Genomic DNA, 72,089 nt, shown 5'->3' with positions numbered 1-72,089 from the left:
GGAAACAGATGCAGATGTGAATTGTAAAGAAGGACTTTTTGACCGGGTTCAAAAGATCGTCTCAATATGTTCTGGTCGTGATCCTTCTTCATCCGTGCTTTGTACATCCTAGCACAATCATAAGCATCGTTCCTTAGCTCTTCCAATTCATTGAGTTGAAGCTTCCTCTGTGAGCCCGCTTTTGTGAGATCGAAATTCAGCTGCTCAATGGCCCAGTAGGCTCTGTGCTCCAACTCCACTAGCAGATGACATGCTTTTCCGTATACAATACGATAGGGTGACATGCCAATCGGGGTCTTGAAAGCTGTCCTGTATGCCCATAGTGCATCGTTCAAACGAAGAGACCAATCTTTCCTTGACGGGTTCACCGTCTTCTCCAAGATCCTCTTGATCTCTTTGTTTGAAACCTCCATTTGTCCACTCGTCTGAGGGTGATAGGGAGTGGCAACCTTGTGCATGATGCAATACTTCTTCATCAGCTGCTCGAAGACCCGGTTGCAGAAATGCTTTCCACCGTCACTAATAATTGCTCGAGGAGTACCAAAACGAGCAAATATAGTGTCCTTTAAAAACTGGACCACAACTTTGCGGTCGTTGGTCTTGCAGGCAGCAGCCTCTACCCATTTGGACACGTAGTCCACCGCAACAAGTATGTACAGATAGCCGAAGGAGGTTGGGAAAGGTCCCACGAAATCAATGCCCCATACATCAAAGATCTCAACAGTAAGAATCGGGTTGAGGGGCATCATATTTCGACGTGAAATACTCCCTAGCTTCTGACAGCGTTCGCATGAGACACAATAAGTGTGAGCGTCTTGAAAGATGGTCGGCTAGTAAAATCCGCACTACAAAATCTTTGCAGCGGTCTTCTTTGCACTAAAGTGGCCTCCACATGCATGATCATGACAGAAGGAGATGACACTGGATTGGTCAGGCTCGGGTATGCATCTCCTAATGATCTGATCGGGAGAATACTTAAACAGGTAAGGATCGTCCTAGAAAAAATTCTTCACCATGGACATGAGTTTGGACTTATCTTGCCGCCCCCAATCCAAAGGCATTTGACCGGTGACAAGATAGTTTACTGTGTCAGCAAACCATAGTGAGTGAGCATGAGAAATATGCATCAACTGCTCATCGGGGAAGGTCTCAGAGATGGGGATGGCTTCTTCCGTGAAATCCACGGTAATCCTCGAGAGATGATTAGCCACCACATTTTTGGAACCCTTCTTATCCCAAATCTCAATGTCAAACTCTTGTAACAGCAAAATCCACCGGATGAGGCGAGATTTAGCATCTTTTTTAGAGAAAAGATACTTCAATGCCGCGTGATCCGAGTAGATGATGACTTTTGATTCCAACAGGTAGGATCAAAACTTATCCAAAGCAAATACGACTGCCAGCAGCTCCTTCTCAGTGGTCGAATAATTCAGCTGGGCGTCGTTCAGAGTCCGACCTGCATAATAAATGACGTGGGGGAGTTTGTCAATGCGCTGCCCCAGAACAGCTCCAACGGCATAATCGGATGCGTCACACATGATCTCGAAAGGTGTACCCCAGCTAGGGGGCCGAATGATGGGTGTGGACGTCAGAATTGCCTTCAAGGCCCCAAATGCCTTCTTGTAATCTTTATAAAAAATAAAAGGGGCATCCTTCACCAATAATTTGCACAAGGGCCGGGCGATCTTGCTAAAGTCCTGGATGAATCGCCGATAAAATCCTACATGGCCCAGAAAAAGAGCGAACCTCTTTCATCGTTCGTGGGGGCGGAAGGTTGGATATCAGATCTACCTTCGCCTTGTCTACCTCTATCCCCCGACGAGAGATGACGTGCTCGAGCACGATTCCTTGTTTTACCATAAAATGACACTTCTCCTAGTTGAGTACCAGGTTCTTCTCTTTACACCTCACCAAGACTAACGTGAGGTGGTGCAAACACTCCTCAAAAGATGACCCTAAAATCGAGAAGTTGTCCATAAATACCTCCAGGAAACGGTCCACCATGTCAGAAAAGATGCTGATCATGCACCGCTGAAAAGTAGCGGGTGCATTGCATAACCCAAAGGGCATGCGTCGGTAGGCGAACATCCTGAACGGACAAGTGAAGGTCGTCTTCTCTTGGTCTTCAGGGTCCACAGGGACTTGGTTATATCCAGAATAACCATCCAAAAAGCAGTAATACTCGTGCCTAGCCAACCGCTCCACCATTTGATCAATGAACGGAAGAGGAAAGTGATCTTTCCTGGTGGCGGTGTTCAGCTTGCGGTAGTTGATGCAGACTCTCCATCCAGACTGTACTCAAGTTGGTACCAACTCACCTTCCTTGTTCTGCACGACCGTTACTCCAGCTCCCTTGGGCACGACATGAATAGGGCTCACCCATTTGCTGTCAAAGATTGGGTAGATGATTCCTACATCCAATAACTTGATTACTTCTCCTTTGACGACTTCCTACATGGTCGGGTTGAGCCTTCTCTGTGGCTCCCTCGATGGTTTGGTGTCTTCCTCCAGATGTATCTTGTGCATAACCACCGAGGGGCTGATTCCCTTAATATCTTCTATGGGCCAGCCTATAGCTTCCTTATTCTCTCTCAAAACGTCTAACGATTTCTCCTCCTGAGCAACATGTAGATTCAAAGCTATGATTACAGGCAAAGTCTCGGCTAGACCTAGGAACTTATACTTAAGATTGTCCGGCAGGGGCTTAAGTTCCTTCTTAGGAGGCTCAGGTACTGTTGCCTCCTCTTCTTCCTTGCTCTCCAGAGGAGCAAACTCTAAAATGGCATTTGCTTGCTCAAGTAACTCATCCAAGTCCAGATCCTCTCCGAACTGAGCAAAGCATGCCTCCAGGGGGTCTTTGGTGCTTGATTCTTCCTCTATGATCTCCTCAATCAAGCAAGCACTTCTGATCTCACCGCATTCCCTCGGCCTCTTGCTAATGTCAAAGATGTTCAGCTCCACTATCATATTGCCGAAGGAGATCTTCATTACCCCCGTCCTACAGTTGATCTGTCCGTTAGCGGTAGCTAAGAATGGTCGCCCGAGGATCACCGGTATTTGAACTCCAACGTTCTGTACCGGCTCAGTATCTAGCACTATAAAATCCACGGGGAAATAAAACTTGTCCACCTTAATCAAAACATCCTCCATTATTCCCCGTGGTATCTTAACTAACCGGTCAGCCAACTGCAATGTCATGGAGGTGGGCTTCAATTCTCCTAACCCTAATTGCAAGTAAACTGAATAGGGGAGGAGATTGACACTGGCTCCAAGGCCAAGCAGAGCCTTCTCAATGTGGCTGACTCCTATCGTGCAAGAGATAGTAGGACAACTAGGGTCCTTGTACTTGATAGGCAGCCTACATTGGAGGATTGAGCTGACTTGCTCGGTCAAACAAACTTTTTTCGGGACATTGGTTTTCCGCTTGACGGTGATCAAGTCCTTCAAGAACTTAGCGTAAGACGGCACTTGCTGGATGGCATCCAAGAACGGGATGTTGATACACGCGGCCAATTGTGCATTTAGCGTTCCCCAAGTCCACCGTGTGTATGTACGCGGCTACTTACACGCGGCTAACAGTTCGCCACGTGTACAGTGACCGTACACGCGGCGAACTGCAAGTGGCGAAAAGTAGTGTTTTTTGTAGTGTTGTTTGAACACCTCCAGAATGTCCTCGAACGTTCCTCCTTTCTTGGGCGCGAGAAGTCTATCAGGGTAAGGCACCTTAGGTATAAACGACCTAGGAGGAGTCTCTATGGTCGGAGCTAATGTAGATGGCTCGGCATCTCTCTTCTCTACGCTCATGCTTCCTTGTCCTTCTTGTGCAGCAGGGTTCTCCTCAGGTTGAACCACTTGGTTGTCTACTTGTTTCCCTAACCTAAGTGTGACAACGGCTTGCACATGCTCCAGCCCATACACTGCATTTGATGAACTTCCCTCATGGAACTGCAACTTTGGATTTGGCACAGGCTGACTAGGGAGCTTTCCCTTCTCTCTCTCCCCCAGGTGACTAGCAATTTGCCCGATCTGGGTCTCCATCTTGGCAATAGCTTGAGTGTTCACCATGTTAGCATTCTTCACATCATTGATGGATTGCCCTGTAAGCTGAATGAAGGCCTTAAGAGTGTCTTCCAGAGAGGATTGTGAAGAAGAGGCAGGAGCTTGAGTAGGGGCTTGGTATGATGGTGCCGGCTGGGTAGGACGACTTTGCTGGTGAACCGGCTGATGAAATCCAGGGGGGTATTGAGTGTGGGATTGGTGAGGAACTCCCCCTTGAGTCATAGGCTGGTTCTGCTTCCATTAGAAATTAGGGTGGTTTCGCCACCCTGGATTGTAGGTCTCAGAAAAGGGTCCATTGGCTTGCTTCCTATAGTCGTTGAAAGCGTTCACTTGCTCCATTGGTGACTCGACAAAAGCTGGCAAAGATGGGCAAGTCTGTGCTAAGTGCATGGGACTAGCACAGATGGAACAACAATCAACGTGGAATGGGTTGGCAGCACTGATGGATTTGCTTACAACTAGAGCTTCAACCTTCTTTGTGAGAGCATCTATCTTCATCTTTAACTCAACATCTTCTCTTACCTCATAGATGCCTCCCTTCTTTTGAATGCGAGCAGCTTTATCTCGATAGCTTGAAAAATCCCACTGTTAGGAATTGTCGGATAACTAATCTAAGGTCCTATACGCCTCCTCTCTCGTCAAACTCAAAAATGTGCCTCCGTTCATCGACTCGATCATGCTACGGTTGGATTGAGTTAATCCTTGATAGAAAAATTGCACGAGTCTCCACTTCTCATATCCATGTGAAGGGCACTTAATCAACATATCTTGAAATCTCTCCCAACTCTCAGAAAATTTCTCATCTTCTTCTTGAGTAAATGAGCTTATTTCCTTCCTACACTCATTGACTTTGGACATGAGGAAGAATTTGTTGTAGAACTTGTTTAGCAAGTTCTCCCAAGAAGTGATGGAACCAGGCATGTTTGAATCCCACCATGCCTTGGCTCTATCATGGAGTGAGAAAGGAAAAAGCCTAAGATGCACAGACTCTTCAGAAAAATTTTGAAATTTGAAGGTGGCACAGATGTCTTTGAATTTCTTCACATGGCTATAAGGGTTTTCGAGGTCCAAGCCATAGAATGCGGGTAGGAGTAAGATGACATGAGGCTTGAGGTCAAAGTGAGTGGCATTGTTTGGGGGTAATACTATACATGAAGGAGAATTTGTTGCAACGGGTGCAAACAAATCCCTAAGTGTCCTAGTATGATCAACGTTTTCTCCCCGATTCCTCTCATTCTCATCCGCATGCATGTTATCTCCCATCTCAACAGAATTTCTAAGCCTTTTCCTAAGAGTTCTTTCAATTTCGGGATCTAAAGATGTCAAGTCTAGGTTCAATGATCTTCTACCAAGCATACACCAAACATACACAAATGGTTAACCAAAAGACAAACAAAAATAAAGAAAAGAATTTGCTAATGGAGAGCAAAGTTCTCCAAAGTACAATCTAGGCTAGTTCCCAGGTAGGTGAGGGAGGTCACACTGGACACACTTAAATCCCAAGAACTTTCCTTGCTAGAATTCACCTTGTCATTGCCCTTAGATAGCTAAGTAGACCCACACTAGCAAAAATGTTTTTTTTTTTTTTTTGATGATTAAAAGAAAAAATAGCACAAACAAATTAAGAGAAATAAAGACTAACACAAATGCATTAATGACACAAAGGTAGCAACAAGGGAAAAAATTAAAACTTACAAGATTGGACCAAAAAATGTTTTGGCAAAAATTTCTGCTACTGAACTTATCCAAGAGCTGCCTCCTGTGTTGAAGTCGATCGATCGGATATTCTAGTCCATCGATCGAATCCTTGGTAGATCGATCGAATCTTTGAAACTTTGCAGGACCAGGAACAGAAACAGAAACAGAAACAGAAATTCTTTTTTTTTTTTTTTTTGTTGGCACGAATCAAAAACTAATAGATAGTAATATGAAGAATAAAACTACACAAAATTTTTAATTAAACTAAAATAAACTAAAAAGAAATCAAACAAACAACAAAATGATGTAAAACAAAAACAAAATATGAGCAAAATAGACTAGAGAAAAGAAATACTTACCTGATTTCGAGCTGCTGCTGTCTGCAGAATGTTCGCTCGATCGAAGTTGTATTCGATCGATCGAATTTTTGCTCGATCAAATTTCTTCTCGATCGATCGACTTTTCAAGGCACTCAGTAAGTTGCAGGAGCTGCAGAAACAAATCCGGGAGAAACAAAAGAGAAACTTAGAACACAGAACAGAAGCTAAACAACAAAAAAATGAAACAAAAATCTATCTAACTAGTAGAAAAACAAAATCAATCAAACAAAAACCAATTTTTTGAACCGATTTCCCCGGTAACGGCGCCAAAAACTTGATGTGTGTTTTAAATGTACTCGCAAGCGCACGAATCGTTTGCAATATAGTGTGTGCAAGTGCGAGGTCGAATCCACAGGGAAATGGTAAAAAATCAGTGTCTTGCTTAATCAACCTCATTCTAACCTAGTTCCAAGAGTTTGAGGGTTAAACATGCACCAAAAATGCTAAGTAAAGAGGAAGAAATGAAATATGTAAAAAGGGACTAAGGCTAAGGAATCTACCAAACCAAATCCAACAACTCACACTCTTGGTTCCCACTTGAACACCCAAAGAACATTAAGCTTTGGATGTCATTCAAATTTCTTAACCACAAACTCTAGAACAAATGAATCCAACTTAAAGATAAATCACAAAGAGTACCCATTTGAAATCAAATCATCCAATGTATCCATTCAATGAACAAATCGCAATGGATATCATAATTCAAACCGATAAAACAATGTATCCATCGGTTGAAACACATGAAATGTCCTATATCAACCATCAACCACATTCATTGCAAAAGATAAAGCATTAAATGAATGGAACTTGAACAACAAATATGATATAGCATTAAATGTGCAAGTAGTATAACAAGAGTGTGAGTGTCATCAATGGAAAGGTTTCATCATCAACCTTAGTTGAGGTTACTAGCCTTCCATTACTAAGAACACCACAAGAAAATGAAGAACAAACATGGAAATAAAAGAATAGCTTTACAAAGAGAAAGTGTCTAAGAACAAAAGCTACTAGAATACACTATGAAATGGACGAAATTAAACCTATCTACTGCTCTCTGAACTCTCCCAACAAGGAGGCATGGCTATGGCTTTAAAGAAGGAAATTAGGGCTAGAAACCCATGTAAAATGACTCCTCTAACCCCCTCTAGGGTTTCTCTCTTGCTAGAGACAACCAAGGTCACGAAACCAGCATGTTCTGCTGCGAAAATCAGAGGGAGAACTGCTTTTTGTCATGGAGACGCTCCTGATTGGGTGTTCTGGCGCGCTTCTGCAAAAGAAATTTCTAAAAGTCGATCGATCGACTTCGGGCAAAATTTCAATCGATCGACTTCGGGCAAAATTTCGATCGATCGACTTTTAAGTTCGATCAATCGACTTTTCAGGACTTCCGAATTTCCAAGTATTTCCACATGAAATTTTTTCATTCCTCTCTTATTGACCTATAAAACACAAGAACACAAAAACTAACAAAAACATCAGAAAATAGCCAGGCTAAAGGTCTAACTAATGTAAATCAAGGGGTCAAAATATACAATATTTGGTACTCATCACACCTAGTGTATGTGATGCTATGATTGAAGCATATCGCGACAGTCATAAGTCACAGACTCATGGGTAGTCCACATTTGAGTATTTTATTTATGGTTCGTGTCCTACGTGACATATGTATTTGTTGAGCCTACATTTTAAGATGTAGTTATTGTAATGTGTTTTATAAGCCTTAAATAGATACACTTGTAAATGACTCTTGTTGTTGATAACAGTGATGTATTAGATGTAATTCCGCTATTGATATGTGTTTCGCTGCACATTGGTATTTATATTCCGCTGTGTTAGATGTAACTTTGAATATTCGGTACATGTTATGGAACGTGTACGTTATGTTGGCTGAGCGACATGTAGTCGTCCCACTGTAATCTGTTTGTATGTTTTTTAAAAAGGGTCGTCACAATGCATGGAACCTATTCCTGAAGTTAAATGTCCAGAACCACCAATAGAATACATGTTCAAACAAATTATAACAAATGAAAACATAATACATGTTCATTACGCATGCTTATACAGTGGAACCAGAGGGTAATATTTCAGAACCCAGAGAAACCAGAGGCCATTAACATTCTTTTGTTCACCCCTGTTTTACCCAACCAAAACAGAGGCCACACCACAAAAAAACAGGGGATTCGCCACGTGGCTACAGTAGCAATTACTGTAGCCAGGTGGCCATATAGCAACGTGTCTTCCAAAACACGTTGCTAATATGTAGGAGAAAAGCCAAGGTAAGTATTTGGCCACGTGTATTAATTACGCGTGGCCACATGGCCACGTGTACAAATTACACGTGGCTAAAACATTCATATTTTTTTATAATTTTCTCAGGAATTGAAATTTTTTCAAATTTTTTTTAAAGATTTAAAATTTTAGTCACGTGTTTTATTGGCCACGTGGCTTATTGCCACATCGCCAATTAGCCACGTGTATAATAAGACACGTGGCTAAAATATTCATATTTTTTTCAAAAATTGAAATTTTTTCTGAATTTTTTTTAGGTTTGAAATTTTAGCCACGTGGCACATAAACCACATGGCTAAGTAATTCTCTCAAATCCATTTCTAATTTCCCCCCTCCCCCTTTAACATTTCATTTCCCCCGCCCCTTTATCTTTTCATTTTCTCCTCTCTCTTTTTCATTTCCCCACGCCCCCTTTGACTTTTCTTTTCATTTTCCTCTCATTTTTTCTTCCTTCTTCCCCTTTTTCCCTTGCACACAAAACTTTCCTTCTTTTTTTTTTTATTATTATTATTATTCTTCTTTTTTTTTTTTTTTTTTTTTTTTTTTTTTTTTTTTTTCACACAGACATAGAGATGGAAAGGGAGACTGAGAGAACTGGAGCGATTCTGAGAGAGAGCCGTGGTCTACGACGGCGTCGGAGTCCAAGTCCGGAGGGTCATGGCTTGACGCCGATGAAGCCAAGGGGGTGTTTTTCCGGCGTTTTTTGAGGTTTTTTTTTTTTTTTTTTTTTTTTTTTTTTTTTTTTTTTTTCTTTTTTCTTCTTCTGTTTCTTTGAGTTCTTCGATATGAAAGTTTGTGATATTTGTTTTTTTTTTTTTTTTTGCTGATTGTTGATGATTTTTGGTGATTGTTGGTATTTTTTGGTGTTTTGTTGGTATTTTTTTGGTAATGCGGGTCGACAGAGGATTTTTGGTGATTTTTGGGGGATTTCTTGGATTGGATTTCATGGGGGAATGAAGGTGATTTTTGGGGGATTTTCTAGATCGGATTTCATGGGGAAGTTTTGTAGTGATTTCGCCAGCCTTGCAGAAATTTCCGGCGAGGGAAAAAAAAAATTGCAAAAAAAGTTTCTGGCGAGGGCACTGGCAAACAAAAAACAAAAAAAAAAAAAAAAAGGAAGAAGAACAGAAATTAATTTCTATTCTTCTTTTTTTTTTTAATAAAAAAAAATGTGGTGTTAGCAACGTGTGTTAGTTTAATTTATGTTCTTCTTCTTTTCATTTTTTTTTTCTTTTTTCTTATAAAAAAAATGTGGTGTTAGCAATGTGTGTTAGATCCATGTGGCTAAAAGTGTCTAATTTTTTTTTTTTCAAAAATAAAATGCATTTAACCACATGTGAGTGGCACGTGGCTAAATAGCCACATATATAAAATGACACGTCTCTAAATGTACATTTAGCAACAACTGAATTCACTACGCGTAACCCGCGTGGCTAACAGTTAGCCATGTGTATGATCCCCATACACGTAGCTATCTGCAAGTGACTAAAAACAAAATTTTTTGTAGTGCCAACACTGTCAACAATATTTTCGCTCAATTCAAGATCAACAAGTGATGTCATTTTTCCTATTGCCGGCCGCAGGAATCCGACTGTACACCATGCATTTTGTCAAGACCATAGATTTGAGCTTTGTCAGCATGGAAATATTCTCCGGGAGTTGGCCATAAGGTGAAGCCCTGGTCTTCGTTGAAGTGAAGCACCTCCAGATTGGTAAGGTTAGTGAAGTTGGACCCTGCCCCGTGCCCCCCCTTGGGTTCTATTCATCCAAAGACGTACACAAGGTTGTACCAAAAGGTGGGGGCCAAAGTCGGATTTCTTTTACCAAACAAAGCATATCTTGAAGCAGAGGCAGCAAAAGATGGGGTTATCTTTCTAGACTCCCTTTTCGGCTAGCTGTATCCCATTTGCTCTCCTTCTATCCACTCTTTCCTGTTCCTTCCACGCACCACAGATGGAGACTCTGTTTCGTGAGTGGTGACAAAACAAAATATTCGAATTTACCATTTCTTTGTTTCTTATATTAAGTTTCGTTTGGTTTAACTATTTAGAAAACGTACAGTCTTGCAAAGAAGCTTTATCACCAAAGAAAAGCATGTTCTTCTAGAGAAAATTTTACATTGTATTTTTTATATTATCTTTTTTGAGCAACTAAAATAGAAAGACGTGTAAATGTTTTGAGAAAGTGAATAGTTAATATAAAATAATTTTTTTTTTTTTTTTTTTTTTTAAATTTTAACTAAAATGTAGAGCATATTTAGTTAGCAGGATGTGAAATTGTGAATGCTCTAAAGCTGAAAGTGTCAGAACAACAAATTCATATTAAATCATAAACTACAAATCTCACTAAATTAACAACCCTATTATCATAATACTTAAACAAAATTGAAACACCCACGATAATCATTTTTCCCTCCATTCTTTCAAAAAAAAAAAAATCAGTATAGACATAGATTAAGCAAGAAATTCCAAAATAAAAATTAGGGCTTTAAGAAATCATCGTGGGGATTTTCCCCTTCTTTTCTTTCTTCTCCTTATTTTGTTTTTTAATCTTTTATTTATTTATTTATTAATTATAATAGCCCTTAATCATTTGAAATATAAAATAAATCTCCCTTATTCCAAATCAAATCATCTTAACACTTTTGAATCCCTCCCCCTTTTTTTTATAAAATTAAAACTTAAATAAACTCCTTAATAACAAATCCAAATATTATAAACTAAATCAAGAACAAAAATTCATTACCATAAATATCGGCTTATTTCTTAAGAATTCTCCAAATCATTATTTTATCCATAAAATATTACAATTCCGCTTACCTTCAAAATTAATATTTCTTTATCTAAGAAATAAAATTTTGGGGCATTACAATTATTACAATATCTCAGCATTGGTTGGAAAAGAGACTATCATTATAGTTTCATATTAGTTGTGTATTACATAGAATTGAATTATATAACTGATTACAAAGAACCTCAATAGTAATTAATCCTTTTGAGATATAATACAAATGTGGCTTGTGATTTCCTATATTGCTATATATGATTGCATAGGTACCAGGGACGGAGCCAAAAGATATTATGAGTAGGGGCCAAGTCAGGGGTTAAAAAATTTTGTTAATAGGGGCCAATAAGTTAATTATCTTAAAAATAAAAAAATAAAAAAAATTAGAATTTTGTTACCACAGTCTGCATTCTCATGTACACCCTTAAATTAAATATTATATACAATACTTTTAGAAGCGTCAGCATGTGTACTTTTTTTGTTTAAAAAAAAACAAGTAATTAACCCTACAGAAAAAGTTGAGCTCTTGTTCCGTTTCGTTCTGTTTTTAGGCCATCTCGGTTTGTTTTGAGAAAAGACGCATTTCGCAATTTTGGCAAGCAACTCATGGAAAATTAATTCCCAAAACCGCAAAATCCAACGACTCTCTGTGTTGAAAACCTAATTCCAGAGCACCAGAGGTTAAGCTTAATCGAAAGCTTAAAGGGCTTAATTATCAGCAAGTATATCCCACTTCACTCTCTGAAATCTTCATATTCCGAACATTCATAGCGAAGCCCTTGGGGTTTTAGACAATGTAAGTTCGCTTTGTTGTCATTCGATTTGTTTGGTTGATGAAAAACTTAAAATCTCTAATTTTCTTCATTTTCGTTCATTCGCAATTTTAACTCTCTCTCTCTCTCTCTCTCTCTCTCTCTCTCTCTCTCTCAACTTTTGTTGTTTGTTTTCCCTATATTTTCTTCCAATTGTTGGGGTTTGTATGCATTTAGGGGAGTTGTTAAGTTGGAACTTCGTTGTCACCAAAGAATTGATGGAATCACCGTGGATCCTAATTTGGATTGGAAGTTTGATGCTCTATTATCAGAGCTTAATTCATTGGAAATGAAGCTCAACACCTCTGCACAAGTTCCTGCGCCTTTTATCAAAGTAAGACCACGGTATCACATTTTTTTTAGAAATTTTATTTTTCAAAAAATTGGGGGGAGGGGGGGCCATGGCCCCTACCGGCCCCCTTCCTTCCTCCGTCATTGATAGGTACTAAGTTTCATATTGGCTATGGGCTAAATGAAATTTACTTTACAATGATTTAGAAAGCTCAATTGTAACTTTAACTAGTCATTTTGAGAGTACAACGGATATGTGGATATCAATTCCCTAGATCGTGAAAAATATTATCAAGGCCGACCTAATAATATCGTGTGAAGTTGGGATACTACAACATAACATGAGCCTTAACAAGAACATCAGAGATTTGAGTATGAGAGATAAATCACATATTAAGTTAGTGGAGTATAAAGGTGTTTCATAGGTGATAAGTCACATATTGATTGTGTATGTTATGTACCAATGTAATATCCCGTATTTTAAGATATTAAATAAAATATCTTAAAATATGATTTAAGATTTAATAATAAGGTAAAAGAATAAATATGAATATTTATGAAAATAAATATTTATTTATGAAGAAGCGTTTATAGTTTTAGTTTAATAAAAGTTCAACGAACCTTGAACTTTGGAATGACGGAAACAAGGTCAAACAAACTCTGTTTTGGTCGATTCAAAAATCGAAACGCTCTTCTTGAAGTCTTCTAGCTACCCTCTAAATTTCATAATTTTTGAACTTCGTTAAGGATACGAAAACACCCTTAAAAAATAGTACTCTTAATTCGGACGAAAATTAGCATTAATAATTAATAAGCACATCTTTTTAACTCATAACAAAGAAGAAAAGACAAAAGAGAGAACTATGTGTGATCAGCTAAAAGAAAGAAAGAAAAGATAAGAATAGAAAAGAAAGGGCAAAAAAGAAAAAGATAAGGACAAAAACAAAAAAATAATAATAATAATAATAATAATAAATAAAGGAAAGAAACTTTCTTTTTTTGTTGGACGGTGGTGCACCATTTTCTTAACTTTTGGTAAGTTTTAGTTTATTCTTTTATGATTTTTAAAGCTATTGTATTATTTTGTAAGTTATTAGTATTCTAATATTTTAATGTGTCTTATGTTGTTTTTAAACAGGGTATTTCTTCAAGTGGCGTATTTAAGTAATAAATCACGCTGTTGTGATGTCTGAATAAAAAGTGACTATTTTATGAAGCGTCGCTACGCTGTCCAAATATTTAAAGTATTTTTAAGCATTATTAATACTAATGCCATTATTCTGCCCAATTTCATAAAAGAATTAATTATGTAGTTATTCTAAATTCACCTGTTTTTAAAGTATAAAACCCGTTAATTATATTAACGAAGTTATTAAGTTTATTTGATTTAAAATAAGCCATATGCTGGCTAAAATCTATTTTGGTATCTAACTGTTTCAGTTAGAATAGCTGAAACAGTATCTGCCTTAATATTATTTTAATAAAAGGTTCTATTATTTTGGGTTACGAAACTTTATTATAAAAGTTGTGGGATTTAACTATTATACCTATTTTTATAAAATTGGTATTATGAGATCCATTTTGATAAATAAATATTTAAAGGCCTTGATAAATGCCGTAATAAAGTCCGCATAAAAATATTAGTAATAAAATACAATTGAACTAATTTTATATGTTGTTACTATGTCGGAATAATAATAGGAAATTAAGTTAAGATTTAGAAATTATGAACAAGAATAGTGTTGGAATGTATTGCTAGTGAATTATATTAATTCACTATTGTGTGCATTAAAATATATTGCAGTGTATCCTTGTGTATTCGGTTTATGATAATGAAAGGAAAAAGAATGAAGAAAACAAAAAGAAGAAACACCTTGTTGCTCTCACGGGTTGCACCTCTTTTAAAAGGAAAATAGAAAAATACTTTGTTTCGTGTGCTACAGCAAGGGTGCAGTTTTAGCCATTTTTCTAGACATTTTTGTCAACAATTGTATGGAAACCCTTTTGGAAGCAAAAGATGGTAAATATCTTTATACTTACTGAGGGTGATGCTGGTGGACCCTTTCTTTAATATTGTGTTTACTGTTTTATTTATTTGGTTGCGCATGTGAATTTATATATTTTCCTATTTTAACTAATCTGGTTAATAGCAAAGCTGGTATGCAGCGGGGGAGGTGATGGCTGCCAGTGGGACCTTAGGCTCTCGTGAATGAATAATAAACAAGCCACTGAAACCGTAGGATTTCAGTTATGCTGGAACCGTAGGATTCCAGTAAAAGATTAATAAAACTTGGTGAGATAACTCATAAAAAGGGGACCATAGGATCCCAATTAGCACGCTAATACGGACCGTAGGATCTATCACGAGAGAAGTGCTTCAAAGATATAATTAAAACTTTGCATATAAAACTGTCATACTATTTCTTTATTTATTTATATATACATATACATATTCAATCTATGACTATGACTTGCAACCATAAGCCATAAATTGTATATATATATTTATATATAATCTTTATTTTATTTTATTTCATTGTGTTGCATTTCATAAATAAATCAGCATTCATAATACTATTGGAAACAATTGACTCACTTAGGTATTTTTGTGTTATTATTTCTATCTGTATTATTTATTAATACAGGGTTTGAAGACGAAGAGTATCAGAACTATCCAGATGCTTAGATGGATATGAGTAATAGTCTTTTGAGGCTAGGTTGCCTCCTGTGTTGTGGTCTCTTGGATGTGATGGACTGTCCTGCTTAGTCTATCCTTTCATGTACATATGTCAAACTCTTTTTATATGTCTCTTTGATGCTATAATATTTTGGTATTACTAATACTTTATTAAGTGCCGCTTGTGGCACGTACTTTATTATTTGAAATGTATTTGTATTATAAGAACAAAGGTTATTATTTTATATATTGAGGTTATTCAGTCAGTTCTGATGTGTCATTGTAAAATATATATATATTCCGCTGCCAATATTTAACTCTGATGATGTTGTAATGTCACGTGAAAATCGAAATTTTCACTTACGCCTTTTTATAAAAGGCGGGGCGTTAAAACCAACCAATGGGGTTTTGGATAGCGTTGATTAAAGAAGGAAATCAGTATAAAGATATGTTAGGGTTTCCGAAGGAAAATAGTAGAGGCAGTGTTTACAGTTTGAATTGCGAAGAAGAATAAATGTGGGGGAGTGTGTGTTAACGCAAAGGTGTCTTTCACCCATCAATCAAGTCGGTGGGACGTTGGTATTTGTCATTCTTTAAGAAGGAAAAGCATTGTTTTGGTCATACATGAAATCCAAGGCCGACTTGTATTGGGTTTACTTCTTGAAGTTGGAGTGTGATTGGTTTGACCGACTTTGTCACATCATATATAGAGTTTTTGTTGATTACAAAAATTGAACAAGCCGCACAAGTAAAATACATAGTGTGTGTAGCCGCACATGCATTAGAGAGAAGTAATGTCACACATTGTCCTTCTTGGTTTCTAATAGTCGAAACAAGAGAGAAAATAGAGTAGTGCTGCGTATACGGTCTTTGGGTTTTGTAACGGTGCGAGCAAGGACAAAGAGTAGCAAGAGAGAAAGAAAAAGAAGTCTTGTGACAGTAAGAGAAAAATTGAGAAACCAGTCGCTATCTATTCCTCGACAAAAGAAGAGTTTGTATTCTTCTTTAGAGAATAATCTTTATTGTGTGATAGTGAGATTTGAGTTTATATTCATAGTGAATTTCTTCGTGATTGCATTCGCAAATGGACGCACCTCACATTGAGGGAACCACTTAAATCTTGGTTTCTTTAGTAATTGTTTATTTTTTATTTCTTCTTGTATCATAGCTTTTGGTTTGAGTGGGAGCGATGACAAGAAAAGAAGGAAAGATAGGAATCGAAAAGTTTGATGGCACATATTTTGAGTATTGGAAGATGCAGATTGAAGATTATCTATATAGGAGGAAATTACATATGTCTCTTCTGGGGGAGCAACCTTACAGTATCGAGAATGGCGAATGGACCTTGTTTGATCGACAAGTGCTGGGAGTTTTCCGGTTACACTGTCAAGATTAGTTGCGCACAACATGGTGAAACAGAAAGCCGCAGTGGGTCTAATGGAGGCTTTGTCAGGTATGTATAAAAAGTTGTTTGCTAACAACAAGGTGCATCTAATGAAGAAGTTATTGCGTAGATTGTGCAATCCCAGCATGTCGACTTGAATCCCTGTCCAAGAGTCTTCACAATTAGCACGACACTCAAGAATTTTGCATAGTATTACACCAATGTCTTAGGACTTGTCTCTCAATACTCTCTATAGAGGCTCTAAAAATCGTGTGTCTGAGAGATGTCAAGAGTTGAGACAAAACAGGCTTTAAATAGTAATCAGTGTTGTTTGCGCGGTGACACCCAGATAGGCAAGTAAGATCTCCGAACAAGGCTAGGGTTTTTCAAACCAAACCCGTCTTCCATGTCAAGACATTACTCTTTGGTGACCATACATCTCTTCTTCCAAATCTATAATGTCTGGAAATTTTTAATTTATGTCCAGATTCCAAAGCTGAATTGCTCTTGTAACCGTTCACCATGCCCGAACAAGATTCCTTGTTGTCTCGACATCAGAGCAACCCGAGAGCTCTTGTCTGCAGTCCTGTTCGGACATCCCAACAGATGAGACCTTTCTAGAACAACCCATGTATAGACAACGATACCAATGTCCAGACATTACTTCAACTCAAGAGTGGGTCTGACTCGAGAGTGGGTTCGCTATCTTGTCCAAACAGCCCAAAGGACAATGACTCCCTCGAACTGAACTTATTCTGACAACCTATGTCCTTATCCATACATCAACTGATATACTTGTCTTTTGTAGTAGTCTTCAAATTTTCAACCACATACCTAAGAACAAAACTAAACAAATCCCCCAAAACATAAAATAAAGTTTTTGACACCGAATGAGCCAATTACAAAACCTAACAGTCCCGAAGAACGATTGATCAGTCTGCAACAATTGAGTGGTCCTCAGGAAAGATTGATCGATCTTGGCAGTAAGTGTAAGATTAGGGTTTTTAGCGATTGATTAATGGTTTTATATGTAGGATTAGGGTTTTTCTTAGAATTTTGACTAATAGTAGAGTATGAATTGTAAACTCGAGAAGTTGATCTTTTGTAATGTCCGAGATTGAGAACGAGCGTTTGATTCTGATGACTTTTATAAGATTATGTTGTGGGCCTAACACTATAAATGACATTTACTATTGTCTTTATATCCGCTGCTTATTTATGAAATGATTTATGTTCTCAAATGAAGATAAATATTGAGGTGTATCGCACCAGGTACAAATGATGGTTATGCATGTATAAGAACTTGACCCTAGAGATGGTAGTTTTACGATGCTTTGGATCCATTGGTTAGGGTGACCAACACAACCATGTACGGATAGTGGTCATAACCTACAGCATTACTAGTGGTGTGGATCACCCGAGGTCAGACCTAGCCGAGCCACTTGTAGTGGTTAGCTGTTGTACCTCACTTGGACACCGATGTTGTACCAAATGTCCTATGGGATGGGCAAACCTCATCGTAAGAGGGCCAGGGGTCTATAGGCCATACGAAGGATGGTTATGGATGGTAAGTAATTATGATAATTTTATTGCACACTTCATCAACATGATTTTTGAATTAAAATGCTATGTGCCTTATCCACAGGATTATGTCTTAACTATTTTCAAAACATACTATTCTTCTCTGATGGTGTAATAATGGAGGCAACACTCATCCAGTTTATTCAAAATGCATGATAATTCTAAGTAACTGATCTCCTTGATCATTTGATTACTAAGTCGTGGACTTATACAATTACTTTTCCACTTATAAAACATCTCGGTGGTTTATAGTTTCTGAGATAGAATCTAAGACACGGAAAAGACAAGTATCTCCAGGAACTCTATTGCAGGTTTTCCTATATCATAGGGGTATCATGTGGTTTTAGTAGTCAGATGGAATTGAAGATAACTCAAGTGTTGTTTGTATGGTTGTTAACACTACAAGGCATACTTAGAACACTTATTTTTTTACAGAGACCCAATATTCACTAGTTCCTTTTTGAAGGAACTACTTAATTTGGAAGGGATTACTGTTAGCCGACTTAACAGCGATTCCCAATTGTTGGCTTAGTTGGTTACAGGCAGCATATTTCCTACCTTATTTAGTCTAGAGAATATATTGTAATTTTGTAGAATTTATTCTTACCTTGTATAGTCCTGATTCTCAGCTTTGTAATACGTTTGTAATTCTCTATATAATGGAAGCAACTCTCACGATGAGGGTATTCAGACCAAAACCCTTGGTATCAGAGCCCCAATTCTTCTCATAGTTTTCTCGGCTATTTTTGGTTCTGTGTCTTGGCTGGTTCTCAGCCGTTTTCTTGAAGGTGTTGGTTCTCGGGTGTTTCTCTAAGGTTCAGATTCTCAGCCGTTGCCCAACGGTTCTAGGTCAATCTCTTGGTTGGCCGACGATTCTCAACCGCTCCTGCTTCTGGTGCGTGAACATGCTTTTGCAGTGAGCGAGTTTGGTTTGCACGAAGTATTATGTGTGGTGCTGTGGTGCAGTGAGCGTCGAGCTGTGGTGTGATGCGGTGCATCTAGTTGGACGATTTCTGCAAGTAGGTCTGGTCTTGCACGATTTCTTGGTGTTATGCGTTTTTGGACGATTTCTTGGTGCTGTGCTTTTTGAATTGCACAAGTTTTGCATGTGGGTCTGGTCTGACCGTGCATTATTTTACGGTGAATTAGGTTCTCTTTTTGCTTCTAATTTTTTGGTGCACTTTTGGTTTTTTTTTTTTGTTGTTGGAAGTCTCGGCCAAATAATTTTTTGGTGTTTTGGACTATACGATTATTCTAGTGGAGACGTGAAGTATTTGTTTTGGTGTTGTTGAGCTGTTCTAGTATCTGTTGTGATTAATTTTGTCTGCTTTGTCAATTTTATTTCTGGAAGTTATTATGTCTGCGAAAATTCTATTGTTGGTCTTAATGGCAAGAATTATGCTAGTTAGGAATTTCAGTTCCGGATGTTTGTGAAAGGGGAGGAATTACGGGATCATTTGGATGGGTCTTCTCCAGCTCCAACTGATCCCAAGGAACTCAGCTCATGGGAAGTCAAGGATGCCAAAATTGCTTCCTAGCTACTCAGCTCTGTTGAACCTCATATGGTCAACAATCTTCGTGGGTTCACTATTGCTAAAGCGATGTGGGATTACCTTCGGCGAATTTATTTTCAAGATAATTCTGCTCGCAAGTTTCAATTGGAGTTAGACATCGGAAACTATCGACAAGGAAATATATCCATTGAGCAATTTTATTCAGGCTTTATTAATTTATGGAATGATTACTCTGGGTTGGTGCATTCTCAGGTTCCAAAAGAAGCTTTAGCAGCACTACAGGTGGTTCACTCTGAAAGCCAGCGGGATCAATTCTTGATGAAGCTTCGACCCGAGTTTGAAAGTGTACGAGCTGCATTAATCCATCGTCAACCTGTTCCATCTTTGGAGGTGTGCTTAGGTGAACTCTTGCGTGAAGAACAGCATCTCGCCTCACAGCTTGGCCTTGCACAAGATGCTTGTGGATCTGAGATGGTTAATATGGCATACGCTGCTCAAGGTAGAGGACGATCCAGAGCTATGCCACAATGTTATCGTTGCAGGGAAATTGGACACCTTGCAAAACATTGCAGCAAGAAATTCTGCATTATTGTAGGAAGGAGGGTCATCTTCTTAGGGATTGTCGTAGACGCCCTCCGAATCACTCCACTTCTACTTTCCATACTGCTGTTCAACCCACTTTTGTGATTACATCTTCCGCACAGCTTGCTGTTTCGAGTTCTTCCTCCATCATTACTCCCGAACAGGTTCAACAGATGATTGTTTCAACCCTTTTTGCTCTTGGTCTCCAAGGTAAGAAACATCTTCTTACTTCTCCTTGGTTAATTGACTCTGCGGCTTCCAATCACATGACTGGCAGTCCGGCAGCTTTACATGATGTTCGTAAGTATGATGGTAAGCAGCATATTCAAATTGCCGATGGCAATACTCTTCCTATTACAACGGTTGGAAATCTTGGATCTTCATTTACTAATGTTTTTGTGTCTCCTAATTTATCTACCAATCTCGTTTCTGCTGGACAATTAGTAAAAGAAAATTGTTCTCTTCATTTTGATCGTTCTGGTTGTTGTATGCAAGATCAAGTGTCGGGCTAGGAGATAGCGAATGGGCCTAAAGTGGGACGTCTTTTTCCTCTTCAGTCATTTTTCATTCCTCGTTCTATTTCTGTTGGTTTTTCTGCCATGGCTAATAATAATAGCCAATTGTGACATAAGAAATTGGGTCATCCCAACTCTGTTATTCTGACACATCTTATGAAACATGGTTATTTGAATAATACACGAGTTTTCTTTGTTGTCTTTTGATTGTGCTCCTTGTAAACTTGGCAAAAGCAAATCTTTACATTTTCCTTTGCAGGGTAGTCGTGCTTCTACCTGTTTCGAAATTACTCATTCTAATGTTTGGGGTATGAGTCATGTTATTTCTCATGTTCAATACAAGTGTTTTGTGACATTTATTGATAATTACAATCGTTTCACGTGGGTTTATTTTCTTCGTTCTAAAGCTGATGTAATCTCAACCTTTCAAACTTTTGTTACATATGTAGAAACCCAATTTTCTACCTGTATTAAGATCTTATGCTTCGATTCTGGGAGAGAATACATGTATCATGCTTTTCAATCTTTTCTTCAACAAAAGGGTATTCTCTCTCAGCGTTCGTGTCCTTACACTCATCAACAGAATGGCGTGGCCGAGCATAAAAATCGTCATCTTTTAGATGTTGTTCGTACTTTGATGCTTGAGTCTTTTGTTCATTCTAGATTTTGGGTGGAAGCCTTATCTATGGCTGTCTATTTGATTAATCGTCTGCTTCTCCTACTTTGCATCTTGATTCCCCATATTCTCGTTTGTTTTGTGTTCCTCCTAATTATAATTCTTTGCATTTGTTTTGTTCACTTACCTCTCATTGAACGTCACAAGCTTGCTACGCAATCTGTTCAGTGTGCTTTTCTTGGCTATAGTAATTCTCATAAAGGGTTTGTGTGTTATGATGCGGATGCTAACCAGCTTCGTATTTCTCGCAATGTGATTTTCTTTGAAAATCAATATTTCTTTTCGTCCCATCTTGATCCTGTGTCTTCCTCTATTTTGCTTCCTTCTTTGATGACATGTCTAGTCTTCCTTCTCGTTTTAAGCCAGGTCTGGTGTATTAGCGACATCGCCCACTGCTTCTTCCTTCCTCTGAACTGCCCCCTGGTCCTATTGTGCAAGCACCCCGTCAGTCTACTAGGGTCTCCCGTCCCCCAAATTGGTATGGTTTTTCTTCTACTGCTATTCAGGCTACTCTTGATACTACTTCTGTGCCTAAGTCTTATTCTCAGGCACTACTCAAGAGTGTTGGCGCCAAGCTATACAAGACAAACTTCAGGCTCTTCAGGACAATCACACTTGGGACATCGTCTCTCGTCTTGCTGGAGTCAAGCTTATTGGGTGCAAATGGGTATACGCCACCAAGCTACGTGCTGATGGCGCAATTGACAAATACAAAGCTCGTCTTGTGGCTCTTGAGAATTGGCAAGAGTATGAGCTTGATTATGAAGAAACATTTGCTCCTGTAGCCAAAATGACTACTATCCGCACTGTCATGGCCATTGATGTTTCGAACGGATGGTCGCTTCACCAGATGGATGTGAAGAATGCATTTTTACATGGTGATCTAAAGGAGGAAATCTTTATGTCTCCTCCTCCTGGCTTATTTCCTTTTTCGTCGGTTGAGGTTTGTCACTTAAAGCGATCTCTGTATGGTTTAAAGCAGGAACCACAAGCATGGTTTGAGAAGTTTCGTACTACTCTACTAGATTTCAATTTTACTCAGAATCAGTATGACTCTTCTCTATTTTTCCGCAAGACCGTCCTTGGAATTGTTATGATCCTTCTTGTGTATGTCGATAATATTGTGATTACAGAATCTGATCTCTAGTTGATTGAGCAACTCCAACAATGCCTCCAGTTAGGGGTGTAAACGAGCTGAGCTACTCGTGAGCTTACTCGAGATCGGCTCGAATAAACTCGACTCGTGCTCGAATCGATTATTAAATGAGCTACTCGTGAACACGAAAATCAAATTCGATTATTAAACGATGCAAACTCGTATAAACTCGACTCGACTCGACTAAAGCTCGTGAACCCGCTCGTATAAGGATCGACTCGTATATATATATATCTAGTTTTATAATATAGTATATTAATAAATAATATACTATATGTAAGCATAAATTAAGTAATAAATAACAATAGTTATTAGTTAGTATATATTAATTGGTTATAGGTATATAAAATAATAAAAGTGAATAATATCAATAATTAATTATTAGTCATATGATATAATGACAATTTGTATACTTAATCATATTATTCATGTTATATAATAAGATTATATGGCTATATGATCATATAATAATATAACATTGTGCCATATGACATGTAAATATAAAATATGCAATCACTTTATTATATGTTATGAGTTTATCATTAAATACTTAATAATCATTAGATCACGTGATCTAAGATCTAAGATTTAAGATCATACGAGTTGTTAAATCATGTTAATACATTAAATATGCTATCATATGATAATACTTAGATTATATGATCATATAATATGATCATATAATATTAGTATTATTAGTAGGTAGTTATAAATTATGATTTATGACTCATAAATTCATAATGATCAATTTGACCATATTTAATTACTTATTATAGATTCATAGATAATTGTAATTCAGATTCTAGACTCATTGGCAATTGCCTTATTGTTTGTTTTTATTGCAAAATTCTAATACCTGCAAGTGCACATTATTTTGAAAATTTGTGGTTTAATTTTTAAATTTTTTTTTTTTTTTTGCTAAAGTCAATAATTTAAATTATGATACGAGCCGAGCTCGAGTCGAGTACTCGAGCTCGGGATCGACCAAAATGGCCGAGCTCGAGCTCGAGCTCGGACAATAGTTTTTGTTACGCGAGCCGAGCTCGCACAAGATTTTTCAGCTCGTGTCGAGCTCGAGCTCGAGCTCGAGCTTTACTGTTTGTTAAACGAGCCGAGCCCGAACAGGCAATACCCGCTCAGGATCGGCTCGTTTACACCCCTACCTCCAGTCTTCATTTCATATGAAAGATCTTGGTCCCCTGCAATATTTTCTTGGCCTTGAGGTTTAGTAGTGTCCAAATGGCTTGCTATTACATCAACACAAGTATACCGAGGAACTTCTTTCTTTAGCAGGTCTTCAAGACTGTAATTCGGTCCTCACACCTATGGAGGTCAATTTGAAGCTGCATCAGGCGAATGGTGATTCATTATCTGATCCTTCAATATATAGGCAGCTGGTGGGCAGTTTGAATTATCTGACCATTACTTGTCCTGATATCTCGTTTGTTGTTCAAGAAGTTAGTCAGTTTATCCAAGCTCCGTGTCAGACACATTTGGCTATTGTTCGTCATCTTCTTCAGTACCTCAAAGGGACATCTGGTCACAGTTTGTTCTTCCCTTCAGGAAATTCTTTATAGTTGAAGGGTTTTAGCAATGAAGACTGAGCTGTTTGTGCAGATACTCGTCGTTCTGTTACAGGTTGGTGTATGTTTCTTAGTGTGCTCTCATTTCTTGGAAGAGTAAGAAGCTGGCTCGTGTGTCGAAGTCATCCACAGAATCTGAATATAGGGCTATGTCGTCTGCCTGTTCTAAAATTGTCAGGCTTCGCGGGTAGTTAGGCGAACTTAGTGTTCCGCAACTTACTCCTACTCATCTTCATATTGATAATACCAATGCTATTCAGATTGCTGATAATCCCATGTTTCGTGAACGCACCAAACATATTGAAGTGGATTGTCATTCCATTCGTGAGTCCCTTGCTCAACAGGAGATTACTCTTCCTCACATTTCCACTAAACACCAAACCGCTGATGTGTTCACCAAGGCTCTTTCACGTCCTTGTCATCAGTTTCTAATTGACAAATTGATGCTTTTTTATCGCCCAGCATCAATTTGAGGGGAGATGTTAGCCGACTTAACAGCGATTCCCAACTGTTGACTTAGTCGGTTACAGACAGCATATTTCCTACCTTATTTAATATAGAGAATATATTGTAATTTTGTAGAATTTATTCTTACCATGTATAGTCTTGATTCTCAGCCTTGTACGTTTGTAATTCTCTATATAATGGAAGCAACTCTCACGATGAGGGTATTCAAACCAAAACTCTATCGATCTTGACAATTACATTGTCTTACAGTTCCACAGGTCTTAACTCGATCTTTTAAGGTTTCCAATGGTTATCCGCCACTGGACTCCCCTCTTCTCTACCTGAAACATCATCTAAGGCTACAAGGGATCCTCACTTAAAAAGCAAAGATAAGGTACACAGCATTTTAGCCAAAAAAAATTTAATCAGCACCGGATAAATTGACAAGGCAAGCAAACAAACATAGAAAAGAGACAAGTTTCAAGACAAAGAACTGGGTGTATCTCAGATTGCAATTATATCAATCGAAATCAGTAGTACTGAGAAAAAGTTTGAAGTTATCGGTCAAACTTTTTTGAGTTTTTTTGAATCACACAAAAGATGGGCACAATATAGCATATGACCTCAATCGACAATCAGCTTATTGCATTCATCCAATAGTGAATGTATCACACCTAACCCCCCTAGGACAACATGTCTTCCATCTTCCGACACATCCACAAAGAGACGATACTAGTAGAATCAAGCTAGAAAGAGACACCGTCAACGACGGGAAAAGGGGTCCGTGGGTCATTACCAACTTCGCGATTTGATGGAAAGAAGTTTTAGCTTGAAAAGGGGTCCATTCACATATCATCTCAGCTGTCATCTACCAATATCATTCCATTTCTATTACAATTCTCTATCAACAACATGTACATATCGCACAATTCCAGAAAGTAGAAAGAACGTAACAGTTTATTAGGCAGAATTGGGCTTTAGAATAGGTCATGCCCATGTTCTTAATAGAACCAAAAAGAAAATCGCAAAATATCTTAGAAATCCTGTTTTAAAAGCTGCTGATTGTCTCATATAACAAATAATCCGAGTTCCACAGCCTTAAATACAAGAAATCTGCAGTCTACAACAATTTGTGTCCAGCATTATCTTACCAAAGCATAAGCAGTATAAGACAGATCACCAAATCACAAAGATCAAAAATGAAAGCCATAAATGATGGATCTGCTAATGTTCATTGACTTTAATGGTAAGAATACCTTTTTAATGCAATTCCATACCTGTATCATAACAACAGAAACTTACAAAAAAACATAATAATAATAATAACAACAGAAACCATAGCCCATACAGATTGATGATAAATTGATAACATATTTATCTTTGTCCCCAATTGCGTGACAAAATAAAGTTTCTAAGTAAAAGTATCTAAGATGACCAAACCGCGTTAGATTCAATGCTGAAGAGAAAAGACAAAAGGAAGAGATAAGGTTAACAAGAGCAATAACTCTTGAGTAACCATAAGAAAGGAAGAGCGTACAAAGAAAACTAGCTAATGATTAAAGTTGAACTACTCGATTAGGCATTTAAGCATTTAGAATCTGTTTAAAAGTCTAAAAACACAGAGAACCCAGAGATGATGTGAGATTCTGCTATGACAGAGTATCCAAGTAACCAAGGAAACTATCTCATATCTCCAGAGATGGTGTGAAATTCTGCCATGACAGAGTATCCAAGTAACCAAGGAAGCTATATCTCCAGAGATGACATGAAATTATGCCATCAGAGAGTATCCAAGTAACCAAGGAAGCCATATCTCCATTTATTAGCCAAACAAAAAGTCCACTAATTCCTATAAAACACAACACCGCAGAAAAATGAAGACAGTAGGAAAGATTAATGAGCATTACAAGTAATTAAAAATATGATCTGGTTTGACTATTGCCTCTGTACTATAAAAACAAGGATACATAAAAATAACTTGTGAAAACTTAAACAAGAATTACAAGAATTGAGCAAACCAAACTCCTCCTACCAAACATACCAGGAGAAGCAATGTTGTAGGAGAACCTCATGGTGAAATAATGGGGTGGAAGATATAAACTACCTTTTGACTATTTCAAAACTTAACTTCCCAAACAAGCCAATGAGCCTACGGACTTTTTAAGGACCTCTGCTACTAAGTTTTGGGTTGCTGAGAAACATGAGTAATTAATTCCTGACAAGAAGAAGAGAAAAAAATTAGCATTCCTTTTCCTCGTCGCAGGATACCTTACCATTAAGTAAAAGAGTGATGCCATTACCTCCGAATAACGAACATGATCACGCCGCAAATGAGAAGTTTTTACAATGGTTTCCCACTTGGTATTAGTGGAGGATGTCTTAGGAGCATGCTTTTTAAGATGCATATGAGTGCCAAGATTTGAATGTGAAAACAGATTTCGCGAGGAAATGGAAGGCAGTGTCCGCCAAAGCCAAGACTCAGAAGGAGACTTTGGTAAAGCAAGGGGAAGAGGGGAATTAACAGAACTAGAATCAGTATTTCCTGGATCATCTGCTTTATGGACCTGATCACTGTTGATATTTAGATTTCCTTCAGTAATTAGTTTTGGGCATTCCAAGGACCTTTTATTAAGTCCTTGATCCTGTCCAGAGCCATCCATCATGACATCTTGGCCTTTTAGACGTGATATCTCGGACATAGAAGATAAATCGGCATCAACGGACACAAAGGATTCTAATATGTCCCCTTCCGAGGAAATATTTAGGCATTTTATATCTTGGAAAACAGATTCAACATTAGTAGTTTCTTCCAACCCTTTTCCCTCTAATGAGGTCTCTAAGTCCTCACCAGCAGAGTCTATCCATCCCTTGGTTTCCAAGTATCTTGAATTTGATAATGATGTTTCTGCAATATTTACAGTATCTACATACAATGTCTTCTCAACTGCAGGGCTCATTGATCCTGACCCTTGTTTATTTTTGTTGGTGCCTTCCACATGTAGACTGAACCTATTGGCTTTGGTATTCTCAACTTCTTTGGGAACACCAAGAAACCTGGCTCCAGGAAAGGGAGACTGGGTTGCTTTATTCCTGTAGGGAGATACTCCAGCACCCTTGTAGGGAGAAAACCTACCTGTTGTTTGCAGTTCTCCGGAATGAGTAAACCGACTGGATTCACCAGTCTGCTTTTTATCAACCTTCTGCAGTTCAGCTGATCGAACTCTGTAGTCCGGTTTAGAATCATGAGCAGAACCCCAAGCATGCTGAAAAGAGTCAAGACCGCAAGCAATCAATATGACTTTTATTAGTTATTGCAAGAAAACCCAATATAAAGAGAAGGAAGATGGAAATGTTCACCTTTTGGGCAGTTTGAGTGTGAGATCGAATATAAGCAGTTTTGCTTGGTCTAACAGTGTCACGGGTGGAAGACGCAGAAGCCTGCGTCCTAACTCTAATCCCTGGCACTGGACTTAAGAGGCACAAAGAATTCTTAAAGCGTAATGATGGGAACAACCCACAACCTTTAGCTGGATTATTGCCAGAATTGTCATAGTCATCCTCTTCGTCTTCACTTTCTTCTTCGTCTTTATTTTGGCCATACAGTGGTATAATGTCAGACTTGTTTTGATTTAGTATGGGCCTCCTATCCGCACTAACCACTCTTTTAACTTGTCTAGGTTGCTCAGGTGGAATATCTTGCTTCCTTGAAGCATATCGATGTGGCTCTAAAGCCATTGCCTTGGCTGCAGGTAAGAAGCGGCTCATCATAAAATCTCGAGTTTGTGGATCTGTAGAGAAGGTTCCAGAGGGCTTCACATCAGGACCATCAGACCCGCTCAGACCACTTGCACTATAGTTCATGGAGATCGAATCTGTAGGAGACAGTGTGTCAAGTGCATCAGAGTAAACATCACTGCCATCTTCCAAATCCAAGCTCCCTTTCTCATTTATCCCCTCTTTGGAGCACTCCAATTGGATCACATTGTCATTTGAAGGATATGCTTCAATTTGACACCTAAACCTATTTGTATCTTTACATTCCTTTTCTAAAGGTTGTTTCAGAATATCCAAAAACCTTCCAGGAGGAAGCCTTGGAGTAGTAGAGGCCTCATCAGCAGGCTGGGGCTCAGGTCCATGACCATCCTTGGCTCTTCCTGGGATCTGCTCCCAGTGAAAAGGAACCGCAACAGGTTCCGTCACTTGGTCCAAATCCAATTCTGATCTATAAAAAGGAAGTGCAAGTTGTCTGGTGGGCGGACAATTCTCAATTATTTTCCTATTCCATCTATCTTCAGATGCTAAAGGTGAAGAAAATCGCCTCACAGACATAAGAGGTGCATTAAAATTCAATTTTCTTTCCCCCATCCAAAATTATCACCAAGCAAATTCAATGCAGTCCCTCTCAATTCACAGTTCACCAACTGGAAAAATTTCATAGACAGTGAAGAGATAACGTGGCAAAGATCATCATAAATCCCTCCAAATGCCACTTTTCAACAAAATCTGAAATTACAAAAAATATTATCACTTAAATATTTAATAGTAGATCATTAAATAACAACACTGGACACCAAGAGCACTTACCCTTCTCAGCTGTGACTAGGAATAAAAAAAAACAAATGAAAAAAAAAAAAAAAAAATCTGTTGAAAGATATCTCAACAGAGAAAGATTAAGTTTTGAATTTAGATTTCTCATGAGTTGGGATATAAGAGAAGAACTTAAAACCCAATTTAACTAAGCCTATTGAAAATCAAAGCAAATAGAAATAGAGAACTTAAAACATCGTTTTCATCTCATTTCTTTACTTCATCTCAGCATTAAAAAAAATAAAGAAAGAAGAAACTGATTCTGAAACAAAACAATCAATTGACAACAAAGCCATATCAGAAACTAGAATTCCTAATTTTTGCAATAGCAGACGTTGACAGTAAATTCTAAACAACTAAACAGAATAAAATTCGGTTAGATGTAAAAGGGCAAAAAAAAAAAAAAAAAAGAACTACTGAACAACGAATACAAACCTTTGAATTTCTTCACAAGTACAATCTTAACCAACACAAAACCTTAATATGGGAACTAGTTATCTGAAGGAAGATTCATTGAAATTAAGCTCATTTCAACAGTCACATCCTAAAAATAAAATCTGGGAACAACAATATATGAATGCTCCAAGAGAACCCAGAATTTCCCAGAAAAAAAAAAAAAAAAAAAGAAATCAACCAACTTGAAAAAATTCAAGTACTATCAAATCGGCAGTAACTGACTAGATATTAAGAAACAAAAATCAAAAAGATTACCAGTGAAAACAGGACATGCCGTGAAGGATCGTTCTTCTTTGTTGCTTGGCCGCCTAAAATGATGCCGCGGAGTTTGGGGAATGAGTGGAAACGAAGAAAAGTTGAGAAAAACAGAGAGACAAAGCTTAGTGTGCTTTTTTGCTTTCTTCGAACATGCTCCCAGACAGAGTAGAGTAACAGAGTAGAACTGACTAGAGGGATAAAATTAAAATCCTTGCCACCATACGCCTTATGCTTTGTTCGTAGTCGCGTTTGAAGTCACGCGCATGTTATTTATTTATTTTTTATTATTATTATTATTATTTTCGTCTATAGCAATAATTCCTTGCGCCTAATATACAACTTTTAAAAGTCAAAAGCATAGCTATAATGAGATTATGAGAACGACCTCATGGATTTGCGAACCACATCGTAGAGTGATTTCAATTTTTAATTTATACATCTTTATCATACATTGAATAATAAATAAAAGTATACTATAATTATATATAGATATAAAGATATATGTATTTATACTTATACAACGAGAGTAAAATATAAAGTAAAACATTATATAGCTAGTACTTCATGTTTCTTTTTCAACTTCTCTCACTATATTTTATTATTATTATTATTATTATTATTATTATTTTATCACATAATCTCAGAGTTCATTCATCCTCTTTCTTAATAAACTAATGTTCTTAAATAAAACCTAGAATATTCTTAATTTTCGTGATCTATGGTAAAAAATAAAAAAACATAACATTTTCACTATTATTTTTATTTTTTATTTTTAATTCAGTCTTGCAATTCTTCCATTAATGTGAGAAATTAAGAATACTGCATTCAGCATTTACAATGTCAATAATACAATGAATGGCTTCTTCTATATGAATTATTTCATTCGCTTTCCACTTACATAGTTCACAGTTCAGAACTACAAATTATGGATATAACTCTAGCATATTCAATCAATTGGTCATATTTACACCAATTCTTCTCTTTCTTTTTCGGTGCATGAACAACTTAGAGAGCATCCCTTCTAATTCCATCGTTTGATGTTTCAACTCCCTTGCAAAAATTACACCCTTCAATGCAACCGTAGCTTCTGCAATAGCCGGATCGATGATGTGTAATTTAGGAGCTACTAAGGTTGCCAATGCAAAAATTACACACTAATATTCATATTATTTCTGTCCTTATTTATCATTGCATCGCAGTTAACCTTCACGTGACCTTAGCTGATGTTTCATGTAGATAATAACATCCTAATATTCATTTTGGAATAATAATTTCACCTAATGTTTAAATTGTTTAATATTCAAGAACAATTTAAGCAAAGTATTATATTTTAGGACAAAAAAAAAAAGTAATAATTAGATTTTGTCTAAAATAGGAAGGAGGGCGGTGTCCGTGACAGCCTTCTGCTGCAATTGACTAAAATAGTTGAGGTTAATTCTTAGAGAGGTGCGGTCACGGACGTACAGTTGAGAAACAGTGACGGTTGTTAAAGGCAACGGTCTAAGTTTAGCGAATCCGGGCGGACCGGACCGACATATATTAAGTGGACACACGTTCCTTTGCCTTTGGACTTTCATCCACCGGACATTAATCAATCATTGTCAATGATTTTAATACCAAACAGAGGGATTCTACTTTCAAGGCAGGTTTCACGTAAACGATAAAGTGGACAGAGGGAATAAATAATTAATGGTCACATAATTTTCTATGAGGTCTAACAGTCGAGTCAAACTTAGATTTTGAATTTCCTATTGATTTATGATTTAAGTTTTTTAGTTCAATCCTAAAATATGTTTTTTCATAATATTATTCATGTCTAAAAATTATAGTATAAGCCAATTAACACACATAACAATATATTTTCATCTTTAAATTAAGTTCAAATACGTATGAAGAAAGAGAAACAAAACAATTAACGATAGGGGTATAATTGTCATTTTTTGAGAGTCGAAATGTCTAAAATAATATTGAAAATATTAGTCATTCCTTTAAAAAGCCCAAAACGCTTAAACGGCCGATGTTATCTTCTTCAATCTTCTAATCCAAACAACCCGATATTCTCTTCCAAACGACGAATGCCTATTTAAAAATTAGACCTTCTTCTTCCTTGATCTTCTCTTCCAAACAACTCGATCTTCTCTTTCTCCTTTCATTTCTTTCACAAACACAAACCTAAGAAGATGGATGATCCATCATACAACTCTTGCTCAAGAGAAGGTATAATGCACTAGATATGATTAGGGTTAATCATATCCTTATTGCAAGAAAGTTGGATAAGGATGAGTGATGATTGTTGGGATTTCTGCCTGATTGAACCTTCAAACGATTGCCAAGGAACGTTCGACAGTACATCCAAAACATTCAATGCCTATCAATAGTTTTTAAAAATAAATTAATAAATAATAATAATAAAATTGGACTCATGTGCGTTCATAGGGGCCTATCCCTTACGTAAAGCCCCATTTTTATTTCTCTTCAGTTTTTAAAACCCTAGTGTGTGAGAGAGTTTTAGGAGGGAAGGTGGTTATTCTTCAAAGAGGTAACATTCTTACTCTAACATTGCATTTATTATTAGTCTTGTTAGACTGTAATCTTTCTATTTGAGAGTTGTTTAGTATCATTTTCGTAGTTCAGTCTCTTAGCTTGTATTTTATAACATCTAGATTGATTAATCTAGTTGGAGGTTAGGTTTTGCAAGGATATTTTTACGTTTGAGGTTAAGGCCTTGATTACTGTTGATACAGTTTCCAGCATGGTGACGTATTGCCTGATGATTTGCCCTGTTTTTCATGATCTGCAAAATAAGAAAATAAACACTGCGTCGGGGGATGCCGACGATCCCCCTCCGATGCTTAAGTCAGAAAATATTGATTGTGATTTTTAGAGAGACGATATGTTTAAGATAATTGAGTCTAGGGTTATACCTGTTATAAATGTCTATTTATAGGCTGAGAATTGACAACAAACCTGATGGCTTGACTTATTATCATTTAGGGCTTTAATTGTGGGCTGGTCATGGGCCTGGTGGCCCACAACCTTTCTGAGTGGATAATTTCCCTAACAGTTACCCCCCGATTCCCATGGTTGACTTGTCCAACTAGTCGGGCATCGGGAATCTTCTTTGTACTGGCGACTGGCGTCTCTTTTGTCCATCAATACTGAGGATGCAATGTCAGTCATTAGGTGCATGTTGAGACCATGGTTGTCAGAATGCCTAGCAAGCGGCACATGTTTCGGGACTATCTCAGCTTGAAGAAGAATCCGAAGCCAAAGATAACTTGGTTGCAGAGCTCGCAGAGAGCTGGAAACAACCTGATGCATTTGAGGCTCGGGTATGCAAATCTAAGGTAACATTAGATCGAGTTTTGGATGACTTAATTGAGGCTAACGGAGGTGAAGACCAGCTAGCCGCCAGGCTTGATGCCTCTCAGACCGAGGAAGGAAGCTGTTCAATTTTCTGAGCTACCTTAACCGGGGAGGATAACCGCCAAATAGGAATAATCTCGATCCTGTGAATAACAACGACAATATTGGGATAAGGATCCCTATATATTTTGCCCATATCTGCTTTTGGGACCACCTAGATGTCGGATCTGCGTGTACTTTCCCTGTATTTCCTGGAGTGGAGCTTTCTGAGATGAAGTATGCTCCCAACTTAGGGGTTGGGTTACTCATAAGATTCTGACGACCAGTTGAGTTCTCTGGTTTCGGTCAATTCGACAGAGCTTCCGGTTCAACTATGGGCCCACACAGTCTCGGGTGCATGCTGACAGCGGGTGACTTAATGGGTGTTGACTAAAGTGACTGATTCCCAAAAAGATAAATAGTGTCTTTTACGGAGCTTAATGTATCTCAAACTCGGAAGATAGTGCTAGCTGCATAGTTGTAGGCCGCTAAGGCTGAGAAGGACCAAACTGTGGCAGGGAAGCAAGCTGTAATCCAGCTGCAATAGAGTGCTGAAGGTCGACATAAGAGATTTCGAAGGAGTTCCTTCACGGTCAATATACCTAATGAAGTGGCATCTAAACTCACCAACTAGGTCGAGAGTTCTTCTCGGATATTCCGGTGTAGGGAAGCGGGCCCTTAACTCTTGGCGTGGTAAACTCGTTCCTGAGCCCTTGACTTCTGGGCCCCTAACTGATAGTATTGGGGGCAATCGAGAAGAAGAATTGGACAACTTGTGAAGTGAATGCTTCTCTTTGATGAAATTTTTGTTCCTTGGGTTTTGATGTTGTTCGTCTCGAGTTCGGGTTGTCGGGCTACGAAGGGATATAGCTGCTGTTAAGACTGCTTGGGAGAAAGCTGATCAGGAAAAGGAACATGCCATAACTAGGAAGAAAGCAATTCTTTCGGTCACGGAATCCGAGCGTGCATCTGGCATAGTAGAGTCCGAGCATGCATTCGGGGATGGAGACTCATCTGGGAGTTCCCTTTTGCAATTTTGTTTTTGAATTTTGGTAAACTTTGAATAATTTTTCAAACCTCATTTGGCTGCATCTCTTATGAGTCGTGTGCCACAAATGGGGACTGCCAAGTAACCGACCGAGGCCCTAGCTCGGGAAGTTGTTTCTGAAGTTCATACCGATGACTCTCTCGGGGAGAGACACTTGTTGGCGATTTGACAGCTGTTCAAGAAGATAAAGAGAAGGCGATGGCCAAAGATAGGGACTTAGACAAGAGTCCATTTTTGTTAAGAATTGTTTTTGTTAATGAAATGAACTCTGGACTTCAATGAGATGTTACGTTTAATACCGAGCTACCCCCCGGTAATTGAGACAAATTTCAGATTTATCTGAGTTATTTCTGAGGGTGTTAATTATTTGATTTGACCGAGTTACCTTCCAATCCCGGGAAGGTGGCTCATGCATGTGGCCGGCCTTTCAAACCGGTTGTATTTGAATCATTACCGAGGGAAATAATTGGAGTGACTTGGTTGTCTTCCCGAACCAGTTGTATTACAAATCGAGGGAGACAACACCTTGAGTTGAACTGAGTCACCCCCCATGTTCCGAGCCGGTTGTATTTAAAACCGAGGGAGAGCACTTTGAGTTGATCTGGTTTGAGTTGAATCGGGTCACCCCCCGTGTTACCGAGGGACATGACCGGGTTTGTTGTAGGGGTTGCCTCCCCGTATGGTTTGTTGTAGGGGTTTCCTCCCCGTATGGTTTGTTGTAGGGGTTTTCTCCCCGTATGGTTTGTGTTAGAGCCGGACCCCTGAAATTTGTTAGAACAAATGTATATATATTGAATAATGATTAGTTTGCATACCTAAGTTGATAGACTGATTTCCAAATATCTGTGGTTGTTGGCGTTGCAGCACAGAAATGCACTTTGAAAGCGCAATTGTTGTTGATTTGGTCTGGTCTGGTTTGATTTGAACCGAGACATTCCTTAATGACTTAGACAAATTTGGTGATTTGTCCGAGTCATTGTTAAGGATATGACCGGTGCGTGCTCCAGGTCGGTTGTATTTTGAACCGAGGGGAGCAACGCTTTGATTTGATCTGGTCTGAGATAAACCGAATCACCCCCCGTGGTGCCGAGGGGCATGATCGGGTGTGTGTTCCGAGCCGGTTGTGTTTCAAACCGAGGGAGACAACACTTTGATTTGATCTGGTCTGGTTTGATCTGGTCTGGTTTGATCTGGTATGAGGCTTACGGCAGCTCTGGGCTTATGGTGGCCCGAGGCTTACGACGGCTCGGCTTCGTGCTCGGACGTATCGAGGCTTTTGCTCGGGATTGCCGGGTCTACTGGAGGCCATGATGAGGCTCTGCTCGGGATTGTCGAGGCTTTTGCGCTCAATGCATGCCGAGGCTTATGTGTGCTCGAGGTATGCCGAGACCTTTGCTCGGGGGCGCGAGTCTTTGGTGCTCGAGTCATGTTGAGTCTACTCGAGGCATGACGAGACTTTTGTCTTTTTCTCCTCTTGAGCTTTTCAGTGGAGTTCCTGTATCGGCACATCACCAGAAGACAAACAGATCAAAAATATAAGTTTGGAATAGATGCTTTGAGTGACCATTGATTCTCGTGAGGCTTTCATCGAACGAGGCAACATTAAAGCTCCTTTGTGTGTTGTGCAAGCTCGGGGTGATGTAGCCCCCATCGTTGCGACATAGAATTCAAAAAGGCTGTGGAGAAGCTGAGAACCGTGGTAGAGCGAAATTAGCGATGATGCCCTGTCTTCTAAAGAATATTCCGGGTATGGTGAAGTTGCCTGGCCATGTTTTGCTCACGAGCGGGCATTTTTTCAGAATTTTCTGGTCTCGCTTGATAAAGACCTTTGGCCTGAAATATTAGTCTCACATGCATCTTAAAGGCACATATGTATGCATATATGTAACAAAGTCTAGCAATTAGCGATTTATTAGTGTGAAAAAATATGTAAAATTGCACTGAGATCCTCAATCATGCAACTTGATATAGTCTTCTATTTCAATCATGTTTTTATTTCATCGGGTTGGTACCCCCCAACATTTATACTTAGCTAATTTTTAGCTAAGTATGAATGTTTTAGGATTTTGGTGTTGGACTGTCGAAAGAACAAAGTGTGGCTGAGTATAAAAGTTTTTGAAGCCTTCTATTTCATGTTGCTTCGTTTTCGTGTATGCTAAAATAAGTAATGATGTGCTATCATTTTTTGTGTTGCGTTGAGAAGCCAATTTTTAATGTCTCCGATCAAGATACATTTGACTGTCTCAAAATTTGATGCTTCTCTGTGACAAAGAATTGCTAAAAATCGTGTTTCTTGAGTTATCAAGTGTTGTGAGTAGACTAGAATAAATGAAAACGCAAAGAGTGAACTTATCTCGATATTCTGATGAAGTTGTGTGTTGGGGCTCCTCGGAAGAGACCCTTGAAATGTGCCCCTAGGAGAAGGTGAGCTTGGCATGGAGCTCTTCGAGAGAGAACCTTGAATTGAGTCCTTGAATTGGACCATCGACTTAGATTGGATCCTTAGCTTGGATCGGATCCTCGGCTCGGGATGCACCCTCGGCTAAGATTGCAACCAAAACGGCAGCTTATTTGCAGGAAACGAAGGATTGAAAATTACTAGAACCACGAGCAGGAGTGGTACTACTTCCAGTGAATTTGCGAGGCTTCAAGTAGCTCAGTCTCCAGGAGGATATTTCCTCTTGCATCTTTTATTCTGATCAACCCATCTAGTATGTAAATGATCCCTCTTATGCTAAGAACACAAGAAAGAAGGATTCCACTGGGACTATGTAGATTAAAGGGAAAATCGTGCAACATAGACTCCTAATAGGCCCCGGATAAAATTCCTACAGCTCTTTTATCAACAATAGCGTCCAACTTCAATAAGAGATCAAGAACAGGAACCAGCTGCAAAGAATTGGTCCAATTCTTTGCAAGGAGTTCATCCTGAACACATTTGTCAAATCCAGAATGCTTGAGAAGCAATACAGGTGAGAACATATTAGCACTGTTCAGGCCGTTATCAAGCATATATAGCTAGGAAAGCTTTCTGATGGGTCTGCAAAAATCTAGTTCCTCGATTTCTTCTAGTATGGGCACAGCAGACAATTGCTCCAGCAGGCCAACTACTAGTCTAGGGAAGTTAGTGCCCTCACCAAAGGCGCCACATTGCCCTAAAAATGAGTGGGCGAAGAAGAAAAACTGCACCATATCAGAGAAGTCCAGATCCTGGGGGCCAGTACACAATGGAAGCAGCTTGTCTGATGCAGTGGCCATGGTAGGGTAATCCCAACAAAGTGCAAAGACGTATCTTTCAACAACAAGATCTTCAATTGCTACAGCCTTTTTACCTTTCCAGAAGCCCAGAATCCTTGAGAGGGTAGAAAAAATATCATTCCATTTCAAGCATAAGCCATCAATAGCCTGATCATTGTGGTATAGTGAAGTAGTAGGGGCTGAAATATCAATCAGTTGATTGATCAAGCTACCGACCAGAGGCTCTTCAATATATATCTCATGCATAATGACAATGACAGTAACTATGACTAGTCGACAATTAACTTATATGTATAGATTCAAAGTCATATATCCATTGTGAAAGCAACGAAAGCTTATGGGCCATTGATGCCTTAAAGAGCCTTCTTCTTTTTCTATGTATTTTTTTTTATCATCAAAAGATATCTCACGTAAAAGTCAAAAATATCTTACGTGAAAGTTGATAACACTCATAAATCAAGATTTCATTAGCTTTCTTTGTGCCTTTGATACGTGACCTGACATGGTCTTCTATTCCACATCCCTTTATTTCTTTTTAGAAAGAGAAACAAGAGCTAGAAAGAAGATTTGAACACCATGCTCCTATTTTTGTCTTTATCTATGTAAAAGAAAAAGGAAATAGCAAAGCACTTATCTGCCAAAGAGGGAACGGTTCATCAGATACTGTATCTCTGGGCTCGTGAGTGACTGCGTCATGCCTCAAGCTTCTGCCCAAGAGGGTGAACCCACCTTCGCCAAGGGCATTTGGAGAGGAAATCCGAGCTTCGGACAATCCTCTGGGAGAGACCGATCTGAGATCCCGGGAAACCGACTGGAAGAAGGACTACCTGTACTCACCGATGACCAAGGAACAGAGAAGGTCTACGTTTTTTTTTTTTTTTTTTTTTTTTAAGGCCTAGACAGGACTTTGACGAGTCTGACCCAGCATAACTGGATCCTTTTTGGCCCATCCGTTTCAAGCCCACTAGAGCGTTGAGCCTTACGACCTGGACGAGGACCTGGGTCCCGTGGTTTCTGGAGAGGAGGGTTCTGCGTGATAGGCTTGTTGCTGAAGATCCCGCTCCTGGCGGGCCACGACCCGGTAGTGGAGGTCTGAAGCGAGGCGCAAATCGCGGACCACGTGAGATGGGTCTCATCCACGTAGAGGCAGTGGAAGCATTTTTTTTTTTTTTCAGAGATTGAAGACATCTTGGAAATCATGGATCTGGCGGTTTGTGTTTGAACAAATAGAAACTTACAACTGTCTATCTGCGTACGTGGCGAAAACCACCCTCGATCCAACATGATTGAACGTAAATTCCTCGTGGATCTGCACAACGGAGGGTGAACAAAGTTTTTGGCGCTCTTGTATGTCTCGAGCACAAACTTATCCTGGACCCCCGATTCTTGTAACTGGGAAAGACTTGTACAGAAAGTATTTTTTTTTTTTTTTTTTTTGATGAAGATGAACATAAATCTGCTGTCTGCCAATACCGATTCGGTATCGTCGAATGTAAATGGCGTGGTGGTGCAGTGAGGATGATTCTTGTCGAATTTGGATCTATAGCTGTGCGTCTCCTGGTTTGCGTGTTGTTCCACGTTTTTGCTGAAAGAGATTTACATGGGTGTAGATCTTTGATGAAGGCGTAGATGTGATCGCAAGTCACCATTCCAGATTTATTTTTTTTTGCAATAAACGATTCATCGTTCCCACAGACGGCGCCAAACTGTTGATACAGTTTCCAGCATGGTGACGTATTGCCTGATGATTTGCCCTGTTTTTCATGATCTGCAAAATAAGAAAATAAACATTGCGTCGGGGGATGGCGACGATCCCCCTCCGATGCTTAAGTCAGAAAATATTGATTGTGATTTTTAGAGAGACGATATGTTTAAGATAATTGAGTCTAGGGTTATACCTGTTATAAATGTCTATTTATAGGCTGAGAATTGACAACAAACCTGATGGCTTGACTTATTATCATTTAGGGCTTTAATTGTGGGCTGGTCATGGGCCTGGTGGCCCACAACCTTTCTGAGTGGATAATTTCCCTAACAATTACAGTGTTAAATATGGCACGTATACCCATTGTTAAAGAGCAAGAATAATGATGGTTTAGCCGTTTAATGACGTTTAACGTATTTTGTTATGAATGGAGGTGCTCATACGGCTTAGGGAAAGTGATGGATGTACTCGCCACATTATTATCGACATTATTTATCTAGTTTATCTTGTTAGAACTAGGCCTTGAAACTTGATGTTTTTATGACTATTAGATTGATTTTGTAATATTCTTGTTATGTTTTGAGGACCGGTCTTTGACAATAACATTTGGAGATTTTTCTATTTATATTATGATGCTTTAGATTTACTCTGGTTGGTTAAAGATTATGGGTTTAATTAGTAGCTATCTTTGTATGAAAGCGAAAAACTTTATAAAAAGAGTCTTCGGTTATGTGAGATTAGTTAAGGTTAGAACCTTTGTAAGGTTGGAATTTGTACCTATTCAACGAACGTTCACTAGAGAATGTTTGACACGATAAACAAACATGTTTTTTTATAAATACATGTGTTTATAAAATATGTGTCTTTTTTATAAATAGTTTAGTAGATGACAGACCATGTGAGGCATCAGGTTCTTTTGAATGAAATAGTCAGGATTACTTTTGATGAGATGGATTCGAAGTGGTGAAGGACATGTGGGACAGTGATGGATATACTCACCACATTATGATGAACATTATTTATTTAGTTTATCTTTTTAAAACTAGGCCTTGAAACTTGATGTTTTAATAACTCTTAGATTTGATTTTGTAACATTCCTATTATGTTTTGATGACTGGTCTTTGACCGTAACATTTGGAGATTTTTCTATCTATGTTATGATGCTTTAGATTTACTCTGATTGTTTAAAGATTGTGGGTTTAATTAGTAGCTATCTCTATATGAGAGTGAAAAGTCTTCTACTGCAAGCTTTCTTCGAAGAATGTGAGAGTTTTATTCCTTGTAGAATGGAACTAGGAGGCAAAACATAAAGTTAAAGTTCCATTTAATTAATTTCACTAAGGCATTGCTGAAAGTGATGCAATATTTGGATCTTCATTGTGCCGCTATGAAGTTCAATGTATTTTGAGATTTTCCTTAACCGAAAAGAATTTCGTTCGAAGGTTTTATGGTTGCGTAAATTATAATATAAGCAACTTTCGATTTTCATTATAAGATTGAGTTGATGTTCATCCAGCAATTATTACTAATGCCCCGTTTGTTTCGGCGTAAAATGGTTTCAGGGAAGTCATTTTTCAGAAAAATATTTTTCGTCGAAATCATTTTTCGGTGTTTGGCGCGTACGAAAAATTACAAATATTTTTTATATTTCAATTTAATCATATTAATTTTAAAAAAAAATTAAATTTTATTCGCAAAATAAAAAATATTAATATAAAATAATATAAAAATATTTTTTTAAATTTGGCATATACAAATTCCGGCAAAAGTTGCCGGAATCCGGCCATTTTCGCTGGATTCCGGCGAATTTTGCCGTGATCCGGCACAAAACGGCCGGATCCCGGCCAATTGACCAGAAACCGGCCGTCCTGGCCAATTTCCGGCCAGCTGGTCGGAGATTCGGCCAGAACAGCCGGATCCGGGCCAGGATCCGGCCGTTCCGGCCAGTCTGCCCGGAATCCGGCGACATCTGCCGGACGTCCCCGGATTTCGGCTTAATTTGTCGAATTCCGACACCGATCGGAGTCGGAATTTGACTTGTCGAAATTCGACAATAGTCAACTACTAGAACGTAATGGTTGATTGCATTGTTTAAAAAAAGAGTCGACTGCATCTACCATTTACGGAAAATAATTTACGTTTTTAAAAAGCCTAAATCATTTTCTAAAATTTATTAAGCATTTTTGGTCAAACGGAAATCATTTTCCGGTTGACCATTATTTTCGCCCCTACCAAACACCGAAAAATATCGAAACCATTTTCCAGAAATCATTTTACGCCGAAACAAACGGAGCATAAGTTTGTATTTTGTTTTCTTTCAGTGAAATATAAGCTATAAGAATATGTTGTATGGCAATTGGTAATGCTCATTTCTTTAAAAAGGATAATTAAGTATATTTGGGAAGATAAAAAGAAAACTACACCAAATCTACCAAAAAGAGTAAGTCTTTGACTTTTAAATCCTCACAGATTCCACACCTTGGATACGAGATTGCACTCAAGTCTTTCTGCCCAAGCCTAATTTGTTAATTAGCGAGGTAAAACACTAATTTATTAAATTAAGGATTTTCTTAATGAGTTGAAAAAATTTATGGTACTATTCATCTAACTTCCCATATATTTTTTATTTTTCTTTTATTCTAGCCTTATAAAGCTTTCTAGTAGTTGCATCATTCCACTTATATTTCACATTTTCTTGGAGGGCTTCTGCCGCTTCTATTGATAAATCGGGTTGGGTTCTAAACTGATCCAATAATTTATCAGCCATCCAAGTAGAAATGATGATATTATTCTTGTATCGCCTTGTGCATGAATGCTTTGGCTTCAAAGACCATCCTATCTTTGCACACGACACACACCTTGTCCTTATCATTTTTCTTGAAAACTATATCATCCCCCCTCAATACATTATACTGTCTAATAGCTTTTTTGAGCATGTACACATCTGAAAAATTCTGTCTATTATCCAATTCCAGATTAAGCAAGTCAACTGTTTGGAATGTACGACACCTAGTCACACATTTAGGTAGGGATGATACATCTTCATCACTACAACGGGGAGAATCTAATATATCACTCAGACAATCATATGACTTCTCATCATCAGATGATGATGATGATGAGAATGAGTGAACTTTCTTACACTCAGATGTTCCAGCATTTGAGGTGTTGCACAAAACCATGTGTGACCTATCACACCCCACCAACCAAATCAACTTCTACCTTATGATATCCGCATCAATTTCTACCTCATGACATCCATCACCGACCTCCCTCTTCATCAGATTCTACATCATAACCTCCATGCATTATCCTTGGCTTCTACCTCCTTGTTATCGACTTCAAAAGCATCATCACCACCATTAAATAATAAATATGGGTGTACAAGTGAAGCGGTTATTAATTGTTAATAATCGGTAACCACTAATAACTTCCAACAACCGCTAACTGGAAAATTGAAAATAACAGCAACCAGATACACTACAAAAAAAAAAAAAAAACCGTCTGGAATCAATTCCATATGGTTTTTTCTGGACGGTTTAAAACCGTCTAGAATATAGTGTCGCTAAATGAATTTTGAACGATTTGGGCAAAGCCGTCAGGAATTCCAGATGGTTTGGTCCAAACCGTCCAGAATTTTCTGGAAACCGTCCCAAACCGTCCAGATTTACTTTTCTTTTTTCTTTTTTCTTTTTCCACTTTCAGTCCCTTTTTCTTTATATTAATATAATTAATTATGTAATGAAAAACTAAACTTGGCGTCAACAACGGATCAACAGGAGATGTAATACGGCGTGTTTTATCCGGCAATTTCACGTCGATCGAACTGCCACGGCGGCTCGAATCCGACGCCTCGGGCTTGCGCTGCTTGGGTTTGAGCCGGACCACTCTGCCTCTGGCGGGATACGCGCCGAAGAAGGGAGGGTAGATCCAGTCGCGGTCGTTGGCGTAGGGCCAAGAAGGACCGTCGCCGTCGGTGACGAAGACGCAGAGCTCGAACGGCCTTGGAGGGGTGTGGGAGTTGGGGAGGGTGGAGATGCAGCGAACGGTCGGGAAGAGTGGGCTAGGGAAGTGCGGCGTGGACTGCGGGCCGTGTAGCCGGTGGATCTGGAACGAGGGACAAAGCCGTCACCGTCGATCTCTCCCTCAACGCCCAATCAGATCGATCTCCTCCCTATGATTCCTTCCCTCTTCTCCCGATTCGCGATGCCGTCACCACTCTCACCTTGAAGTGCGACCGCAGATCTGTGAGCATCAATGATGGCCGGTTGTGATGTTTCAGGCTAGCTGGGTTTATAATTTCTATATACAATTTTTTTTTTTTTTTTTTTGTCAAAAGAAATGGACGGTTGTGATTTTGGCTGGTAAAAGAATTGAATGGATGTGGTGAAATTTGGGGGTATCACGCCGATTGATGACATGGCGTGGGAAAAAAATTTCCAGACGGTTTCATTTGAAACCGTCTGAAATGTTATGGACGGTTTTTAACAAACCGTCCATAAAATTCTTTAGGAATAACATTTATAGACGGTTTTGGATGAAACCGTCTATAAATTTCTAGATGGTTTCATCCAAAACCATATCAGAACTCCGCAGTTAAACATGCTTCTGTGAGAGCATTCCCAGGATGGGTGACCTCCTGGGAAGTCTGGTTTGGGGAGCCAAAAGCGGACAATATTGTGTCATTGGGAGTGGGTTGTTACAAATGGTATCAGAGCCATTGCCCAGCCTGAGATGGTGGGAGCGTGCACAAGCCCAATGAGGGACGCCAGCGGGGACGCTTGGTCCAAAGAGGGGGTGATTGTAACGTCCCACATCGCCTGGGAATGAAGATGTGCTTATATGTATAAATGCATCATTTATGACACAACGCGTTTTAAAGCAGTGATGGCCATAAACCTATTAGAACTCCACAGTTAAGCGTGCTTCTGCGAGAGCAGTACCAGGATGGGTGACCTCTTGGGAAGTCTGGTTTGGGGAGCCAAAAGCGGACAATATTGTGTCATTAGGGGTGGATCGTTACATCAGTACCATGGACGGTAGGATTTTTCCAAAAATAAGGGCACGGTTAGATGAATGCAGGCAGGATGCTGGTCATTACTACTGCACATATGCTGGGGATGGATTGTTTGAAGTCACACACAAGGAGAAACAATATGTGGTGAACCTAGTGAGGAGAACATATGGCTGCAGACAATGGGACATGACAGGTATCCCATGCGCACATGCAATCTGTACAATTTGGAGTGATAATGCTGACCCTCTTGATTATGTTGATGATCGGTATACTGTGGATATGCTTAAGAAGGCATATAATGATATTGTTTATCCAATGCCTGGAGAAGATCACTAGACAAAGACAAACGGCGAGCATGTAGACCCACCAATGGTTAGGATACAACCCGGGAGGCCGAGAAAAGTAAGGACAAGGGGACCAGACGAGCCTAAAAATTAGTATAGGATGAGGAAGGGTGGGGTTACTATGAAATGCTCTAGATGCAGGGGGGTTGGGCATAATGCAAGGACATGTCCTCGGATAAGAAGAGAAGCAGTGAACTACAGAGGAGAGGGCAGGAGTGCATCTCAGGTGAAATTATATCATGTTTGATTTCTATTTTTTTACTACTTTTTCAATTTTGTGGGCTGCTTAAATGTATATCACCCCCTTGAAATTTGTATTGTGATAGGCACAAGTTGATGATGGTGGTCAAACATCTGATCTCCAGTCTACAATTGATGCTGAACCGGTGAGTTTCAAAATACACAGTTTGACCCACCATTTACATTGCACTTTACACTAATGTTGAAAACATGTGCACATTGCACTTTACACTAATGTTGAAAACATGTGCACATTTTACAGCCATCAATTCCCCATAATGCCCCACATACTACTGTTGCTTCATCTAGAGGTAAGGGTCAGAGCAGAGGTAGGGGTAAGGGTATGAGTATTGGTAGGGGTAGGGGTAGGGGTCAACCTACCCCACAAGGGATGCCATCTGCATAGGCTTGACAATTTTTGACACGACCCGCGAACCCGACACGAATACGACACGAAAAAACAGGGTTTGGGTTTACTATTATCGGGTTCGGGTCCTAATCAGGTCGACCCGATTATGACTCGATTATAATCGTGTCTGGCAGGTCGACCCGTGGGTTGACCCGCTAGACACGATTATCACACGGTTATATTAAAAAAAAAAAAAGTTCAACCAAGACACCAAGTAGAAACGAAGGAACCCTAGCCGCACCACGCACACCACTCACAACACTTTCCCTCTTTCAATCTTTCACTCGTTCACCAACTTCACCCAAATCACCTGCAGTTCACAGTTCGATGCCACGAGCCCATGCCCCGTTGACCTCTCCGGCCAACTCCAACCCAATACTCCGACCCTAACTGTCGTGATGCTCGAAAATGAGAACCCTAGCCGCACGCCTTTTGAGTTTTGAACCTTTTCACCACTTTCAGTCTTTCGGTCTTTCCGGAAATCGTCCTTCCTCCGAACCACGGATGATCGACTCCTGTAATCCTGTTTGGTCTCCCTGCCTCTCGGGTTTACTCGGCTTTTCGGGTCATATGGGCTTGGTCTCTCTTCACCGGCGATCTCTGGCTCTGAAGGCGTCGTTCCACCGCAGATCGGCCAGAATTTGGGTCCTCAACCGCGGCATCGTTTTTGACTCCACCGGCCAACGACCCAGCCCTCCGATCAGACTCACTCTCTCAACTGATCTCTCTTATAGTGTTTCTCTCCTGATTTCCCCCAACCTCTTCAGTTCTTCTTCAGAGTTCAGTGAATCGAAGGAAGTAAACGGGTTACCCGGGTTGTGTTCAGGTAACTCAGTTGGCAATCGGGTCGTGTTCGAGTTTAAGGTTTTGACCCGATTAGTAATCGGGTCGGGTTCGTGTTAGACTCGATTGTGAAATCGGGTCGGTCAGGTCGACACGAACCCGACCCGTTGACCCGAATTGCCAACCTACATCTGCACGAACAAGAAGTCAGTATAAGTCACAGAATCAGACTTGAACCAATATCATTGTGAGCACTCATCTACACTCCTCTCTTATGTGTTGATTTCTAATTATTTCTTATTCAAAATACTGATTTTGTTTTGAAATAAATTACAGCCAGAAGGTAATGTGAACAAAGTAAGATGGTATGGACCCCAAACGATCGGTCAGCCTTTGTCACAGCCTCATCCTCAAACAAATGTGATTGTAAGCACTCAAAAACATGCATCTCTTACGATTACATTTTTTTTTTTTTTTAGATGCTTTCTGTAATATTGGCCTACACCAATTAATGTGTCTTTATAGTCACAAGGTACCGTCAATACCGTAAAGTGGTTTGGACCTCAACAACCAAGATGTCAGTCACAGCCTCAGCCTCAAACCAATTCTTTTGTAAGCACTCATCTTTTAACTCAGCCTGCTTTTATTTTAGTTTGTTACTGCATTTTAGATTATATAAATCAGTACCCTAATTAATGGTTTAAATTATAGTCTCAAGGTACTATTAATACAGTAAGACTATATGGACCTCCGCATACAAGGAGCCAATATCAGTCACAGCCTCAGCCTCATACTAATGCTATTGTGAGCATTCAAACTCCCCATGTTATGTGTTGGATTTTGATTTATTTTTTACTCATTGTGAGCATTGATTTCCTTTTGAATTTACAGTTCCAGGGTACTGTCAATATAGTACAACTGTATGGACCTCCTCAGACAACAGGACATTCACAGCCACCTGGCTCTTCACAGCTACATGGCTCTTCTCAAACATTAGGTTGTTCTTAGGCATCAGGTTCTTCTCAGCCTAACATGCCTTCATCAAGGCCGGTGACCAGATCTAGAAATATTGTTCCAACAGTTGAGAAAGCAATGGAAGTGATTGATGCTAAGATGAACAAGAGAAAGAGGTCGAATTGTAAGTGATTAAGCATCAATGTTGTTTTGTTTTTAACTTATGTGGTGTTACATATGCAACTGTTAACTTATATGGAACAGTTTGTTGGGTTGCGGTGTAATTTGTATGTTGTTGGATGACACAACATATTTTTTGTGTAAGTATGTTTTGGATATGTTTTGCTGACAAACAACTATTTTGGGGATTGTAAGTGGAATAGCTATGGTGTAGTGCAAGTATGTTTTGGATATGTTTTGCTGACAAACAACTATTTTGAGGATTGCAAGTGGAATGGCTATGGTATTTGATGTCAACTATTTTTAGTATTTGAATTGTTTGAGTTTGTGTTTGTGTTTGAATTGTAAATTTTCTACATCCCTTACAAGTCCATATTAAAATTCACACTAAAATTTGCATAACTCTCAATTACAAGTGTGACCATCTTTAAAATCACACTAATGTCTACAACAAAATTACAAAACATCAAATTCAACCACTTTCAGTTTAACATCAAGTAAGTACCTTTAGGTTGGCCATAGCCACTAAGGTAAAAAACTACAAGCAAAATGACTACTACTATCGATGCCCGAAACATCTTCCAATTAAATTGATGCAGCTCCAACTCCCGCCTTAGTCTAACATATTGATCATTACATTTTGTTTCAATCAACTGCTCAAGTCTATCAATATTTGCTTGGTGTCTATCCTCCATGCGTTTGAAATGTTCCATTACTTTCACCTCATATGGCGACATCTCGTTATTAGCCCATGCGAAAAAATCACAATCACCATCTCTCTACATGAAAAAAGAAAGGCAAAAATGATTGAGCATGCGACAAGCGAACAAAGTATAACACAATCTTAATTTCAAAAATTACCTTGTAGTTTTCACACTCATACCACTTCCTAGCGCTATTAGACGTAGTCCAAACGTACCTTACACGTGCAGGTACTCCACAATAACATAACAGATGTACAGTTGCCGCATCACTATTTGTCGACATTTAGTCGTGCCTACGCAAAAGACATTTTGTACCTCATAACATATCATCCAACCAACCAACCAACAAAAGCAAAAATCTCATTTTGTACCTCATCCAACCAATCACATAACATTTTGTACCTCATAACTAATCATCCAACCAACCAAGCATGTCAAACAAGCAAGCATCTCATAACATAATTATATATTTTGATCTAATCATAATTATCTATCTTCAATGGTATTGAAAACAATGATCAAAGTGATTCCAATAAACCTTAATCCAAGAAACCTTGATGACCACACCAATTGATCCAATGTGAAACATATGTGACAGAGATTTCCTTAACATAATTCATGATGATTAGTTGTGGATTGTAATGCTCTAACAAAATTGACAATTGAGAATACATGTACTCACTGTCAAACCTGGAAATTAACCAGTAACAATAAGACCCGATTTGTACAAATTGAACAAAAAAAAAAAAATTATTTGAAATAGATTACCACTCATCAACAATAACGACCCGGAGCCTATGACAATCAATCCAACAAGCAAAAATCAACCATAGATTACCGCCAATCATCAACCATAAATTTCAATACCATAACATGCCCGACCAGTCAACCATTCCTTAAAAATCAAAACTCAGCTCTTAAAAGTCATTTTGCTATCCCTTATCATATCATAAATGTGTTAAAAACCTTAAAATTAAAAACCACATTAATGTATGAAAAAAATGGTATAAAGCCACAATAGGACAATGGTGGCAACTTACAGCGGCGGCACCGGTGCCAACGCAGCTGGGTGTTGGGGAAATTTTCAGAGTGGAAAAATGGCCGAATGACTTCGGGTCCTCGACGCCGGAGCTGTTGATGGCTGGGCATAAAACGTTTTGGGTCGGCGATGCCGAATTTTTTTCCTCTCCAATAGTGCGACGTCGAATCTCTCCCTAGCTTCCGACCGTGACCTGCATGGAAGCTATACCGGGTAAGAAAGTAAACAAGAAATGTTGGGGTGATTTAAGTTTGGATTCAAACTTTGAGGGCATAGGCATTTTCGGTGGTTTGAGTCCTAAAATATCATGTGCCGTGCACGTGATCTGTTTTCCATTCATTTTGACGGGAAAAGCTAACGGAATGGCCATTTTCGGAGTCAATGGTAGTTTGGGGGGCCGGAGTCGGAGTGTTGGCAATTTAGGGGGCTATCCGCAAAACGGGTGGTAATTTGAGGGCGTAAACTGTAATTTTTCCTTTCTTTAATTATCATGTATTTGAATGTTTAACTTTACTGCATTACACAATCTTTTTATTCTTTACATTATTTCATCAAATATTTCTGCGAAGTTACTAGTATATATCTACTTATATAAGACTTGTTATATAGTATTCAAAATCATTAAAGATTGTATAGGGGATAGTTGCCTGAAAGCTAGTGTTTTAATTCGTAGAATCACTGGATACTATAAATGATTAATTTTGGACAATCTTTTTTTTTTTTCTTTCTTAATTTAATTCATAATTGGCTGTCCGAAAGGCATAAGTGGCCAACTCAATATAACTATATAGGAAAATGTTAAATTTACAACACCAACACAACAATCACACAACAACCCCTCATATGAGGGTGGACCCCACACACTGGATCCCACCCTCATGTGAGGAGTTGTTGTGTGGTTGTTGTGATGGTGTTGTGTATGAATCAAATCCCAACTATATATGTTGAGAAATGATTAAAACACTTACACTACACAATAATGACACAACACCAAGGCACAATAGAGTGGGGCCCACACATATGGATCCCACTCCATTGTGCCTTGGTGTTGTGCCATTGTTGTGTAGTGTGAGTATAAGGATCATTCCCCATATATGTTCGTTCGAGCTAGATTATAATTCTAATTACAAGCAGATATACTTAAGAACAATGCATGATTATAATATTATTACTTTGATTCTAAATCATTATATTTTAACAATAATAATAATTAAAATTTTAAAAAATTTGATCTGAAATTACTTAAATTTTTTTATCCCACCATACTCAGTACTACCAACTCTTAGACTCTTCTCAAAGGCATTCTCCAGGAAACTCTATTTAATTTCAATCCGAATATTCCTTCCAATCTCTAATCTAAAAGACTGAAAAAAGAAAGAACACAAAATTATGTGCGAGTTCGTACTCTTTTTGCTTTTCATGCTATAGGCCAAAGAAGCATAAAAGGTTTGTACAAATTAATTTGAAAAAAGAAAAAAGAAAAAAGAAAAAAGTGTAGTGCTGTAGTCAAATTTACATTAATTATACACAAGTAACACCATTGTTCCAATACGTTAGAATATATCAAATAATAATAATAATAATATTTTTTTTCATATTTTATATTTAGTTGATATTAAAATATTTTCTATTTACGAGTTAATTATAATTTCTATATATTTTAACATAGTATAAACATACACGAAAAAGTTGTATGAAGCAGAGTATAAAAAAAAATAAAATAAAAAATACCTTTCTTTTCCAATAAATTTTTTCTATGTTGCCCTTTAGTTACGGAAAGCACCATATGTGGCCTCTTGTGTCCACCATGGGTGGCCTCTTATGATTTTGGCGGGCTGCCATTGTTGACTATGGAAGAAGAATTAATTTTGAGAAGAAGACAACTCAGTACTCATTCCATGCCACCGACAAATGTCTCAAATTTGTCCTTATACATAGGTTATATGAAAGCTTAAATGGATTTGAAGCTATGAGACAAGGTTAGAGTCCTAGCACCAATTTTTTTTTAAGATTTTTTTTTTTTTATCCTTTTCATATACTGTTTAAATATTCTTTCAAATAAATGTTATAAGAAAGAGAAAACCATTTAAATATTATTTCAAATAAATACTAAAGGAAAGAATAAAGAGGAAAAAGAAAGTTTGTTTTTTTTTTTTAATATTAGAATAATGTTAATAGAACCAAAAATGCTACACTAATTTTAGGGTACTGCTTGTGGTTCCATTGGTTTAGGGAACACCAAGTGAGTCTGTTCCCGGTGATTTTTTAGGAGTTTTTCTATATTTAAAAAAATGAATAAAATTTTAAAAAATTACTGCTAGTAGGGATATACAAGCAGGACGGCTATTAACTATCTAATTGCATAACCAAAAATTAATACAATCGAATAACTGCCTAAGCTGGTTATAGTTACCGGTTATAAGAAATCTCATTATTGAGCCAAGACGTAGATAGAAGCCCGAGCATATAAGACCCTTGAGGCAAGCTATGAATGTAAGACCGGGCTCATGTGGCCACCAGACAAAGGAACTATCACCATGAGGAATAGGAAGGCTGTAGTGAAGAAGTAAGGGGAACAAGAAGCTTGGGTTCACCTCAAACTCAACCTTCAAATTCATAGACTACTAACACCAACCTTCTAAACAAAGGCTTGTTTGATTTATGTGGATTTATATTTATTTTAATATGTGGTTATTTAATTTTCAAAAAAAATATGTAGTTATTTAAAAAATAAAAAATTGAATTAGTGCAATAATTTATAGTTAAAAAAAGAAGAAGACGTTTTAGAGTTTTATACTATGTTTTTATTTCATAATTATTTTATAACGTTGACATAACAGTTCTAAATAATATTTGAATTTGTCATTGTTAAAAAAAATAAAAATAATAACGATTAGTTGGGATTATCACGTCAGGATTGTAAGGTAGTTATGAAATAAAGATGTGGTGTATATATATATTAGGACGGTCAAGGCAATGTTGGATTCTCTTAATTTCAAGTGAAGTGGAAGTTGAAATGAAGATGATGTATTTTATGGTTCAAATTTTGTATTGTTGCATTTAACGGTGTACATGATATGATGTCATATTGTCTAAAAATTTTAACTTACATGAAAATATATTTACCGTGCGGTAACATATACACTTTTAAATCTATGAAATATACTGTAGACCATAAAATCGCAAACATAAAATATATCATCTCTATTTCTAATGCAGGACAAGTTGAAAACATATACACTTTTAAATCTATGAAATATAATGTAGACCATAAAATAGATAATCTCTATTTCTAATGTAGGACAAGTTGAAAACTGCGTAGTAGGACAAGTGCTCCGAGCATTCCTCTTGACTATTCGGCCTCCATGAGACGAGCGCTCGACTACCGCTCGAGCGGTGGTCCACCAGAAGAGCCACAAAACCATTCGCTCGAGTCACACTCGACTCAATGTAGGGCTCGAGTTGATCCATCAGTTACCAGGGGATTTGGACGATTTTCTCATTTAGGTAACAATTCAATTCAATCTCTTTTCATTTCCTCTTTTCTTTTCTTTTCTTCTTCTTCTTCTTCTTTTTTTTTTTTTTTTGTAAGGTTTTCATTTCCTCTTTGATTTTGGTTTATCTGAGGCAGTTATACTTTCTATATTTCCCATAGTTTTCCATCTTTGAGATGTTTTTCCACCTATAGATTTTTGCTAGCATTAGTTTCTTGGCTTTCTGAGTTGAGTTTAGGGAGCCATGGTTGTATTGAGAGGATAGTTTTTGAATCAGTAAAAATTTAGAATTTCTTTTCTTACTGTTTTTTTTGAACTGTAAATTGAGGGCACAACTCTTTATTTTTTTCGTTACTGCTTCCGCTACCTTAATTTTTCACTTGAAATTGAGAAGATCCTTATCCGAATCATGTAGGAAAAAAATGATTAAAAATTAAAAAGACTAATTTCCTCGAATTATGAACCTTAATTATGCAACACACAAACTAATTTGTACTGGCTTAGAAATTTGTAAACAGAGAGGCTTCAAGACCCCCTTTCTCACTCTTTTCTCTTGGCCAATGTAACATTGGTCCGTTGAAAGAGTGAGAAAGAGGGTCTTGAAGTACTAATTTTGAAGTTGGAACAAAGTGAAATTGAAAATTGTGCTATTAATCCATTGAAAATCAATGAAACATAGTACTAGTAATGAAAATATGGTTTCCGATACATGGTGTAGAGAAAAAACACTCTTTTCCCTTTTATCTTCTGTATCTGGTTTTGCTTACAACGTTTGTTCAGAATCCATAAAAACACCTGTCACACCAGAATGACACAATGCCTAACCTTGAAGAGGTTGAAATAATAGCACGAGTAACAACAATCAGCAAACTTCACATAAATCATAATAATTGCCTTCCCTTTCTCAGCGCAATGCAGCAAACCTATTCCTCTTCCACTCGAGAGGTTGGTATTTCTTCTCTTCTTCTTCGAATTTGGTCCATGGGAACTTGTGTTTAGCCATCTTTCGCCTCTTTGCAGATACTCCCAAGTAATCTCCAGAGTTCTACACAACAAAAATTGAAGAAGAATCAGTAACTCATTCGACCGTTATATGCTTTATGCAAGCCAATGGTTTGCAGGCCGACAATGTTTGATACGACCTGTTTAATTAAATAAATCGAATTATAATTGACGTATATAATCTTATACTCATGTCTCGACATGACATGACCGAAACTCGACACGTAAACATGAATTGTTACCCCTAGTTATAATGTAACCAATTGCTGTCAAATAAAGGCTATACATTTTAATGACAAAGGTTAGCCAAATCATACCTTGAGACAGAGCCCTTCTTCGACATCACAAATGGGGTAATTGCCTGGGCAGCAGTACTCAGTTCCAGTACAACAAACAGCATTTTCATATGGACAGCAACCATAGATCAGGCAAAAACCATAGAATTCATATATACAGCAGCACGTCTCATCACTTGGACAGTAGGTGAAGTCACCACATTCACTTGGTGATGGAGAAGGAGGAGGGGGCGGTGTCACGGGGGTTGGCGGTGGTGGCGGCGGTGTCACCGGTGTAGGTGGTGGTGGTGGAGCAGTTGGTGATGGATAAGGAGACGGTGAAGAAGACTCTTTCGTTGGATATGAAGCCATGGCATTAATCGCGCAGACTCCATATGTTAAATTAGTATTCCTTCTGATATATATGTATCCCTCTATTCCCCACTCTGTTCCCCATGAATTCTTCACTATCCAATAATCTTCACCATCTTCAGAGCCATAGCCTACTATTAAAACTGCATGGTCAATATCATCAGGATCACCTGAACATTCACCATCGTAGATACCCTGATGATCAGATCATATCATTGTTAGTTCTACTAAACATAAATCTACTTTCCAATTAGCTTAATGAACAGGGATTTGACTTACACTTGTGTATAGCTGAAAGTCCCATGCAGAGCCATCTATACCCACACTAATGGGCTGCTGAACACTAGCACAGAAGAGAGCACTGTCTGATTCTGCAACGTCCTTGTAGCCATCAATGACTACGACTTTTTTTTCCTCCTGATTAACGCAAACCACCAAATATGAGACCGATAACGAAAATGGTAAAATTTGCTTGCAACCCACAAAAATTCTTCATTATAATCAAAACATTCTAGCAAGGGAGGAAGCAGACCTTGGTGGAGTCGCAGGTGCCATCCACACCTGTGTAGGGATAATCAGCCTCTGTGTCAATCCCCCCATTGCTTATAACCCATTCAAAAGCATAGTCCATGTAGCCTCCTTCACATCCATAGTTGGAGGTATCACAATCCACAAGTTCTTGTTCCGAGAGGCTAATAAGGTCTCCAGTGACTAAGGCGTTTATTCCTTCTATAGCACCAGTTGAGGAGAATGACCAACAACTCCCTGTGAACAGAAACCGATTGTACAATTAGGACAACGTGACAGTGAAGTTAAAATGAACTCCAAAGGGTAGAAAATGGGAGCACAACTAGCAAAAGTTAAATTGATAGATGACACTGCTGGGATATTGACGATGATTTGCTGTGATTCATTTTCATCAAGTTTTACTAAATTTGTTGCAATCATTATACTTCATGGGTCAGGCTTGGTACTGCATATCTGCATTAGCCAAATGTGCTTCATTTTGGTGAGACCGTTAAAGTATGGATTACATAATTAAATTTATCACTATCTATTGGTTTACCCTCTTAGGATAAGCGGTGATTTAATATAGACATCCTCTAATGATTAAAGTTTAAATCTAACATAGAATTGAGAAAAGAAGCCCAAGTTGTGTTTGTTGCAAACAAGAGTAACATTTTTAAAGAGTATATGAGTCACATAATTGAAGGCATTTGGACAAATATAAAAATGGTCAGGTTGTGTTGACAATTTGTTGAGATTAGAAGGCTAGCTGTACCTTGTAGACTAATTAATATTCTCTCTTTTTTCTTTTTTTCCTTCCACTTGTCCTTGCTGGCTGATCTGGTAGTTGGTTTCATCTGCAATTCAGACCCTTTGACTTTCTAGCAGAGCCACTAGGAGTATAAAGATCCAAAAGTCAATGAACTTTGGAGCTCAGACCATGTGCCTTTTTTGTTTGTTTTTTTTTTGTTTCTAAGCAATACATAAAAGCCTTTTGTTTGATTGATTTGATGAACTTGAAGAGAATGATGTTACAAACGATGTTTACGTGGAGAGAAAATTTTCAGTTTATGCATGAGTATTCTTTTTTTGAATTTATAAATAAGTGCTCTCTTTTTTTCTTTGAATTATGGGCTTTTTGTATACGTCCTGTGTACTATAGGTAGGTTGTGCCTCTTGAATATACTTTGCTTATAAAAAAAAAAGTTTTAGGACACCTGCCCTGAAAAAAAAAAATTAAAGAAAAATAAAAATATAATAAACCTAACAGTCTACAAAGAAAGAAATAATGAAAAAAGTGTCAAGTTGGGTGGGCTCTGGCCGTACCAAATCAAGTCTGGAGGGTTAAATACAGGCCCACGCAGTACCTTAAAAGTTAAACCAATCATTTTACACGCATGGCCTTAAGTCTTCAATGGATAAATAAAAAATAAATAAAAGAGATCCAGTTCCACTAGCCCTGCACCCAAAATTTTCACTACATCAAGGCAGAGGTTTGCTCTGGTTAAACACTAGCCATTTGGGTTGAATGGGTTGAAGAGTTCAGTACATTAAGAAATCTGTGACATCTTCTATTAATTCTTTTGACACAACATTCATGATTGTTCAGTTATAATTGACTTATCACTAATTCCCAAATTGTTCTTAAGTTCATTTCCACTCAAACGGCGAGAATCCAAATCCTATCTTTAAAATGTGGAGTCGGGATTCGATCTCAAACCTTTAGTTTTGAAACCATGTTAAACTAATAGGAAATAATAAATATAATCGTTTAATAAATACTCTCTTTTTACAAGATTATAAATCAACACCACTAATTTATGTAGACAGAGCAACACTATTTTAACTATTATAGAAGTTAAGATCCCAACATTAACAAATTAAGGTTGTTCCTATTCCACAATATCATGGTAAATTGTCTCCTTTTTAGTTAAAATGTGTAGGAATAGTCATCCAAGAAGATAGAAACTTACCACAGGAGCCTTGGTCTTTAATGGGAGTAACAATCCCCTTGTTCCTCCAATCCAAGGAAGAAGGGGCATCGTCACAAGATTGGACCTTTTCCTGCATGCTTCTGCTGATGAGAGTGTTACTCACCTTCTTGACCGGCTTCTTCACCTTCGATATGTACATCTGCCTGAACTCCTCATTGCTCATATCGGCAAACCTGTTCAACCCCAACCGGTGCGCCTTGGGCGACGCCGACGACCTTTTCTTTGCATTCGTCTCTATTATGTACTTCAAATTCCGCCGGAAATTCTCGAACCTCTTTTCCGCCTCCTCCGCGTGCCTGTACACCCGTCTGTGCTCCTCCTTCCATCGTTGGAACAGCTCGATCACTCGTTCCTCTGAAGGAAAGTCGGCCACGTCATGCCCCAGTATTGAATACTCGCTGGGGAGGCTGAAGGATAAGCATGTTAGTGATGCCCAGATCGAAAAAAGAATCGCCAGTTGAATTTTCTGGGAACCCATTTTCTCTTAGCGGGTTTACCAGTGCTGTTTGATCCGTCTTCATTGTATTGTATATAAGGGGGGTAACACTAGCCGCATCGGCATCGCCATGCCTACCAGTCAGCGCAACTGCCCAAGAACATTTATATTTCTTTTTTCCGCCCTCGCGTATTTTGAATTTAACAAATGCTGTAACATTTGACTTCCATTGCAATTTTACTGTTTTGGAGGGCATTCCGTTAGTTAAAGTATTCGTTTATTGCCGTACCAAATTATATTGGTGGTTGTTACTCGTCGATCTGCTATTCATACAGTTTGACCTTTGAGTGGAAGAGTAGAGGGGAAGAGATCTAACAGTCAACAATTAATCTTCAAGCATGGACTTGTTGCCGGAGTAATGCCACGTCAATACGGCAGCCCAATGGGGCCAAATTTTCTGGCCCACTGAAAGCACAAGACCTGGACAGGGACAGTCCCTGTCCAGAAGAGAAAACAGACAAAAGGCAAAAAGTGATTTGCAAATTGCAAGAGAATGCTTTACTCTGCCTTTTAGTTAAGTTGTAAAGTGGGCTTCTTTTAGTTAAGTTGGATCGGCCCACTTTTGATATAGCCTAAAGTCAGGCCCATGGCTAACAAGAGTGGCAAAAAACCATAGTGAGCCGGCCGAGCTTTACGATATCAAGGCCGGCCGGTCAAACCTAAGTTAAGCTAGGATTGATAGGCCAAATGTATTAGAGCAATACGACTATAGATAGGATGAAAGCGTGACCTAAGGGAGTGGGGGTCATAGGACATATGTTATTGAGCTCCAAACCTACTCATCAAACAAATATGCGCACGAAACATTATATAAAGAAGAGGGAAAAGTCGTTGAGAGGTACGCTCATTTTCTATGCTAGCCAAACACTCTAATTGGGCCTGTTTGGCAACCCTTCTTCTCTGTCCCACTTTTCTTTTAAAATGAAATTAAAAAAATCAACATAAAAACATTCTAATTTTTTATATCATATTAATCACTTTTTAACAATTTTTTTTTTTTTAACTTTTTATATTATATCAATGATTTTTTAATTACCTTTTTTATTTTTTCTTAAAAAAATTTAAAACTTCTTGCTACTTTATATCACACTAATCATTTATTATTACTATTTAAAAAATAAAACAATACACAGTGTTCATCAAACACACCAAATATTCTGCATGTGATACATGAGATTCCACATAAACTAAAGACAAGAAGATGATTGCACGTGTCACCATCCAATTTAGTCATCCGCTCAATTGTGGTACCAAAAGGTAACAGGTTCCATAAGATTGTCTATTTCATGTTATATATATATATATATATATATATATATATATATAGGAAATGCTTAGTTGTACGCTTAGTTGTACATTCTTATCTCACTTTTATCTACGTAGACCAATAATGTTGTTAAAAAATTTAGAATCCGACTATATTCTCTCTACTATCTCTCACATTATTGGTCTATATATGTAGATAAGGGTGGGATAGGAGTGGGATGAGAGTCTACAACAAAACATTTCTCATATATATAAAATAAATGCCTTTGCTTTTATACCAAAAGAAAATAAATATATAGACGCATAATTTTATGCAGATTCTATGACTAAAATTTAATTAAGCACACATGCTGCTTAAAATTTAATATCTGCAATCGATCTTTGGATTAGGTCGAAGTTAAAGGGGACTAGGACCATAATTAACCCTCTAAAGATTTTATTAAAATATAAATAAATATCAACGACAATTTTGTCATTTTCTAAATGGTTCTTTAAAAAAAAAAAAAAAAAAGGGGAGTGTAATTAATAAATAGATGCAGAATTTTATGCAGATTATATGACTAAAATTTAATGAAAAGCACACGTGCATGCTATTTAAAATTAAGAGATAATACACTGTCACCCCAAAATATAATTTCTAACCTATTTAGGGTTGATTTATTTAATTTTATATCCTTACTTCGACTCGAATAGAATCCAATACGCGAATACGAATTACTACCTAAAGATTTTATCACTTGTTCTATAATAAATAGAATTTTATTATAGATATGTAGGCAGTCTTGTACCATACATCAGAACCAGCAGAAAGTATGTTTTACTTTAGGATCCTAAACTCATGCATACTATGGTTTTCACCGGGAGGGGGGTGGCCTCACGCCTCCCTCTTCCCGGTGGTGATTTTCCCTCTAGCTCCTCGTGAGTTAGGGTGGTTTTTTGTTACCCCTTAGTTTGTTTCAGTGGGGATAGATTTCTCCCGACCACTAGGGTTACGAAGCTTTTGTTCCCTCCGGATAGATCCAGTGGTGGTTGTGATTCTCCTAGCTTTAAAGCTATGGAGTTGACCTTGCGACACGACCCGCTCAGTTGTGTTCGCCGTCCACTTCTGAAGCCACCACTTCAACCACTGGTGGTGTCGGGCCTCCACGCGGGGAGCGTGGTCCTCACACGTCGAGGGTGGCCCACGCGTGGAGAGCCATGCTCCACTCTTTCGGCCAGGTTTTGGGGGTGTTTCAAGTTGGAGGGGTGTCTAACGGTAGTAGGGGAGGTCTAGGGGTGGCACGTGTTTTACACGCGCCGTTGACCGGGTGGTTTTCTTCCTCCGACAGCATCTAGGCTTCTACAATCTGTTTTTTTTTTTTTTTTTTTTCATTTTTGTACATCCTTGTCTTGTTCACAATTTACCTTTGTAATTGTCCGTAAATTACTTAGGCATTTTAGATGGCTTGTAAGCTAAACTAGGCCTTCTCATTTTAGTTGAGTTGTAATTTATTGTAAAGAAATGACCAAATTGTTTGTTTATGTAATTTTAGTTTGTTGTTTAGGTAACTACTTTAAGCTGGGTTTGTTCCTATCTTAGTGGTTAGAGATCGGATTCTGTATCTCTATTCACTACCTTGGCCTACGGGCTTGTATTTGTAGCTTTCAGACTGGTCGTTTGTCTTCGAACTGTTATATTTACCTTTGAGCTTGTTATTAATAAAAGTTATAATTCCTGTTAAAAAAAAAAAAAAAAAAAAAACTCATGCATTCTCCTAATTCCTATATATAATGATGATGATGATGCTGAATTAGGTAGCAGAGTGTCTTTACTTTGACAATTAAAACCAGACTCAATATTCAGCTTGAGCATGTGATACATGAGATTCCACGTACGTAAACTAATGGACATTATTAATATTCCTTGCCACCAAAGACAAGAAGACGATTGCACATGTTACCATCCTGTCTTTAATTTTACCATCAGCACCAGCGGAAAAGTATGTTTCGCTCAAAGGTCGATCTTAAACTCAAACTCCAACCTGTAATGATGAAGATGATTGTCAATTAAAACTCGACTTAATTGGGCCTGTTCGGCAACCCCTTCTCTCCCCCACCTTTTTTTTTTTTTTTTAAAAAAAAAATCATCTTAAAAATATTCTAATTTTTTATATTATATTGATCATTTTTTAACAATTTTTTTTTTCACTTTTTATATTACATCAATTATTTTTTAACATTTTTTTTTTAAAAAAAAAAAATTCGAAACTTCTTATTACTTTATAGGAAAAATTGCACCGTTAGTCCCTGTAGTATGTCATAATTATTTTTCACTACCTATGGTTTAAAAAGTTCATGAGAGATCCCTGTGGTATGTAATAATTACAAATCGATCCCTGGCGTCAAATTCTGTTAAATTTTTAACAGATTCCGTCAAATGCCACGTCAGCGCTACGTGTCGTCATCTTATTGGTGACACGTGGCGCTGACATGTCCAATCTTAATAAAAAAATAAAAATTTATTAAAAAATTAATAAAAATACTTATTTTTTTAAAAAAAATTAAAATTAAAAAAAAAAAACAAAAAACAAAAAACAATTTTTAATAATTTTTTTTTTTTTTTATTAAGATAGATGGCGACACGTGTCGCTGACGTGTAGGGCTAACAGATTCCGTCAAAATTGTGGACGGAAAATTGACCCAGGGAATAAAACGTAATTATTGCATACCACATGGATCTCTCATGAACTTTTTAAACAATAGGGAGTGAAAAATAATTATGGCATACCACAGGGACCAACAGTGCAATTTTCCCTAATTTATATTACATCAATTACTTCTTATTCTTATTTAAAAAATAAAACTCTACACAATATTCATTAAACATACCGAATATTCTACATGGGAAATAATAGAAACACATTCACTACACACACCCTCTCACATTATGTACATTTCACATGTTCATGTGAGAATATGAGTGTACATTTAGTGTGTAGCGAGTAGCGAGTGTGTTTCTAACACCTCCCTTCCGAATGTGATACATGAGATTTCACGTAAACTAAAGACAAGAAGATGATTGCACGTGTCACCATCCAATTGTGGTACGAAATGGTAACAGGTTACGATAAGATTGTCTAATTTCATGTTAATAATATATCAGAACAAAATAAATGCCTTCCCTTTTCTACCAAAAGAAAATAAATAGATGCAGAATTTTATGCAGATTCTATGACTAAAATTTAATGAAAATCACACATGCTACTTAAAACTCAATATCTGCACTCTTTGGATTAAGTCGAAGCTAAAGGGGACTAGGACCATAATTAAACCTCTAAAGATTTGATTAAAAAATAAATAAAAATCAACAACAATTTTGTCATTTTCTAAATGGTTCCTTAAAAGGGGGGGGGGGGGGGGGGGTTTAAATTACATTTCATTTCCAATATTATTATCACCCCAATTTCATTTAAGTCTATTTAAATTTGCCACCAAAGACAAGAAGACGATTGCACGTGTTACCATCCACTTTGGGTTTGGATCCCGATACCCTCTGAGTCTCTGACGCCTAGTGTCTCTGGCTTGAGGGTAGAAGAAGATATGACCACGTTTAGTAATCTCCCTCCTCTCCCCTCCTTTTCTCTTATAGGAGAATTTTTATTTTTAGTGTGAGTAAAAAGTAATTGATGTGATATAAAGTAGAAAGAATTTATATGGAAAAATAGATATTTTTTGTTTTGTAGTAAATTTTTTTTATTTAAATAATAATAAAAAATTATTGATGTGATATAAAAAGTAAAAAATGTTAAGAATATTTTGAGTTGATGTTTCTTGAGAAAGGTAAAAATAAAGGGAAGGGAGAGGGGAGAGAGAAAGGAAGCTCCTCCGATCGAGAGGGAGGATTTTTTATTTTTATTTTATTTATTTTCGGCATGTTTGCTCGTTAGGGAGAGAAATGAGGCCTTATTTGTCCTCTTGGGCCCTTGCCCGGGCCTTAGTAATAGCAGTCCTTTCATTAGGCTATTTTAGGCTCTCTTGGGTCATAGTATAGTAGGCTTGTAGCCCATTTAGACAGCAGGCTCTTTTTTTAGGCTATTTTGGGCTCTCTTGGGTCATAGTAGGATTGTAGCAGAATGCCTTCCGTTTGATTGGACCTTGGGTCTTGAACTCAATTTTTTTTTTTTTTTTTTTTTTTTTTTTCTTTCTATCATGTATATATATATTTTAACTATCATGTAAATTTTTTAATAAATTATTTTAGCTAAAGTGGATTGGACGGATACTTTTAATAAATTTACACACTATGATTAAATAGTTTTCAACAAAATGAAAAAAAAAAAAAATACAAAAAAAAAAAAACTCCAACTGCTTTTATCAAAAGCCAACAGGTGAGAAAACAGAACAGACTTAATTTTTTTCCCCTTTTAATGGACATCAGCAGCCAGAGTTTTTTTTTTTTTTTCCTTATATATATGTAAGTAGCCAGGGTGTTTTTCTTGATCAATAATAGGTAGTGAACTAAAATCTCGTCCCACTAAAAGTGTTTTTTCTGTATATTACTATTGAATAAAAACGTGGAATCAAATCCTGATTACATGGAGGGAATTAAGGGTATTAAAGAGAAGGGAAAGGCTGTTAGAATATATTAAAACATATTTGATTTTATATTATAGGATTTTTTATTTCAGTATTAATTGTAATTGATTGTATTTAAATTTAATTTGATTTGATCTCTTATACGGTTTTGTAGTTTCTCCACCTTTTTATAAATATGGATAATTTGTATTGTAAAATCATCAAGTGAATAAAAGTAAAATGTAGCCTTAGAGCATCTCTAGTAGTAGTTGTCAAAATAATTACTGAAAAAGTATAAATTTCTACTTTAGTTATTCATTTTTCTATACACACTCCAACAAATTTTCAATTTTACTATTTATTTTATTTAAATATTATTTTGCGTGGGAAAAAGTGTGAAAGAAAGAAAGAGACTGAAAGAATGGAAGGGAGAGATAGAAAATAATAATAATAATAATAAAAAAAAAAAAAAAAAAAAACCCTTTGTGGTGTGAATAGTGCATACATATATACATAGAAGAGCTTATTTATTATTCACTAGAAAAATATATATATATATATATATATATATATATATATATATATATATATATATATATATATATATATATATATCTATGTTGCCCGGTAACGGAGGAGAAGGGGGGGGGGGGGGGGGGGGGGGGGGGGGGGGCAGGCCAATTTCTTGAGAAAAAAATTATTTAGAACGGAAAGAAATAACAAGACTTATATGTATCCCATAATAAAAGAAACAAAATAAAATAAAAATAAGCAACATAAAACTGGTTGGTGGCTATTTTGGGTTTCATCTAAAAACCAAAATAAAGATGAGGATCTCTAGCATTTTACGTAGAAACAAACTAGGCTAAAGTATACACATACACATATAAAAATAAAGAAAAATGTTATACCTCATTCTAGTGTGTTTCTGGTGTCCTTCTAGAGGACATGGATTTAATAAAAAAAATTATCTCAAAAGGTGTCCTACAAAATGCAATATTTTAAGCAAAAATATTAAATTCACATCATTCAAAATGACATCAGAAGGACGCTAGAAGGAGCTATAGCATTTCTACAAAATGAATATAGAATGAAACCCAAACGGGATATGCATATGCTGCCATGTAACCAAAATAAATCCGTGAAAACAAATTGAGATTTTCATGATAGAAATAAAATTTGTTGATTGAATTTCAATGAAAAAAGATATTGACTTTACCTCTATAGGTGAATTGGAAATGCTACAAAGAAGGGGTCAAGGATTTGGGGGAACCCATGAAACAAGAACCAAGCTGTGAATTCCCCAACCCAATCCAGAAGCAATTCTAGAGATCCATACCAGAAAACGAAAACCTAGAATTCGGTGATGATAGTGGTAAAAAAGAGGTAGAGACAGAGAGACAGAGAGAGAATGGAAAGAAAGAACAAGACTTATATATGTTCCGTTTGTTTCATCGTAAAATATTTTTTAGAAAATGATTTCGACATTTTTCGATTTTGGTAGGGGCGAATATAATGGTCAACGGAAATCATTTTCAATTTGATCGTAAAAGCTTAGTTAATTTTTAAAAAACAATTTACGATTTTGAAAACCGTAAATTATTTTTCAAATTTAAACTATTCATTCTTGCAGGCACATTTGTGAGAATTCTCCACCACTGGACATTAGAGTTTGTTGGTAGTTCGAATCTACCGTTGAAGGTTCCCGTTTACCAGATTCCGGTGCTGCCAACCAAAGCCGGAATCCGGCGACATCCAGCCACCGTCGATTCCGGCCAAAATTGGTTGGAATCCGACGAGTTGGCCAGAATCTGGCCAATACTGCCGGAGTTCAGTGAAACTAGCTGAAATCCGACACAAATGGCGGTTGGTAATTTTTTCGTTCTTGCGTTTTTTTCATACGAGCCAAAGGCCGAAATTTTTTTTAGGAAAATTACTTTTTCTGAAAATGAATTTTCGAAATGATTTCATCAAAAATATTTTACAACAGAAAACATTGTTTTTTTGTGTGTCTCTACCTTTACCTTCAATTATGGGATGGTTTGTTGTTCCCCCCCCCCCCCCACCCCCCCCCCAGCATCTCAAGGGGGCCTCTCCTATCTCTTTCTTCTTCCAACGATTTGAATAATTGGAATCTTATCTCATATTATAAAGTGCATTCTCATTTTCATTGTTTTTATTTTTATTTTATAATTTATTTCTGAGTTTCTTTGTGCTTTTATATTGATTTTTTTTTTTTTGAAGGAAATTTAATAATTTCATTAATACACCCAAGGGGTAACATAGTTACAACCAGATTGAGTCAAACTCAGACCAATACAGGGACTAGAACAATACAAATATCCCAATACAATTACTCCAAGAACTCAGATAATACCAACAGGTGCTACAAATAAACCTAGTCAACATAAAGGTGCCTATGCGTTGACATATGAACCTCTACTTGCACTATGGAGTCGGTCACAAACAATCTGTGCTAAGAAGCTATGACTAGGCTAGATCTAACACAGAGCAAACTGCCAAATACAATCTGTAAACAAGAACAAGAAAACACCTAAAAACAAAAAGCTGACGTCGGAAGAAGCACCGCCGGAGACGGCGCGTGTTGCCAGAAGAGCCCCTGCAGCACACGAACTTTGTAAACTCCCGAACGCCACCAAACACGCCAAAAGAGACGGAACGTAGCCATCACGCGCGGCCCAAAGAGTGGAAAACACTCTGGCGCGTGATGACCACGCGCTGGTCACCGGAGAGCGTTACGGCCGTATCAAGTAGCAGCAGAACCGGAGGACAACGGCGAGCAAGACTGAGGGATGCGTGTCGACCATAGGACGGCAGAACGAAGTAGATCTGGCCTTAAAGAATGAGAAAAACTGTAGCACACCAAAATTATTCCGCCGGTGACACAAGCGGCGGTCTCTCCTCCTCCGAAGCCTCTCTAGAGTGTTATCCTGCCAAGAACAAAGAAAACCTACCAGAACTAAAAACCAAACCACACTCCATAGTCCACAAGGACTAGGAGGACTAAAACCACCACCAGAACAAGTCTGGGGGGACTTAAAACTCCACAGCCCTAGTGGCTGGGAGACTCTAGCCTCCACTGAGAGCAACCCAGGGAGGAAACAAAAAACTCTCTAGCCCTAAAAGAGCTAAAAGAGGAAACAAAACCGGGAGGAGGGAGGCTTGGAACCTCCCTCCCCTGGCAACCCACCACACTCTTTCTCCTCTCGGTCTCTCTTTTCTCCCCTGACGATTCTTCTCTGTTAGAACTTTTAGGGGCCTGAGATCCCACCATCTATATTGATTAATTATAAGCAATATATTTTTTATAAAAGAGTATAATATGATTGTCATCATCAATCTATATTTTATCATATTCATGAAACAATATTCTTGCAATATACAAATTACATCCTTGCATGAATGAGTCCTTGTATTTTTTAAAATTTAATATTTTCTTTTGATTCTTTTTGGTTTAACAGTCAATAATTAATAATTGTTATTTGTAGGCTATTGAATGTAACAGGGTTTTCTTTTAGATTAGATTTAATTGCTTTTTTCTTATCTATAAAATTGTTTAACATGTGAGAAACATATATGTGCTTTAATAGCATGTGCTTTTTACGGGCTTTTTTAATAGCATTAATGACACATGTCAATCTTAGATATGAGTTGTATGAAATTTCCAACAAATGGGTTTGTAGGAAATTTTTGTCATTTTTTTATTGAATTTTTAGAACTCATATGATATTATGAAAGTAGAAATTTGGGAAACATTATTTTTTTATTTTTTATTTTTTGAAAGGTGGGTAACATTATTTGGCCACAAACATTGTTACATTCTTAAAAAATAATGCTATACACATCACATTTATCACATTATGCTGACGTGGCAGGATGTAGTAGTCATTGGATCCATCATTATCTTCTCATATATATATATATTGTCAAAACTGAATTGTTGATAATTTCATTTTTATATATTTATTTCATCTTCAATCTTAATATATTTTTTTATTTATGCTTTGACCCCTACCCCTATTTTAATATATTTGTAATTCATGCATTTGCAGCTTGGCCCCTGTCCAAAATACTTTCTGACTCCGTCCTTGATTTTGCCTATTCTATTTTACTATTATGAACCATTTGCCTATGATGTTGGAGATGTTTTTTTATGCTATAAACGTAAGTCCGAAACTGAACCACATAAAATTTATTTCTTATGTTTATTTTATTATTCCGCTTTGTTTAATTTAATGTGTAATTACATTTGTTAGGGATAAAATCAACCCTAGAGACACGTGGATCCAATGACATCTCGGAGTTATGTCTCGGCTACTTGTTCCGCGTGGTTCCATCCAGTGAAGGGAAGGTCGTTTAGGTTCGAAGACATCTCGGAGATATGACGATGTCTCGGTCTTAACATTCCAGGTTACGGTATATAAAATATCCCGTGATCTCCCAGCCAAGATGGAGTGAACATATCTCGGATATTTGTGCCTCGGAGTAATAACACCTCGGTATGATATCGAGTCGGTGCGGTATCTTCTCGGGGTGATATCCATTGGATGAGTCAACATCTCAGAGTATAAACATCTCGGACTTACACAACCCTGTTATGGTGAGGATATATCCCGAGATCTCCAGGTAAGAGCGGAAACGTCTCGGATATCATCACCTCGGAGGTCAGCTGAAATGTGCTACAGTCTCCTAAGAAGGTGCCATTCGCCATACCCGTCTCAAAATTCGATAAGGATAGAATCCCAGGAGATCAGGGATAAACTACAGATCCATGATTTATGGGATAAGATGGTTATTGACATGGAATCGAATTTAAAGAAGTACAAACGCAATCAACTGCGGATTCAACACTCCTACTCAAATTCCCAGAAGATATGATTAAAACTCAAACCAGGCTAGGACTCAAACTCCTAATCCAACTCAATGTCAAGAGGGTCCGGCCTATAAATAAAGACCGTCACACCAGGTATAAAGACACGAATTCTCTAAGCTCTTGAGATTAAGATTAAGAATTCTCTACAGAAAACTTTTTAGACTGACTTAGGCATCGGAGTGGGCGTGGTCGGCACCCCCGACGAGTTGTTTGTTCCTTTTTGTAGGGTCAAAGTGTTCGGTAGCAGCGAATCCTTAGGCGACACGTCACCATACCGGAAACTGTACCAACAGTTTGGCGCCGTCTGTGGGAACGATCAATTGTTCTTACAAAAAAACAAATCCGCAATGATGACGACGAGACGTTCCAAATCGATCTTAAACGAAGTGCCGCCAACCAGCCGAGACGATGCTCGTGGAGAAGCAGAATCTGCGGATCCAGAGGCCCGGATAACCCAACTGAGTCAACAGTTAGCCCAGGCGCAGAAGAATGTGGAGGATTTGTTGGCTCAGAACGCTGTGCTCCTAGCCGCACGAACTCCGCCGCCCAATCATGATGTAGCCGATGGGACAAACCACGAAGGTTCAGGAGAGAGAAACTGGCGGAACGAGAATCATGACGGGCGGAACGAGAATCATGACGGGCGGAACGAGAACCATGAAGAGAGAGCCGGGCGGAACGAGAACCATGGAGAGAGAGCCGGGCGGAACGAGAATCGTGGAGAGCCCATCAATCCGGTTCCACCCACGGAGGCAGAAAGGAGGTTGCAGAAGATGGTTCAGGATCTGGGCGCGAAATATGATATGCTGTCAAAGACGATTGACCAGAGGCGTGATGGGAAGGAGTCCCTTGTTGACAACCTCTTCCAGCACAAGGAGTCCATATTCACCGAAGAAGTGTCCAACTGCGACTTACCTGGAAGATTCAAGGTACCTGACATTCCTGTCTTCTTAGGCAGCGAAGATCCAGTGGAGCATCTGGACAATTTCAGGTCCCATGTCTCCCTGCACAAGACACCAGATGCTGTGGCATGCCGAGCTTTTCCTCTCACCCTGTCAGGAAAAGCCCGAGACTGGCTCAGGAATCTCGCACCAAGGTCGATTGATTGCTTCGACACCCTTGGACGAAAATTCCTGGCCCAGTTTGTATCCGGGAGAGCTAGAAGGAAACCCCGAGGGTACTTACTCTCTGTGCAGCAGGGACCAAATGAGTCTCTAAAAGACTATCTGTGGAGGTTCAACCAGGAGAAGCTGAACACAGAGAGTGCACCAGACGACTTCATTTACGGTGCAATTTTTCAAGGCTTGAAAAAAGATGGACCTCTGATGGCGGAATTGGCGTTGAAACCGCCGAAAGATCTTCAAACCTTTATGGTGAAGATGGACAGGTACATCAACCAGGAAGAAACGCTCCGAGCCCTCCTCAGTAATTCCCAGCAACAACAGCAGCAGTCCACCGAGAAGCCTAAGAAAAAGAAGAATCCTGAGCCCGTACAGGATGCTGGTCCCGCAGAATATAAGAAGGTGAAGAAAAATTTCGGAGATTATAAGTGGACACCATTGAACACCTCCATCACCGAGGTGCTCATGGAACTCAAGAAAGATCCGAATTACCAGAAACCGAGACCCATTCAAGGAAATCCCCCTCCGTACTTGGCTCACAAGTACTGCGCCTTCCACGATTCACACGGTCATCTGACCGAGCAGTGTGTTTCATTGAGGCAGTTGATCGAGAAATTCATTGAGAATGGGAAGCTAGTCCGATTCCTCGCCAATGAGAGGAATCAACAGGAGCGAGATCACTATCCGAGGCCTAGGAGGGAAGAAGATCGGGATAATAGAAGAAACTATCAACCGAGACAAGATGAAAGAAGAGAAAGAAGCCGAGAGCCAGCACCTCGGCCTCGGAGGGATGAAAGAAGGGAGAGAAGTAGAAGCAGGCCTCGGGGGGCACAGCAAGGCAATATCCCTATCATCCACACCATCTCGGGAGGATTCGGAGGAGGAGGCGAGTCCAACTCGGCTCGGAAAGCATACGCCAGGCAGCTCGATGATTTCGAAGTTTACTCGGTCCAGAGGCCCCCAAAGTCTCGGAAGTATAACCCTCTGGTTATAGGGTTTTCTGATGATGATTATGCTGGAGTCTCGCTTCCGCACACAGACGCCCTTGTGGTCACCTTGACCATAGCAAACTATCAGACCCGGCGGATCCTCATTGACACTGGGAGCTCGGCTGATATTCTGTTTAAATCAGCTTTCGATCACATGGGTGTTCCAGTAGAGAAGTTGGTTCCGGTCTCGTGCCAGCTACAGGGTTTTGTCGGAGAGAAGGTGTTGCCTCTCGGTTCTATCGATTTACCTGTGACAGCCGGGACTTATCCAAGGCAAAAAGTCATTATGGTGAAATTCCTAATAGTTGATAAGGTCTCGGCCTACAATGCAATTATAGGACGTACGGCTCTCAACGATTTCAAAGCGGTGACTTCAACACCACATCTCAGCATGAAATTTCCAACAGAAGAAGGAGTTGGAGAGGTAAAAGGAGACCAGAAGGAGGCTAGGAGATGCTACAATCTGTCCTTGAAAGATACGCCGAGGCAGCACGGTCGGGGGGAGAAAACTAAGGAGGATGGAAAATAGCAATCACCGTTGGGGGAGCCTGTGGAAGCCTTGGAGGAGTTCGAGATAGGCGACTCGGGAAACAAAATTCATATAGGCTCACAACTCCCTCAACCCCTGAAGGAAGATCTGGTGGCGTTCTTGAGGCGCAACAAAGATGTATTTGCCTGGAGCCATGAAGACATGCCGGGGATTGATCCCTCGGTTATAGTCCATAAGCTGAATGTGGACCCAAACTATCGCCCTGTGAAGCAGAGAAGAAGAGCTTTTGCTGCCGAACGAAACATGGCAGTTGCTGAAGAAGTAGAGAAGTTGCTGAAAGCTGGATTCATCCGAGAGGTGGATTATCCCGAGTGGCTGGCCAATGTAGTGCTGGTAAAGAAGTCTAACGGGAAGTGGAGGATGTGCGTAGATTTCACCGACCTGAATAAAGCATGTCCGAAGGATAGCTTTCCCCTGCCTCGGATTGATTTATTGGTGGATTCGACGGCCGGGCATGAGCTCTTGAGCTTCATGGATGCCTTCTCGGGGTACAATCAGATCTGCATGGAAGAAACAGACCAGGAGAAAACTGCTTTCATCACAGACCGAGGACTTTACTGCTATAAGATGATGCCCTTCGGATTGAAGAATGCTGGAGCCACATATCAACGACTGGTGAACCGGATGTTTCAAAGTCAAATTGGCCGAAACGTTGAGGCATACGTAGATGACCTACTGGTTAAGAGTGTTCGGGCAAACAAACACATAGAAGACCTCCGAGAAACTTTTCGGACTCTAAGAAAATACAACATGAAGCTCAACCCTGCAAAGTGCGCTTTCGGAGTTTCTTCAGGCAAGTTCCTGGGGTTTATGGTGTCACAAAGGGGCATTGAAGCTAATCCAGAGAAGGTCAGAGCTGTCCTCGAGATGGAGGCCCCGAGAACAACAAAACAACTTCAACGACTGACAGGGAGAATTGCGGCCTTGAACCGTTTCATATCATGGTCGACAGATAAGTGCCTTCCTTTCTTTAAAATTTTACGAAAAGCATTTATATGGAGTGAGGAGTGTGAGGAAGCTTTCGAAAAATTGAAGGAATATCTGGCCAACCCACCACTGTTGAGCTGCCCAACCGAAGGGGAGATTCTCTATCTCTATCTGGCAGTCTCTCCCTCAGCAGTAAGCTCGGTGCTAGTCCGAGAAGATTCAGGGGTTCAGAAACCGGTCTACTTTACAAGCAAAGCACTTCATGGTGCGGAGGGGAGGTACCCTCGGATCGAGAAGTTGGCGTTCGCTTTAATCATTTCAGCCAGAAGATTGAGGCCATACTTTCAAGCTCACGCTATCCGAGTTTTAACCGAGTATCCAATGAAGAAGGTGTTGCAAAAGCCTGACCTCTCGGGAAGATTAGTCAACTGGGCGGTGGAACTCGGACAATTTGATATCGAGTTTCATCCTCGGACGGCTATCAAAGGACAGGCTCTAGCAGATTTCCTGGTAGAATTCTGTAACATTCCTGAAGCAGAAGAACTTCCTAAGGAGTCAACCTGGGTTGTGTTTGTAGATGGCTCCTCTACACAGAGCAGAAGCGGAGTAGGAGTCCTCCTCAGGAATCCCGAAGGGCAAGAGTTCGGTTTTGCTGTGAAACTGGACTTCGTTACAACAAACAATGAAGCTGAGTACGAAGCGGTGATAGCAGGATTGGCATTATCCCGAGAGATGGGGGCAACCAATGTCGAAATCCGGAGTGACTCTCAGGTGGTCGTAGGCCAAGTCCAAGGGCAATTCGAAGCACAAGAAGATAGAATGGCCAGGTATTT

At 38.5% G+C, this 72,089-nt stretch overlaps 2 protein-coding genes and 1 long non-coding RNA gene across 3 annotated transcripts; 1 reads left to right on the top strand and 2 right to left on the bottom strand.

Annotated features, from left to right (window-relative positions):
• Window positions 1–26,295: 26,295 nt before the first annotated feature.
• Window positions 26,296–29,908, bottom strand: LOC133868547 (uncharacterized). The gene is made up of 4 exons (XM_062305471.1): window positions 29,727–29,908; window positions 27,786–28,931; window positions 26,729–27,691; window positions 26,296–26,643 (listed from the first exon to the last, which is right to left on the bottom strand). Exons 2-4 carry the CDS (start codon window positions 28,791–28,793, stop codon window positions 26,605–26,607), a joined length of 2,010 nt encoding a protein of 669 aa, XP_062161455.1. The 5' UTR covers window positions 28,794–28,931; window positions 29,727–29,908; the 3' UTR covers window positions 26,296–26,604.
• A 22,183-nt stretch (window positions 29,909–52,091) lies between these two features.
• On the top strand, window positions 52,092–55,525 carry LOC133867999 (uncharacterized). The gene is made up of 2 exons (XR_009900264.1): window positions 52,092–52,322; window positions 55,313–55,525. It is a non-coding gene; the product is annotated as an uncharacterized LOC133867999 (long non-coding RNA).
• On the bottom strand, window positions 52,940–56,973 carry LOC133867998 (low-temperature-induced cysteine proteinase-like). The gene is made up of 5 exons (XM_062304787.1): window positions 56,439–56,973; window positions 54,491–54,723; window positions 54,238–54,375; window positions 53,629–54,153; window positions 52,940–53,354 (listed from the first exon to the last, which is right to left on the bottom strand). Exons 1-5 carry the CDS (start codon window positions 56,935–56,937, stop codon window positions 53,214–53,216), a joined length of 1,536 nt encoding a protein of 511 aa, XP_062160771.1. The 5' UTR covers window positions 56,938–56,973; the 3' UTR covers window positions 52,940–53,213.
• Between the last annotated feature and the right edge of the window lie 15,116 nt (window positions 56,974–72,089).

This window comes from Alnus glutinosa, chromosome 5 (genome assembly GCF_958979055.1).
Source record: "Alnus glutinosa chromosome 5, dhAlnGlut1.1, whole genome shotgun sequence".
NCBI classification, from domain to species: domain Eukaryota; kingdom Viridiplantae; phylum Streptophyta; class Magnoliopsida; order Fagales; family Betulaceae; genus Alnus; species Alnus glutinosa.
Note: the sequence above shows the minus strand (reverse complement) of the source record. Positions and strands in the feature narration are given on the sequence as shown.

Bases quoted from the DNA above. Each gene is read 5' to 3' on its own strand.
- LOC133868547 (XM_062305471.1), bottom strand. From the start codon at position 28,793: ATGGGGGAAAGAAAATTGAATTTTAATGCACCTCTTATGTCTGTGAGG. The intron at 27,692-27,785 runs GTGAACATTTCC...GACTCTTTTCAG, and splicing joins ACACTCAAACTGCCCAAAAG to CATGCTTGGGGTTCTGCTCA. The intron at 26,644-26,728 runs GTAATGGCATCA...TCTTCTTGTCAG, and splicing joins ATCATGTTCGTTATTCGGAG to GAATTAATTACTCATGTTTC.
- LOC133867998 (XM_062304787.1), bottom strand. From the start codon at position 56,937: ATGGGTTCCCAGAAAATTCAACTGGCGATTCTTTTTTCGATCTGGGCA. The intron at 54,724-56,438 runs GTAAGTTTCTAT...TTCTGTTCACAG, and splicing joins TAAAGACCAAGGCTCCTGTG to GGAGTTGTTGGTCATTCTCC. The intron at 53,355-53,628 runs GTATGATTTGGC...TTTGTTGTGTAG, and splicing joins AAGAAGGGCTCTGTCTCAAG to AACTCTGGAGATTACTTGGG.